Here is a 72,089-nt window from a genome sequence, read left to right on the forward strand (position 1 = left end):
ACAACACCAGGTGGCGACACAGCTATGTGGCTAAGTGGCTCCCTCTGGTGGTCAAACAAATGAGATGCACCTTTCTGCACTGTATGCAGTTACCCAAATCAAACACCAGATGGCGATGTGGCAGTGTACCCCCCCCTAGTGGTGAGGGGTAGTAAAACACCCTTTGAGTTTGAGTGTAAATAGTCAGGCTGTCCACCAGATGGTGGCAGAGGCCGACTGGTGGGAGTGGTCACGCCCACTGATGATGCCACGTTAAGGACCGCCCCTTGGGTCTGGGACCTGGTCAGCAGATTTGACTGACTCAGTCGACTGTGAATAGCAGAGGAGGAGGACTCGGCTGTCCGAAAGTTTAACACAGCAGCAACACACTTCACAAGATGAGCAAAGAGGATTTACATCCTGGCGTGGTTAGTTTAATCACGCACACAATAAACTTCCTGCCACTCAGGGTGGTGTTACGTAAAAGTTAGCTACTCTTTTACGCACGTGGAAGTGTCCAGTACTGCAGGATTTTACGGATTTCGCGCAAAAACCGGCAGTTTTAACTGGAGCGCGGAGTCAATGAGCCGGAAATCCGCGACTCATAGCTGCGCGAAGGCCTTATCAGATCAACACTGGCAAAATATGTCTATTTTACCGGAAACAGTTCGAACTTTATGTAAGTACACACGTATATACACGTATATACACCCGGGTTTAAGGTTACCCACACACGGCGGTGTGTCAACCAAGCTTATTTTACAAATAAGCGTAATGTTTTCAAGAGCGCTCACGTACCACACACACAACTGTACACGTTATACAGACACACAGGGGACCGTGCGCGCGACGCGCACACACAGCGGGGACTGGCGCGTGACACGTACACAGACGGGACTGTGCGCGTGACACAGACAGGGGACTGCCCAGTCCTGAATTGTAAACAAAAACACGTGTAGAACATGTGCGTGTGTTTCTAACACGCTGGGTTTATGCAGTTAACTCCAGCTAGGCCAGCTAGCCAGCAGCTAACGCATTTAGCAATAAAAACAAAATACACTTTATTCTGCAACTTACAGCGCTATTTTCTGGAACTGGTTATGAAATGTGTATATTCTGGTCTCGCGGCGGAGAGCCAATAATAATCCTGCCCCACGTTGGCGCGCCAAATTATGTAGCGGCTCAGTGGTTTAATACCTGGTGCTAATTGAGATGTTGAAATATTTTTAATTGGGCGCCAGTTATTAAATTAATTTAATTAGATTAATTAATTAATTAATTAATCAAATTAATTAATAACACAAGACATCTCAGGGTGTGGTTTCTACAGGTGACAGAAATTTTCATAACCGAGTTATCCAGAAAAACACACTGAAATGACAGGTTTTGTAAAATAAAAGTATTTATTAAATCACACAGATATGAGTAAATAATTCATTAAAAAGTCATAAATGTAGCCATTAGATATCAAATCATAGTGTAGAATGATAAATGAGAAATAAACAACAAACACGTTATAATGCTGATATGAAAGGAATAAAGATTAATAGAACTATTAAGTGAATATTTCTAAATAAGGGTCTAAGGCATTTTAAGTCTACGAAACCAGTTCTTATTTCCAACCAAGCAACTCAAAATGAGTCATCTATACTAAAGACGCTCTATTAAAGACCCGACCAAACCATGACCAACAGAACACCATCTGCCGAAAGATTAAACCCAGCTCTGCCTTACTCTGAGTTGTTGAAGTGGGCCTTGGTGAGTCCGCCTGGGTTGGTCGTCTGATGCTTCACCCCGAAAAAGGATCACGTGAGCCTGTCTGCAGGGTGTTTGACTTCCTGTGTCAGCACGGAGCCCCATTAGAACCCACAGGGTAAATCCCCACTCTCAGCTGGCTTGCTGGTGGCCTCCGGACCGCAGGTTTCTGGGTTGGATCTGGCGGATCTCCTTTTCAGCTGTACTTTAGCTAAACTTAGATGGAATAATGCTTGGCTTCGTAGATTGTAAAATAACCTTAGATATTTTAACTAGGATAGCTAATATTAATATACTTGAAGATTAAATGCACTAGTCTAAGAAAACTAACTTAAGATGACTAAACTAACAGTCTATCCTTTCTCCATCTCTGGGCTCCCTAACCTCTCTCCTCTAACTGTTTTCCTCAACTCATCTTCTCCAACTCCTTCTCTAACTGCTTCTCCTCCAACTGCTCCGAACTGAACTGGAAACCCTAAACTGGCAACTCTAAACTGGAAACTGAACTGTGTCTGCCCAGTTTAACTATTAGTCTCTGTGGCCTGTTTGGCCCCTGAGCTATGATTGGCCCTGTGGCCCAAATGTCTGTGTTTTGATTGGTCTAGGAGCAATTTCAAACTTTGGTGGGGATTCACAAAGGGCCATAAACCCCCCCCTCACATGGTCAGCATGCATCAGCTAGTGGTCTATTTTTCTAATAGACCCAACCAAAAGAAAACTCAACTAAACAGTGGATCAAAATACATTTTTCAGCATATCAGTTTGTGAGGATAAATTCAGGAAACACAATCTTACAATTGAATCACAATAAATGTAATATATATATATTTTGCCCACAAACAGTTTTGTAATACTCAAGATAATCTTAGGAATACAATGATGGATGGTACTCTGTCAGAAAGAGATCAAGAGTCATGTTATTATTTAAACCCAATTAAATCACTTAAAAGATAATACATGATTAAACCACTGATAACCAAATAAAGCTATATTATCAAATGCTAATTAAACCTTGTTGATTCAGACTTGAATGTGTAGGAGAATTCAATCAGGACACATCCAAACACATATACCATATACCAGACACATATACCATTATTTAGTAAACATTCTATAAAACACCTTTTTTATATAGTCAATATATATGTATTTTAAGCAAAATCTTCTTAGTGAGAAATTCCTCCCCTTTGCTGAGTGCTTAGATAAGCGGCTGGCATCGGAATTTACGACGGTGGGGGAGGTTGGTGAACAGAGAGCAGAGAGTCTCACTTACAAACGGTCAATGGAATTTCCAAGCTTAGAACATTTCTCTTAATTTCATTAATCTTATTTCTAAGTGATTGCAGAAATAACTAGGCACAAACCCCTAAATTGGTATAATATTTGGTGAATTAACAATTTCCAAGGCATTAATTAAGTTTTGACACTCTCTTAAGTCCGCAGTCCCGTCCTAGTGATGGTGTTGCAAATGTTCCAAATGTTTACCTTAACTCCGAGGTTTATGACTTGGAGGAATGTAAACAGAATTTTACCCTAAACTCGCATTTAGGGCTCTTGAGCGAGGCTGAGTGAAGAAATAGTCAGTAAATGTCATTTTGAAATTTAAGGTTGTTTGAAAAAAAGATTACTCCAAGGTTTTTTTTTTTAGAGTGTTCTGGGTTCGAAGTTTCCTTATAGGCCGTAAAGTGGGGGTAGTGTGTGTTTGTGTCCAAGCAATGAAGAAATCCTCTGGTTAATCCACTACATGAGGTTTAACACTTTAGAAAGGGGTTCCAATATGTTTTCTTAACTTTGTAGTTGTGGGTGTACTGGGTGTTTTTACACCAGAATCATTTGCAAAATCTCAAAATGAGTCTCAAAAGCAGGGCATTGCAAAAGAAGCGCAAAGAGGTAGATGTTTTCCTGAAGAACTTCTCATTTTGATTCTGAATGAGCAGTTCAAGTGATTCTTGTATACTCTGAGTTACAAGAACAGCAACGTTTCGGCCTCTTTTGCCTCTAATCTCTGTTCGTTTGAAGTGCTGACAGAGCTTTTTCTTTAATTCTGAGAGGGCCAGGCAAACATCTGAATGAGGATCTGATTCATCTCTGGAAGTGTTTGCAGACAAGGACATGTGAGAAACTTCTTCTTTATGCCTTTAATTAAACAGCATCATTTGTGTCAGTGTGACCTTTGCCAATTGTGACCAGTGCTGAGATGAGGGCTCTGTAAACAGCATTTTACGGCAATACTGCTCTTGCTCATCAATATAAAAATGAAGACGTTAAACTTCTTTCTAAACTTTCGTGAAAGGAAGCAACTGAGGGGAGTTCCATTTGGCTTTCTACAGTGTTCGTCGAGCTGTAGCTGAAATGTACTCATGCCATCTAGAGCTGTAGATGTTTTTGAAGTTTTTACTGTGGCAGTGCATTCAACAAGCATAGCCATTCTGTTCAGGCTATGCCCAAGTTTCACTGCTACACTTGGTGATCGATATTTATCAGTGTCTTTGTTGTAACCAGCTGCTAGCCTGACTGCTTGACTGTATGCATAAAGTTTTTAGGACAGATAAGATCTTTGATGCATTTATGGGTGTGTGACCTCTTGTGCACTAAGTAGGAGTTTTCGCATCTTGACCAAGCTCTCGCATCTTGACGGATACATTTATGCATTTTAACCTGCAATCCATGCTTATAATACAGATCATTTTCAAACTCAATAATGCACTGGTCATTCCTGTCTGCAAGTGCTACTTTGCCTTGACTCATGGTACTCATAAGCTTCCAAACACTATCAGTTACAAATGCTGAGGGAGGTGTCAGAGCAGAAGAGCACAAAGCCTGGACCAGGTTTAGGTTTGGATTCACAAGGCTTGAATTGACAGACTTTAACATTTCACCACAATGTTTTCCTCTAAAACAATCCCAAATACAAGGAAGAGAGTTGTTTTAGCAACTTGTAAGGGAATAGCTTTTCTTTGCCTGTTTTTAACAGAATTGTGCTTAAAATTCGCTTTGTTATGCAGATACTCCAATTGCAGTCTTTATTCGGATCCTTTTGGGTGACGTAGTGCCATCGCTACCTCCACCTCATTGGAACTCCAGGTGTCTTGCAAGTTTGGAAGAAGCTAAGCCACAAAACAAGCAGTGCTGTGTTTGTTAAACATTCTTCCACAATCACTTTTTTGCATATAGCAGAAATATACACTGAGGGACTTTCTTGGTCACGAAAAATGAATGGTGGAATCAGGATTAGCTGTTGTATCAAGGATGTTAGAGTTCAGGGTGTCACTAATTTGCAGGATCTGCTGTTGCTCCTAGACTGAGAGGTTAAGCTTCTGATACTGTTCAGATAAACGACTCTTCCCTTTCAACTTGAAAAAAAACAAATTACAATTTAATTAATTAAATCCTGAACTATATGTAAAACTGTTTGATGAAATATAAAAACTCATATCACAACTTTGAGACTTACAAGTTTGTTTTCTTAATGTTCTACCAGCCCATGTGTGCCCCATTTTTCTGGCCTTAGTAGTATCTAGACCATTTTCTTCCACACTGCTTTCACTGGAGTCAAAAAGGTCATCTAAAGAATCAGGAATCTCCTCTTTTATCTTACAAAAACAAAGCAGTTCAGTTAAAGCTCTTAAAATACTAAATGTTTAACTAATAATCTTAGAAAATAAACAGAAGATTTCCACAAGCACAACTAATTGCCAAAAATATGACCCTATCAAAATAAAAAAGTTACAGCTATGTGCATCTCAATAAATTAGAATTTGATTGAAAAGTCATTTTATTACAGTAATTACATTTAAAAACAGAAACTTAAAATATTATAACAATAACAATAAAAACTGGCATCTTAGGAACTGTCACACTCCTTTTTTCTTTCTAGCCTGCTCTGTGTTTATTTACCTTCTCTGTGCCTGTCTTTATCCCGCGTGTGCCTGTGAGTGTGTTCCCCACGTGACCCATGCTCCTGTGTTCTTCCCCAGTACTTTTTAATTCTTGTGTCTAATTTGTAGCTCCACCCCCTCGTTACCTGTTTCCCCAGGTGTTAATTGTTTTGTGTGTGTTTCCTGTGTATATATAGCTTTTAGGTTGTGTTCGTTGGTCTGTGCACCTTCCGCTGTTGTTTTGTCTATCGTGTGTTTGCGTTTCTGTTCTGTATATTGCCCTGGTTTTTCCGGCTATTTCTTGTTTATTTCTGTTTTGTTTTTGTTCCTCGTTTGTTTCGTTTATCATTACATCTTGTTTGTTTTGATTTATTTCTTTGTTTTTTTGGTTTATTTGTTTATTTATTAATAAAACTACTATTACCTGCATTTGCTTCCGCCTCATGTCCTCCCAGCCACCAAACCCTGACAGAAACAGTTAATCACAGAATATTGTCATGCTTAATCAAATGACATTTTTTAATCGATTAACACCACAAATAGAAACATTTATGGCCTACAGCTAATGAGAACTCTAAAAATATCTAAAAAGAATGTAACTGTAAAAAAAAAAAAACACACTGACAAATTCAGGACATGGTCTACAACCGTCATATTCCTTGTATGAAGCCACTTATAGACAAGATCAAGAGTCTTACTGGGCCAAGGAGAAGAAGGACTGCACTGGGACTGTGGGGTCCAAAATACTTTTTCATGTGAAAATATATATTTTTTTATTTTTGGAAATTAAGGCCAAAATCTAGAGGAAGATTGGAGAATCAGACAGTTGAAGCTGCTTGAGGTGTCGTCTGAAGTTTCCACAATCAGTGGTGGTTTGGAGAGACATATCACTTGACCAAGTATTGAGTGCATTGCACATACCTTTCACCAGGCTAACATTTCACTTTTATACTTTACAACTTTAAACTACAGTACAGATGTTTTGTCTTTGACACGTTTTTATATATGAATGCTGCTTTAGTAGGTAAAATGAACCAAATATGGGTCCACCATTTTATATACAAAAGTGTGCAAATAACAGTAATCTTAAAATATATCACAAATACATATTAAACCCTTAATGGGGTTAACTATGAGATTAAATCTGCTGTCGATGAGACTATTTTCTGTTTCCTGGTCTGCTGTTTCAGAATGACCAAATGTGGCCCCCACAATGTTAGACCAGACTGTGTGTGTGTGTGTGTGTGTAATACCAAACTTATACATTTCAGCTCCTTCTATTTCTGATAGTTAACTATAGCTACCCAGATAGCAACAGTACGTTGGCCCAATGTTGGTAAATGTCACCTTTGTCACACATCGAATTTTGATGCCAAACAACGTTGGGGTAGCTATAGTCAACTATCAGAAATAATTAATGAACATTCTATTACAGTTAAAATTATATACATCATAATTTCACCCTTGTTATTACATATTACATTTTATTTAATGTAAGTTTTTTTTGTAACTTCTCTTTTAGTTAAATCACTATTACAATACAATGCATATTTCAGTAAAATACAACAGGATCATTTAGTTTATATAACTGTAAACTGCCAAATTTACCCGTTTTGATTTTCTTATGTTGAAAGTAACCATTTACTTCATTAATATGTTTTATTTGTATTTACCTTAAAGCAGCTGTGATTAATGCAGCAGTCAGAGCTCCTAGTGCCAGAGCTGCGCAGGCGCAGTAGTGAAAGTGTTTTCATGATGGCCCTGCTAATAACATCAGCTCTCTGAACTTCAGACATCTTAATGATCTGCAATACGTATGACCCAGGAAATGGTGTGTCATCAGGCCACATTCCCACACATGGATAGTACTCTTTCCTTCTCCAACCATAGAAATAATGTCTCTCAATTGCTTTTTCCACCTTTGGAATATTTCTAGGTTAAGGCCGATCCTATCACAACATGCAGCAGAAGTTCTAGTTAATGCACTGGTCACATCACGTATTGACTACTGTAATGCAGTCCTCTCAGGTATTCCGTCTAAACTTATCCAACGACTTCAGTGCGTTCAGAATTCTGCAGCTCGGATTATCACACGCTCCAAACTAACTGAGCAGGTCACTACTTTAATGATCCAATTACACTGGCTCCCAACAGTGGATTACTTTTATATTACTACTTACTTTCAGAGCTCTTCATAACGTCTCTCCTACCTACCTCACAGATCTTCTCCAGATTTACACTCCATCTCGGGCTCTGCGGTCTTCTTCGGCAGGACTTTAAGCACTACCAGACATCAAGCTTAGCACAGTCAGCGCTAGAGCCTTTTCTTATGCTGCCCTGAAACTCTGGAATGCGCTTCCTCCTCACATACGTGGGTTGGACTCCATTACGCAGTTTAAAACTGCTCTTAAAACGCATCTCTTCAAGATGGCTTACTCACCATCATTGTTGTATTTCAAGTTATTTTAATCAATTCTGTATTTATTTCATCTTGTTTTAACTTCGTTTATTTTATTTCTATTTAATTGCTATTGCTATTTGCTTTAAATATGTACTACTTGATCTATGTACTGTATGTACAACGGATTTTTTGAATGTAAGGTGACCTTGAGTGTCTTGAAAGGCACCAACAATTAAAACGTATTATTATTATTATTATTATTATTATTATTATTCCTTCATTACTAGCCAATGTCACTCGTCATCTGTCTAAACAGAAGCCGAGACAAACCTTACAGACGTTTACCTGTTTGCCAAACATGAAGTCAGAAAAGTGGGTGTCTGTGTGAGTTATTGCCCTTATATGACATGACAATTTGTGCCCTAGACAATTCTTGTCTCTATGTCTCCTGCTCCTACTATGCATTCTTATAGCCTCCATGCACAAGATGGCGTCATTCTATTTCCGGCATTTGAGGGTGTGTGTGAGGAGTTCCGGATTGAGCACTTCCCGTGGTTTGAGTATTGGTATCAACACGAAGAGATAGCGAGTTAGTTGGAAATAATGAGTGCATGCAGGGTTAAAGAGAGACGACTGACCTTCCGACGGGTAAGAAAGTCAGCGTTACATTGCTGTGTGCCCTTATGTACCAGTTCGTCGCGCTATAACGCCGAGATTAGTTTTCATAAGTTTCCCGTTGACGCTGCACTGCGTGCTAAGTGGCTAACTAACTAAGATCCGTAGGGATATAAGTTCACTCCAACAGTGAACACCCGTATGTGTGGCCGGCATTTCCAACCGGGAGACTTCGCAGTGACTGCAGGGGGACTGAGGAGGTTACAGAGTGGAGCTGTACCCCTTCTGTTTTCCTGGAATGAGTACACTCTGCCTACACTGAGGCAGAATGTATGGGAGCGCCGCCCGAGAGCAGAGGAGCCTCTCCTGGATCTGCCTGCAGACTTGGAGTCGGAGGACGATATGGACACAGCAGCACCTGATCATGATTACTGCTTAACTCCAGCGACAGCGGTGATGGCAGCTGAGATGGCCAATGAAAATGAAGCTCTGCGCCAGAACATTGGGGAACTCCAACACCAGCTGGAAGTGCTACAGCTGAGGACGCGTTTTGATATTCAGCGCCTTGCAGGGTCAGACGAGGACACCAGGCTGGTTAATTGAGCTTTTATCATTATGCTGACGTGTATTTACTGTTCATTAGTAAGCTGGTTTACCAACTCAGCTTGATCAATGTAGAATGTAATTTTGTACTCCTTAACTAGCTATAAGAGGACTGATTAGACTTAAAACAACTATCAGCACAAGCTGATCTAGAGCAGATTTTTTTTCAGCAAGTTTATATAGCTAAGAAGAGTTTGAAAAACATGTTTATCTGAGGAAGCTAATTTAAAAAAAATTGAAAACAAACAAAACGAAGTCTAACATGAACATTGTTACTTTCTTAGGTTTGCTACATACAAGCACTCTTCCAGGCCTTCTGGAAATTGGTGGAGCCTGCAGTCAACACCAAGATGGTGCGGATCACCAGTGCCCAGACTGCATCTGCCAGCAGCTCTGAAGTCTCTCAACCAGCAACGGTATGTAGCATACAAGGGGTTTTGAGTGGATGTACATTTACAATAATTGTTGTATAAGCAGTACACAGACCATTTACTGATAAAAGTAGTGATAGTACAGTGTTGAACAGTGGTAACTAACCCTGGTCCTGGAGATCTATGTTCCTGCACAGTTTAGTCCTAACCTGCATCTAACGTTAACACACCTGACCCAACAAAACCAAGGACTTCTGAAAAAGTTAGCTAATTAGCCAGACCAGGTTTGGCAGACCACTGTTAGAACCAGATTTAACAGGAACATGGATCTTTAAGGCCAGGGTTGGTGACAAATTGTATGGTGGTGTTTCTCTGCTAAAATTATGGGTAACAAGTAATAACGTTCAGCTATAAATAATTTATACGTTTTTAATTCCTAATTAACTAAACATGAATTAATCATGTACTCATATCTATAAATCATGCATAAATATATTAGTAATGATTCACAAGACGCATACAAGTTATTATTTCATTCTTAACAAATGATTAACAAATGATGAATAGGTCAGGAATTCAGTTTTTATATATCAGTTACATACTTACAATAATAATAATAATTCATATGTAAATAGAATATTTACAAAGGAATGTAATGTTAAGGCCTTTTTAGCCAAACATACTTCATGAATAAAACATCTACAAACTTTGAGTTTATAATTTACTTATCATGAACGAATCAAGTATTAAACAGTAATTTACCCAACAGCCCTGTGTGTGCTCTGGGTTCTGTTATAGCTAATTATTTTTACATATTATTTTAATGATTATTTTAAGACAGATTTAGACAGGTATATGATGTTCGCATTCAAAGCAAGCTCCTAGCTCCTTCCTACCTGATGGACTTCATGCACAGCTTTGTTGACCCAAAAACTTCAACTGCAGCTTATGTGGTTAAACGAACTTCCACTGAGCAGGAATCAAACACACTCAAGATTGAAGCATTTAACTGACCAGTAAACCAGTGTATTCATCTGGGTGATCTTTTTCTCTCACAGTCTACCTACCTACTGTCAGGTGATGCTGAATTTCTCCCTAGGTGTGTGTGTGTGTGTGAGAGAGAGAGAGAGAGAGAGAGAGAGAATGCTTTATTCTGCTTGTCTGTGAGGGACTGGTGGTCTGTCCAAGGGCTTACATGTCTTTTGCCCTATAAACACTGGCATAGACTTCAGTACCCCCCATCACCCAGAAGGATTAAGTTTATAAGAAGGTGATTAATACATATCTAAAAATCATTTATAAACTATACTTCTTTTGTTAAATCATTTATAAATGAATTGTTCAACATTTATAAGACATTTTGCAGCACCTAATCTAAATTGTAAACTATACTGTATTTTCAGAACATACAAATATATAAAAAGGCCTGTATATCATTTAATAAAACAGATTTAATGGTTAGGACTTAAATAACAATGTGAGTGTTAGTGAGGCTCTTCAGTCAGCACTTTTGCTGGTACTAATCGTGGACTGACACACACACATATACACACTTAATTTAACTTGCCATTTATTAAAACATGAATATGACTAAAAAGTTGTTACAATTTGTATCGCATGTGATATTAAATACAAAACTTCATCTGCTTATTAAAAAACATTCACAATTTGTTGCACAAATTAATTAATAAAATGTGATATACTGCATAACCTGAAATAACTATAACTTTTTTCATAAACCTTAAAACCATAAACCTAAAAAGTTTTTAGATTGCTTGCTAGATTATTAGTTCTTGTGGAATTCAAATGTCCCATCTTATTCATGGAGTTTTCCAAGGTCATGAATTACTTGTCCTAGAGGGCCATTATGATGTTTTTTAGCTAGCCATTCATACCATTCTATTACAGTCAAGTGTTTTTTCAACAGCTCCTCTGACTGGTTTCCTCTAAGCCTCCAGTTTTCTTGTATGTTCTCCAGGCTCTCTCTATATGCTGGGTGTGAGCCCCTGTCTGAGCATCAACATATGAGACACTGTGATTCACTGTGTAATGTCTGTAGCCAAACTAAGGTAGAGCGCGCCGGTATGCACGCCACTCATCGCTTAAGATAGTGGATCCCCTCCTGACATGTTGAGTGATGAGTGACACGAGTTCCCTTCTGGACCTTCGCTCGACTAAGCGAAGAACTGGCTTTCTTTGATTTGTGCCCCCAGCTTTCGCACCCAGCATCCCAAACACCCACTTTCTCCTTCTCCATCCCCCTGCCATCCGTCCTCTTCCATACTAGATTAGATAAAAAGGAAAATATTAAACAACTGCCAGGACCTCCTGTTACAAAATAGTATCTTAGCCAGTTTCTACTTTCTAGTTACAGAATAGCAGGCCAAGGCAAAATTCATATACAACACTTTTTTGCAATTTCATTTTCATTACTACATAATTAACACATTAACATTTAAGAATGATATTACTGAATAGCAAAAAGCATAAGGCGTAAAAAACACCATATTCCATGATAACAAACACAAGCTAACATAAAAATGTATACATTAGCATACATTATCCTAATTTTTTTTAGAAAATCCTGGTAGAAATGTTATTTCTAGGTACTTCCAAAGAACTGCAAATAAACAGTTGATGTGGCTGGATGAGCTGCTGATGAAGCTACTCTTAATAAATCTTAAAATTAATAGCTTAAGAAAATACCTGCAATGTGTAAGTATTAATTACTACTAACAATATAAAAGAAAGAAAATAAATATAAAATGTATGTCCATTTAACATCAACATCATACAAAATATCAAGATACAATGACACCTGCCTTTCTTTTATGTCTGAAGTGACTCTCGTCTATAACAATGAACTGCCTGCGTCCTCCAATACGCTGTCCTTTTCTTCTTCTGAGTCTTTCCATTGACACCACGCAAGCTTCTCTCACCTTTTTGGCCATTTTTGACAGAGTTGCTGAACTTCCTGCTATTTCATCAGCTATCAGGTCAATTTGGCGCAAATGCAGACCTTGAGAAAACCTGCAAGCACATAATAATACCAACTCTTAAACTGTAACCTAAAAATACCTTACCAAATTAAAGTAATTTAGACTGGAATATAAAGCTCTGAATAAGAGTATTATTTAGTACTTAATAAATCTAAATGTGGGCTTAAAAACCCAAGTATATACATGAAACGTAAACTATACAGTACATGTAGCAGGCTGAGACATAGTAAACCTGTATGTGTAAGCTGCTTTCACCTGTACACAAATTCCATCCATTTGAAGAGAGACACTTTGCAGGCCCGGCGCCACAGGGGGGCGAAAGGGGGCGTCGCCCCCTCAGGCGAAGTGTCCCGCCCCCTATTGTATATAATAAGACTTAATTATTTTACAATATTTTTAAAAATAATTTAGCTTTTTTTCTGAAGCAATTGGTAGCGTTTCCCGTAGCTTTATTGGTCCCTAAATGTCGTATTAAAACACGGTCCATAATAGGCTGTCAAATGTGTGATTCGTGTTGTTAAAACTGCCAGTTATTGGTCACATTTACCCAATGAAACTGTCGCTATGATGACGGTGGGCGGGCACTCTTGATTAGACCGCTGGATCATAGTGAAACATTAGGTAATGGCGCTGACTAAAAGTTTTAACAATGGATATCAGAAAATGGCTTCGTAAAGAAAATGGATCTGACGGCAACACACAGAGAGAAACAACCTCAAATGCTCTTTCTCGTGTTTCTTTGGGTGAGACCCAGTCGACTGTGAGCATAGAGCCGCAAACAGAGGCTGCTTCAGCTTCAAACAGCAGCGAGAGCTCTGCTGAAATTGCCTCGAATTCGCCGGACGACCTGGGCAATGACGAGCCGCTGCAGGTTTGTCTTAAACAGTTTCCCAAACAACTGTTCAAAAACGACTGTTTTCGGTCATTTTCAGCCGGGTGGTATAAGGACAGAAACTGGCTTGAATATTCACAAAAGGCAGACGCTGCATTCTGTTTCCCATGTAGGAAATTTGGAGGGACTGATTCTGTTTTTACTAAGACTGGATTTACCAACTGGAGGCATGCGACTGATAAAGCTAAAGGGCTTTGTAGGCATGCTAATAGCAAGGAGCATCAGGCGTGTGTGGCTATTTGGAAAGAACAACAACTGCGACGTTCAACAGACAGGGAAATTTCAACATTGGTGAATGCCAATCAGCTCGCTAGAAATCGACTTTATGTGTCATCAATTATTGACATTATTGAATTCCTTGTATCCAATGAATTGCCGTTAAGGGGCACAATTGACTCACTTGAAAGCCGAGGAGAGGGAGGCAGTGGACTTTTTCTTTCTTTGTTTGAGTACACTTTGAGACAAAATTCTATACTTCTATACTAAATATTCTATAATTCAGTACTATCCCAAGGAATTCTACATACACCTCACATGACATCCAGAATGAGGTTATTGAACTGATGAGCAATATCGTGACAGAAGAAATAGTCAAAGACATTGGAGAGTCATGGTTTACAATCAAGGTCGATGGAACTAAAGATCCAACAGGCTGTGAAAATGTTTCCATAATCCTTCGTTATGTGGACCAGAGCTACACGATTCGAGAGAGGCTGTTGTCAATGGTGAGTACCAAACACTGTGACGCCCTATCCCTGACAAATGTAGTGCTTGAAGAGCTTTCAAATTCTGGACTATGTACAGACAAAATACTGAGCCAGTGTTACGACGGGGCTAATGTTATGTCTGGGCGAGAAGGGGGCATGCAGAAACTTCTACAAGATAAGCTGAAAAGAGAGGTGCCGTATATTCACTGCTTTAACCACCAGTTGCATCTGGTTGTTGTACATGCTATGTCGTCAGAGAACACAATTGAGGATTTTTTTGATACGTGCAATGCACTGTACAAATTTCTCAGAAAGCCCACCGTCAGTGCACAGTATTCCGGAGAAAAACTCAAACGATTACTCGATCAAAGGTGGACTGGCCACCTCGACACTGTGTCTGTAATATTAAAATCATTCAACACACTTGCTGAGCTGCTGAGCGAGCTAGAAACCAGCAGAACTTGTGTTGACGTGAAAATCGAAGCTGCTGGACTACATAAGGCAATTACAGCCACAAACTTCAAATTCATTGCAAGCATGATTCACAAAGTCTTGGGGCTGCTTGATCCACCCAACAAGTTGTTGCAGTCTGAAAGAACAGACCTAATTACAGCTGTTCAGCTCATCCAACACGCGTCTGATTGTGTACGGAGTTTGCGTACTGATGCTGAATTTGAAAAACTGTGGGTAAACTGTGGAAGCACAGAACCTGCTCCCCCAAAAAGAAAGAGTGGTAGCAACGTCACTACAGCAGTATGTGGTCGAGGGGTCGCTTGGTCAGCACGAAGATAACAATGAGCAAGAGTGCAAAAGGCTGTATTTTAGCACAATAGACTCTGTTCTTGGAGAAATGGATGCGCGTTTCAACGAACGTAACAGTCAACTCATGGATGGATTAAGTGCTTTGGATCCAGGCAGTCCAAACTTTATGGATGTTGGAAAAGTGAAACCATTACTGGACCTGACAAAGACAGATATGGTGGAGGCTCAGTTTGCTGTCGCTAATCAATTTCTACAAACTCGGCTGATAGGTTTGGATGGTGAAAAACTGACCCTGGAAAAACTTCTTCAGAAATTTTCCAGTGTTTTGGAGGCAATGCCATGTGTGCTGACTGCATTCACGCATGCCCTGACATTTGGGGCATCGACTGCGATGTGTGAGAACTCCTTCTCTACGCTGAAGAACGTGTTCTCTGAACATAGACGTAGCATGCTGCATAAACGTAAAGCCCAGTTGATTCAGTTGGCATTCGAAAGGGATTTATCCAGCAAATTCCACGGAGAATGGAAAGAGAAACTACTGAGAAGATTCAGTTCAACAAAGAGAAGACTTCAGCTTTATTGATTTTAAGGTAAGCTAAAATTTGTTCATTTGAGGCTGGTTTTCGGACAAGGCAAGTTGAGTGGACTTAGCATGTAGTGTTGCATTGTTTTGGATTTCTGCCTTATTTGCACGTATACTGTGTGATGTTTATGTTAAGAATCGCTTCATTGGCATACAATTTTTGTTGTGTACATAATGTCTGGTTGTTATCAGCATTTGATAATGCTGAGGCAAACTAATTGTGTTACTGGCTGCATTTTAGCACCGTATTGTGGAACCAATAAGATTGTGCAGGTTCACTGCGAGAGGTAGCAAAATTCGTTTCAAGCACCGCCCCCCTGAAAATATCTGACGCCCCCCCACTGTATATGTCCTGGCGCCGGCCCTGCACTTTGGAATGACTAAACACAGAGTTGTGCCTGACAGATCTCTTCATTTGCCTTCTTCTGTGGATAGCTCGTTGACACCTCCTGCAGGGATGGGAATTATATTGATGTGAATTTAGGTGTATTAATCTAACTTTTTTTTTTTCAAATTATAATGTTCTGTTTAATTCCAACACTAATAAATTACTTTTTATTATAGAGCTAAGTGAGGAAGCAAACATGGTTTTCCTGAGATTTAATATGATGGAACAGACAATGCAGTGCCACATTAAAAACATGTGCCTTAAAACATAATTTGCACATATGCAGGTACACATATAGATATCCATGACATGTTTAGAAATGCTTGACAGAATAAAAAAAAACGAATTTAATAATTTACGTCTTGAATGGTGTTAAAAGCATAACAGTACAAGGTTATAATTACTGAACAAGGCTTAATTTAGTTTTAGATAAAAAGCTAATCTTTACATTCTTTAGTGCACATTTGTTCAAGCACATTAGGTTAACTAAACGCATGATAATTATATGACAGCTTGACTTACCATTCATAGCAATCTGAGCAGTTGCTCTGTTTCAGCTTCATTCTGTGGTGACAGAGACTGCATTTCACCTTTTTCTGCAACAGTTTCTTCTTATGAAGCCACTTTATTAATTTTAAATGTTTTCTTTTTGATTTCTTTCCCTCGATCATTTTCCTTACTTTTCTCTCCAAATACAAAATTTTGGCGCATTTATAACCGGATGACTGTCAGTTAAACGTGTCTAACTTGCATGTACAGGATTTAGTCAGAGAATCTCTAGTAGAGGGGAGAACACCCACTTGAGAATCACTTCTGTGTTTATTTGACCACCAGAGGCGCTCCCGAGTGAGTCCAAAACGAATAGGTTTGTATGGAGAAATAGAGCAAAATCAGAGTTTATAAATATTTAATACTTCTTATACTGAAAAAAATACTAATGTCTTCAATAAGTAACATGCTGTTTTCCAAAATTAAGAGAATATACTTACCAAATGAATAGATACTATTTTTATTTTGAGGTTTTAGCCTTTAGCTCCATTCACCCCCATTCATCCAGAACTCACTCGCGGGCTCCCTCTAGAGGTTGTCTGTGATTTTCTAGTGCGGAGAAGATAGGAAGTAGGTAGGCTCTCCATAAACTGGCTTTGATTCAGTCTTATTTCACGATTTATTATAAATTATTTATATATTATTTATATAAAGCTTGCTTATTAAATATTTATTTGGCTTATTTAGCTTAAACAACTACTTTGAATTACGTTTTGTGTATGTATAACATATATATATTCACGTATGTATCGTTTATTTACTATTAAAACTGTCAGGTGGAACTTTGTAATATGGGTTGAGTTAATTAAGGGAGGCACCAGGGGGGCCACTAATAACGCCGCCGCAGCTGCAGGGAGAAGTCCGGTCGTGATGGAGTTGAGCAGTATATCTACAGCTCGCCCCAAACGAGGCAAAAAGACCAATAAATCTGCAGAAACCAACAAAGAAGTGGAGCATGGCACAGGTAAGATATGTAACGTTAGCTTTTATTAAAACTAATGTTAGGAAATGTAGCTTACTAGCTACATTACATCCTGTGATTTCCGAGGAAACTTGGCTTACACTAGCTTACCTAGCTAACCTAACCTTAGCTAGCTGGTTGGATCACTGTTCATTATGAATAATATGTGTTTACCATCCTCAGTCAAATTTTAGCAGGCCACCATTAGCTGAGAATTTATAAGGATGATGTTAGCACACTAGTTAGTTGTTATAATTAAAGTATGAGTTATTGGTGTAACACAAGTACTGCAAAAAATGACTGATAGACCAGCCCATCAGTCCAAGGACCAGGGATGGCGATACCTGTTAGACATTGTTTTAGGCAACTTTTTTCCTGCTGTGCGACAGTTGGACTACAATTAGCTAATGTTATGTGCCAATCTTGTTACTTATCTTTGACTTGTAGGTCATTTTTAAACAGTTTATAATATTTGAACTTATGTAGAGAATCCACCAACATAATTTATTAACTTAGTGGTTAACAAGTCCCCAGTCCACTATTAGAATTTATTTATTTTTTTGCAGTTACCCAGTTAGCCCCAACAGCTGTGATGTCCTTGAAAAAACACCAGATTCTACTGGCTGAAGCAAAGAAGAATGAGGAGGCTATGTCTAAAACAATTGCTGACCTGAAAGAAGAAAGGGACGGTCTTCTAAAACAGTTAGACGAATGTGAGTATTTTGGTAATTAATATAAAATATTTACTTAGCACCAGAATGGCTGTACAAAAACATAAACCCCGGCCTTCTAACTTGCCACCACTTAAAATCCTACATTTTAAAAATGTCTCACTCAAGTTTGATTTGTTTGATATTAGACCAGAAGAAAGGTCTGAAAGGTGGCACCGCAGAGGACGATTCGTCTGATCTGTGTGAGGACCAAGAGTCATCAGAGTTTTCTGAATCTTCTTCATCTTCCTCTTCTACGTCAATGTCAAGTTCCTCTGAAGAGCAGAGAAAGAAGAGAAAGAAACACAAGCACAGCCACCAGAAGAAGCTCAAAAGAAAGAAGAACAAAAAAGGAAAAGAAGAAAAGATGCAGCAGTATAGAAAGAGAGGTACCTAAAACCACAGACAAATCCATATATATATATACATATACAGGGCCAGCTTAAAAAATTAGAATATCTTTGAAAAGTTACTTTATTTCAGTAACTCTGTTAAAAATGTGAAACTCATTATATATATATATATATATATATATATATATATATATATATATATATATATATATATATATATGTATTAAACTCAGAGTGATCTATTTTAATCGTTTATTTCTTTTTTTGTTGATGATTTTGGCTTACAGCCAATGAAAACCCAAAAATCAGTGTCTCAGTAAATTAGAATATTATATAAGACCGACTGATACTGTTGGCAGTGTAGGTAGTTTGCTAAGTCCTGCTGGAAAATGAAATCCACATCTCCATAAAAGTTGTTTTCAGCAGAGGGAAGCTGTAAGATATGAAGTGCTGTAAGATTTTGTGGGAAAACAAAACTGCACTGACTTTAGACTTGATAATAAAACACAGTGGATCAACAGCAGCAGATGACAGACATGACTCTCCAGACCATCACTGATCATCAGTAAATTTTACATTTAATTTGGAAATTAAGGGAGCAGAGTCTGGAGGAAGAGTGGAGAGACACACAGTCCAAACTGCTTGAGGTCTAGTGTGAAGTTTCCACCAATCAGTGATGGGTTGGGGAGACAAGACATCTGCTGATGTTGATCCACTGTGTTTTATCAAGTCCAAAGTGCAGTGTTTTCCCACAAAATCTTACAGCACTTCATGCTTCCCTCTACTAACAACTTTTATGGAGATGTGAATTTCATTTTCCAGCAGGACTTAGCAAACTACCTACACTGCCAACAGTATCAGTCGGTCTTATATAATATTCTAATTTACTGAGACACTGATTTTTGGGTTTTCATTGGCTGTAAGCCAAAATCATCAACAAAAAAAGAAATAAACGATTAAAATAGATCACTCTGAGTTTAATACATACATATATATATATATATATATATATATATATATATATATATTATATGAGTTTCACATTTTTAACTGAGTTACTGAAATAAAGTAACTTTTCAAAGATATTCTCATTTTTTGAGCTGGCCCTGTATATATACACATGCATATATGTACCTTGGACTGTTTAGTCTGCAGTTGATATACAGAAGTAAATTTGTGAATGTCTCTGCTCATTACCAGAGACTGTGAGGTGAACATTTAAGCAATGGTTGAGCAACACTGTATCAGTTAGCCAAATTAAAGCTATAAAGATTAGATTTTAAATATTTTACTTTCTCTGTCTGAAGCCTAATGAATCATAAGTCTTGAGGCACGAGTTGGCAGTCACTAAATCAATTCCATATGAAATAAAATAAAGTAACAAGGGCATTTTATAGGAATTGTTTAGTTTGTTTGTACTTTTCTTATTTGTGTGTGTGTTTTTATCTTTGTGTTTGTCTCTGTAGCTGGAAATCCTCAGCAGACTGTTAGAAGATACAAGAAGATTTTGCATCAGTACAGAAGGGGGAAAAATCTCCGTGATACATACAGGGCTGTTGGAGTAGACAGAAACACTGTAGTGGCCAGTGCTCCTATTGCAGAGCTAGCTATCGTGGCACCCCAAGAGTACAGTAAGGTGTTGGAGGGTTACTCAAGGCAGGAGAAACTGCAGGTGTTTGCAAAAAAGTGTGCAGATGTCTTAAATAATGATGTACAGCTGTTAAACAATGTGGAAATGTACAAAAAGAAAAACAAGCTTCTGCCTTTAATGAAAAGAAAGTAAGTTTTTTTATGTTTCGCAAGCTTGCCTATTGTTTTGGACTGTAAATAAAACTAAAATGGACATCCAACAGATGACAGTGTTATTGGCTGTGAAGACAATGTTTTAAAAGTGCAGCAATGGCAGAGTTATTTTTCAGTTGTTAATGATTCAGAAGATTTTGTTGAATTTGTCATTTTTGAGTGAAATTGCTATTACTGTCATCTTCTTTTCTGTTTTTGAAAAATAAGTTTTTTGGTTGCCACTTTGAATTTAATAAAGAACTGCAAGTTGTTACCAGTAAGTTGATTTTCCTAAGTTGATTTTTTATATGTACTTGGATATTTGGATATGTTTTGGAAATGTTAAACAATTAATTTTAAAATTATTTAACAAAACAATATATAGTTTATAAATGATTTACAAGCATTTTCAGATATTTATATACAGAGAATAGTTTACACTTTAGATTAGGTGCTGCAAAATGTTTTATAAATGTTGAACAATTCATTTATAAATGATTTAACAAAAGAAGTATAGTTTATAAATGATTTTTAGATATGTATTAATCACCTTCTTATAAACTTAATCCTTCTGGGTAATGGGGGGTACTGAAGTCTATGCCAGTGTTTATAGGGCAAAAGACATGTAAGCCCTTGGACAGACCACCAGTCCATCACAGACAAGCAGAATAAAGCATTCTCTCTCTCTCTCCTTCTCTTTCTCTCTCACACACACACCTAGGGAGAAATTCAGCATCACCTGACAGCAGGTAGGTAGACTGTGAGAGAAAAAGATCACCCAGACGAATACACTGGTTTACTGGTCATTTAAATGCTTCAATATTGAGTGTGTTTGATTCCTGCTCAGTGGAAGTTCGTTTAGCCACATAAGCTGCAGTTGAAGTTTTTGGGTCAACAAAGCTGTGCATGAAGTCCATCAGGTAGGAAGGAGCTAGGAGCTTGCTTTGAATGCGAACATCATATACCTGTCTAAATCTGTCTTAAAATAATCATTAAAATAATATGTAAAAATAATTAGCTGTGACAGAACACAGAGCACACACAGGGCTGTTGGGTAAATTACTGTTTAATACTTGATTAGTTCATGATAAATAAATTATAAAATCAAAGTTTGTAGATGTTTTATTCATGAAGTATGTTTGGCTAAAAAGGCCTTAACATTACATTCCTTTGTAAATATTCTATTTACATATGAATTATGATTATTATAAGTATGTAACTGATATATAAAAACTGAATTCCTGACCTATTCATCATTTGTTAATCATTTGTTAAGAATGAAATAATAACTTGTATGTGTCTTGTGAATCATTACTAATATATTTATGCATGATTTATAGATATGAGTACATGATTAATTCATGTTTAGTTAATTAGGAATTAAAAACGTATAAATGATTTATAGCTGAACGTTATTATAAAGTGTTACCAAATTATGCTTATTTAAAGGGGAATGGATATGGTGTGAAATGCACTTGGGGTGTAATAAAACATTATAACGAGTACAAACTTTTAACTAATAGCCCACCCTGATTCACCCCCAGCATTCCGATATACAACACTTTTAGGTGATTTTCCAAAAAAGGCTCATAATGCTAGCTATAGGAATATAGTGTTTCCCTTCCAAAGAAATGGCTATTTTTACACCATTAACAAACTCAAAGTAGCTTCACACTTCATTTGTAGAAATCGGAGGCCCTAACACTTAAATGAAGCACTGAGAGCTTTAAAAGTGCACAGATAGTTTGTTTAAAAACACTATTGTACCCAAGGGTATGTTTAAGAAGGTACCTGTGTACTTTAAAAGTTCTCAGTGCCTTGTTTTAAATGTCAGGACCTCAGAATTTTACCAATTAAGTTTTGAGCTACTTGGAGTTTGTTAATGATGTAAAAATACTGATTTCTTTGCATGGGTAATGGTATGCCCTTAACGCTAGTATTGTGTAAGCCTTTACGTAAGGTTGCATTGGCTAAAAGCACTGTATCTAGGAATGCTGGAGATTAATGGAGGTGGCCTATTTGACAAAAGTTCCGACTTATGTTTTACTACTACACCCCAAGTCCATTTCACACTGGATTTTCTTTTTTAACTAAAGGTACAAAAGCAGGTAAAATACTCATTTTACAGAATAGCACATGGATAGAACTAAGTAAGTATACCTTGTTATATTCATTCACTGTCACTTCTAAGAATATGGCTTTTGTCTTTTTACAGAAACTTCCACCAATAGATGAGCTGCTGCTGTTCCTCATGCACCTCTCAGTGGGCCTGCCTCTCAGGGATCTTGCAGAACGGTTTGGCATTCACCGCACCACAGCCAGCAGGATTATTTCCACCTGGACACACTTCCTGTACATCCTTCTAGGAAGCCAACGTCTGTGGATCCCCCCTGAAGTTGTCAGAGCTCACCTTCCACCTGAGTTTTCAGCTTTCCCAGACACGCAGGTGGTGCTCGACTGCACTGAAATCTTTTGTCAGACACCATCCTCTCTCCTGCTACAGAGTGAGGTGTTTTCAGCGTACAAATCGCACTCTACTTTTAAGGCCATGATTGGCATGGCACCATTACATTTGTGTCTGGCTTGTATGCAGGATCCATGAGTGATCGAGAGATCTTCAAGCTATCACGCATCATAAACCTGCTCACACCAGACATGGCAATTATGGTTGACAAAGGGTTTCTTGTGGACAACCTGGCTCCATGCAAGGTTTATAGACCTGCCTTTCTCTCAAGAAACACCCAAATGAGCAGGGAGGATGTCAGGCAGACCCAATCCATTGCACGTCTGAGGGTTCATGTGGAGAGATGCATTAGGAGGGTGAAAGAGAATAAACTTTTTGACAAGGCAATACCACTCTCTGTTTGTGGAAGCATTGAAGAGCTATTTAATGTAGCCTGCTTCCTGGTCAACTACCAGAACAGACCACTGGTAAAGGCATGGGCAACTTAGGAATGAAGTCTGGACTCATTGAAATTTTGGCTTATTTGGTGCTTGTAAATAGTTTTATTATAGTTATTATATATTGTAGTTAAATGTTTGCTGATTTGGTGCTTGTAAATATTTTTTTATATGAATAATATAACTCCTTGACCATAATTGATTAATCAGCTGTTATTCACAGTTTCTGTATTACATCTTTTTTAATTATATAGGCATACACTAAATGGGTACATCTTTAATCCCACTTTGATTTATTTTATCCGTTCTACACATATAGGGCAGTTCTAAAATTACATCTTGTTGCCTTTCTGTCTCTCTGTATACTTTTAGATTCTGCTCAGTCAGTTTTTTTCTGTTCTGTTGTAGCCAGGAGCAGAAAGAACAGACAAAGAAATCTAAAAGTATACAGAGAGAGAAGGACTGCAAGATGTAATGATATAACTACAAAGTTATCCTATATGCGTAGAACTGATAAAAATAGACATTGCATCTCTTTAAACCACTGCTAATGAGATTTGCAGTTACACATTTAATTAAGAACGATTTCTGCATTGTTTTACACATAATTAAAAGCATGGTAGCATAAAGAAAAGGACTTATTAACTTATTAAAAGGATTTATTAACAATTAATCAAAACTCATTGAAGTATAATTAGTTTGTAGAAAAATTTACTGTTTTAGTGATATATCAAACTGCCAAAAGTGGTGAGAAGTCATTACACGGTCATGTAAAAATAAAAAAAGAAATAATCTCCCTTCTCTCTAATGGTTTTAGCCACTTCACAGTCTCTATATATGCGCTGAATAAGAATATCCTCCTCTGCAAATACAACAAAATCACACCACTCCATGCCTGTAAGTAGGAGCTGGCCTTGTACCTGCCAGTAGTAGCTGTGAGTCTGCTTTAATTTCATTGTGCCACTCTGCATTTTCAGGTAACTACAGTCCACGTAGCTTTTTGCATTGGGGCATTTAATTTCCACCAATCCAAAGGGTGGGCTCTCAGTCGGGTCAAACACCAGACCATCAGGAGATGACCCTAACCAGGGGGCATCTGGGTGGATGACGGAACCACAAGGCCAGTAATTTGTGTTTTTTATCCGGCAGTACTCCTGGATGGCAACCGGTTCCAGTGCCAATCCCCTCTTCATTGCAGCAGTTTGATCCACTCCCTTTCGAATCCTTTGTGACAGGATTTCTGCAGAACTCTGACCTCTGACATGGCATATTTCCCTGAATTGGGAGGAAGTTATTCTTGGCCTCTTGACTCGGTGCCACTCCACAGAGTTGCTCTGCTCCCTGGTGGCAACCTCTATTTTCCTTGCCATGTCAAATGTAGTGGCAAGTGACTGCAGATGGAGGTGTTGTTGGTGAGTGCACACAAACTGGCAGTTAGTAGGCTCCAGCCTATAACCGTCTACAGGTAAAGGTGGAGGCAGAGGGGCATCTGGATGGCGTACAACAACCCGGCTCACTGGTACTGGATGCTGGTAGGAGATGGGGCTACCCGCCTGGACTTTCCCAAAAGCTGAATCAACCAGCGGGACGTCTGCACTTATGGCCATGGTGATGATGAGTGAAGTCCTGGTACTGCTCATCAACTTTAAGGACATCTGGATCTGGCAGCTCCCCTCGCACTGCCTTGTAACGTTTACTCCTTTGAAGAATTAAATTCCACAGTAAGGAGTTTGTACACTCAAACAACAAAGGTTATACAGTAAGCAAAGCATATATAGGACAATTCATATTACCTTACACCTTACACTCTTTGCTACTTGGCTCTCTTCGAAGGCGGTCGCATTCTCTCCCTCTCCTCCCCTTATCTCTCCTGCTTGGCTTCTGTGTGAGTGTGTCACTATACCCAGAGGAGACTTTCTCGCACTGATCTTCAAATAAGGCAAGGAAACATGGATTTGATCAGATGGTCTCTCAATGCAATTGACACTGTCTCGACGAGAAATTTGGGTTCGGGGGAACCTGCTTGTCCTGACGGGACGTTTGCTGCTGGCTACGCAATGGACGCGTGGGAGAGATGGCGTGTTGTGTGTCTGGCTGCATTCTCCGTGGAGGACGTTGAGGATGTGTATCTTTTCAGCACAGTGATCACGGGTATTTTGCTGATTGGTTTAGGCATTGCCCTGGTGTATCGGAAAATTGATGGAGTGGGGACAGCTGTCACCGGCCCCCAAAAGCTGCCCGACATGATTGATGCGGTGGGCAGGGCTGTGGGGACTCAGGCTGTTGGTATTGACCGCAAAGTGGAAGTGATCTGGGAGAAGCTCACAACTGTGAGCACTCAGACTGTGGCTACTGACGGTAAAGTGGATATCATCTTGGAGAAGCTCATGGCTTTGCAAAGGAGCATCGGAGAATTTGAGACCCATCATGGACATTAAATGGCAGCGCAAATCTTCAGCAGCCATTGGCGTAAACAACTGAAGTTTAATTTTTGTTTTGGCTCCCTGCTATCAGCACGGCCTTGGCTGGTAGTGATAAAATTCCTCCAGAAGAACACTGTGACAAAGTCTCTCCCTGTTTACCTAAAATTGCTGGATGTTGACTCTGACTGGGAACGGCAGAGGATCTTTCAGCCCCCCCTCCTCCCGTTCCCTGTCCCACGCCTTCGTTGCTTGGAACCCCCCAGGTGCGGCAAGACGGGTCCGTGAGCGCGCCGGATTAATGGCGGGTTGCCGGATGGCTGCTTGTCTGGACTGGACTCTATCTCTACCACCCCTTAACCCACATGTTGCCAGAACTGTCTATTGTCTGTGTATTGCATATGTGCTGAGGTTTTTTTATGGTCCCATACTGTGCTTCCTTAGGAACACAGTATGGGGTATGCTGTTTTTTTCTCCTCTCCTTTCCCATTGTACCCCTCTTAATTTCCTATTCTCTGTCTTCCTGTCATGTAACCCCCCCCCCCCCCCCCCCCCCCCCCTTTTGTGGACAGGTTGATGGTTAATTTGACCAGTCTCTGTACTTGTACTGTGGCTGTGTGACAATAAAGCTTGATTGATTGAACTGTAAACTGCTTTGGCTTGGAGGATAAGAACACCATGTCACTCACGCGGCCTGGTTTTACACCCTATAAATTACATAAACAAATGATCACATAACTTTAAATCATTGTTAATGTGACATAGTATTGTTAATGGGACACCCCTGGGCTTAATTTTGACAGGTTATCAACTGTATCACAATGAGAGAATAAGCAATATACAGGACCATTTAAAATGATTAGAATATCTATGAAAAGTTCCTTTATTTCAGTAATTCAGTTCAAAATGTGAAACTCATTCTATGAATGTATTACACACAGAGTGGTCTACTTTAAGTGTTTATTTCTTTTATTGATTTTTTATTGATTGGTTTATTTGTTGATGATTTTGGCTTACAGCCAATGAAAACCCAAAAATCAGTGTCTCAGAAAATTAGAATATCATATAAGACCAATTGATACTTTTGGCAGTGTGATCCATCTGCTGCTGTTGATCCACTGTGTTTTATTATCAAGTCTAAAGTCAGTGCAGTTTTGTTTTCTCACAAAATCTTACAGCACTTCATGCTTCCCTCTACTGACTTTTATAGAGATGCAGATTTCATTTTCCAGCAGGACTTGGCACACTGCAGAAAGTACATTAGTCTTATATGATATTCTTATTTTCTGATACACTGATTTTTGGTTTCATTGGCTGCAAGCCATAATCATCAATAATAAAATAAATAAACTCTAAAAATAGATCAATCTGTGTCTAATACATCTATATAATATGAGTTTCACATTTTTAACTAAATTACTGAAATAAAGTAACTTATTAAAAATATTCAAATTTTTTTAAATGGCCCTGTAGGTCTGCTCCCTGTTTGGAATGCTTAATTAATAATTAAGATATTTGGACCCTGCATGTATTATACTAAATATACAGTAAAGAACAACAGCCATCACAAGCAGTTTTGGGGTTTCCATGAAAGCTAGGTATTACTTAATTTATAGGTCATTTCACACACGGTTACCAGCTGACCTGAGCTATTTTCACTTTGCAACCTGTATAACCTGTATTAGCTGGCTAAGCTTATTTGGAGACTCAGTAAAATGTGGAATCATGTGAAAGTAAACAATAGGGAAACTAGCTAATTAATGAATAGAGATTTTCATTATGACAATATTTGATTATAAAATTGAATGGGCTTACATTCTATACTAACTAGCTAGCTGTAATATATAATATAACTAAGGATTTACATTGTTATTTCAGTCCTTAATCACTAAATAGCTAACCCAGCCACATTAAAACCCCAGAACATGAATCTGACTGAGGCTGTGAACTAAAACACTGTTTTTCCTCCCTACTCTGAGGTCGTGAGGTTTTTCACTCTTCCTCATCGACCTGTAACAGGTAGCCCTGATGCTCACTCTCCCTGATGAATCTCTGTTTGAAACTGTGGGCATTGAAACTAGACATTATTTATGTTAAACATAACAGTTACACTGAATGTCATTAAAACATCTGACATTGGATAAAACTGTCGTTAACGTCCAAGTTAGACAATAAGCTCAGCTAAATTACAGGGTGTGTAGCTAGCTAGGCTAACTAGGCTGGCTAGCTAGCTGAGTAATAGTGTAACATACCTTCATAGTTGTCGATGTAACTGGATATATACATCTTATATCCTTTCTCCCTTTTGCTCCTCGGGGTTGAGCTGGCCGCTTGGACTATCCGGTGTACATCCGTCATGGTAATTTGCGGAAGGTCTTTGGAGGCACCTCGTGTAAAACACAGCCATCTTCACTTCTGAGCGTCTATCCTGTGTACCGGAGCGGAACTATACACACGCACCCTCAAAAAACCGGAACTAGTTACACGTCATCCCGTGCAACTAGCGAACTGACTGAGGGGAAATGTGGAAATTTATTTAGAATGTAATTGTTAATTTGTATACTGCCTGCTATTAGTAAGCAGTGATTGTTTTTTAGAAAGCATCAAAGGTAAAATTGGTTGTGGTATTGGTATATTGTTTGGTTTATGGTAAGCCTTTACTTACCTTGCTATTAGAGAGGGGACGATCGACCGGCAATGTATTGGTATCGTCCGATTTTCAGCCAAAATACAGTATCGGTGGTTGGCCAATATTCCTTTGATTTAGCCGATCCGATTCAGGAGTTTTGGGTTAAAGGGGACATGAAACATTTCAATTTGTACAAGTTTTCTAAGGGATTAAATATAATGGAATTTATTTGGGGGGGAATTTTTTATATAAAATGTTTACACACTAAATTATAATATATTAATGTTTGTTACTTGCGCTAGGGCACCGCCATGTTGCCCGTGCAGCACTGGTGACGTCACGAGGTTGGTTGGTTTAAGATCCCAGGCATATAGCTACAGGAAAAGAGCTTGTTGTTTGTGGAGATTATGGATGAAGACGAAGCTGAACTAGGCTAACATGGAGCATTTACTCAGAGATCTTTCCTGCAGAAACCTGAGCAGAACTTTTCAGATGCTTTTCTGAGAGCGAGGGGTTTTGGGAGTGTTTATTCTCTCTCTACGTGGAGCCGTGCAGAAACTCTGCAGCCAGTCAACAGCAGATACTGCCATCCAGTTAACCAGCTAGTTTATATACATTTATCTATTTAACATGTAAAGTCCAGAGTTCATTAAGACTGAATGAAACGTACATAATTTAAGTGGATATTGAAACACTAAGGCGCTGTTTGGTTGATAAACCGTTCAGTTTGGAAGTTAGAAAGCTTACTGGGTAGCTAGCTTCATCTAGTTAGTGTTAGCTAGTTAGCTAGCGTTGGCTACCTATGGTAAGATAGCTAGCTAAGTAGCTAACGCTAGCTATGTTCTCTTTAAAATGTCAGTTTATCTAGACTTTTCGGTAACGGTACCTCTCGCTGCTCTGCTGGGTGGGCGCGTTGTTTGGCTCGTTCCGTGCGGATACAGCTGCTGCCCTCATAGTAACGTTACCCTCAGTCGGACGGTCTGTACATCCCAGCTGATCAGAGGAAAAATAAAAACGGAGGAAAAAAGCCTCGGACTGCAGCTTATTTATCCGGCACTAATGCTCCTGACTCAAACCCCTCTCCTTCACATAGTCCTGGTCTAGAACGTGCTCGCTCCTAACCCCTAGCATTGCAGCTAACCGGAGGATTCTCACGCTTCAGCGCTGCGAGCCCCCGCTGAAGAACAGCTATCTGAGGCGAGGTATGAAAGTGAAAGTACATATTTCTCATTCCTCACCCTATTAAATTTCAATACTCCCAGTATTACTACATACAGGGGCAATACAAAAGTGCTCCCCCGCTCTGCATTGAGTGTTGGTTTGGATTTTATGATCTATTGAGGAGCTAAGTTAAGGTAGACTCATAGTTTATGTTAGTGAGGCGTTCGGGAACCAACCTCGTCATCACTTTCAGCGCTGGGACAAGATGGCGCTGCCCTTACTTACAATAATAACATTTAGATAGCTCATTATTTTAATTCTGCTTCACTGACAACTGTTAAACTTATCATATTTGTTAGAGTGAAAATACATCTTGTGAATTATACTAAATACTTGAAGTGTTTCATGTCCTCTTTAAGCCACGCTGTGTGTGGATGACCAGTAAAACTGCTCGCTTACAGGAAGCTGCAGTTCCTCATTCAACCACTAGCTGGAGCAGCAGCAGGAACCCCGCTGTCTTCACCCCAGTCACACAGTGCTACAAGCTCAGCCACAAGCTACAGACTACAGGCTCAGAGCAGTCAGTTTTTACAGTTTCTGCAGTTCATGGAGGACCAATCCGCCACGTAGTGAAAACAAAATAAACACGACTAACCGGATAATACTGCTCTCTACAGTTCAGCTTTCAGCCCAATCAGTGAGTAACAGAGCTGTTTAGCTCACAAGCTAACAGCAGCAGGAGTCACAGAGCTAGTTAGATCACAAGCTAACAGCAGCAGGAGTCACAGAGCTAATTAGATCACAAGCTAACAGCAGCAGGAGTCACTGAGCTAGTTAGCTCACAAGCTAACAGCAGCAAGAGTCACAGAGCTAGTTAGATCACAAGCTAACAGCAGCAGGAGTCACAGAGCTAATTAGATCACAAGATAACAGCAGCAGGAGTCACAGAGCTAGTTAGATCACAAGCTATCAGCAGCAGGAGTCACAGAGCTAATTAGATCACAAGCTAACAGCAGCAGGAGTCAATGAGCTAATTAGATCACAAGCTAACAGCAGCAGGAGTCACAGAGCTAGTTAGATCACAAGCTAACAGCAGCAGGAGTCACAGAGCTAGTTAGCTCACAAGCTAACAGCAGCAGGAGTCACAGAGCTAATTAGATCACAAGCTAACAGCAGCAGGATTCACAGAGCTAGTTAGCTCACAAGCTAACAGCAGCAGGACTCACAGAGCTAATTAGATCACAAGCTAACAGCAGCAGGAGTCACAGAGCTAATTAGATCACAAGCTAACAGCAGCAGGAGTCACAGAGCTAGTTATTTCACAAGCTAACAACAGCAGGAGTCACAGAGCTAGTTAGATCACAAGCTAACAGCAGCAGGAGTCACAGAGCTAGTTAGCTCACAAGCTAACAGCAGCAGGAGTCACAGAGCTAGTTAGCTCACAAGCTAACAGCAGCAGGAGTCACAGAGCTAGTTAGCTCACAAGCTAACAGCAGCAGGAGTCACATAGCTAGTTAGCTCACAAGCTAACAGCAGCAGGAGTCACAGAGCTAGTTAGCTCACAAGCTAACAGCAGCAGGAGTCACAGAGCTAGTTAGATCACAAGCTAACAGCAGCAGGAGTCACAGAGCTAGTTAGATCATAAGCTAACAGCAGCAGAATTCACAGAGCTAGTTAGATCATAAGCTAACAACAGCAGGAGTCACAGAGCTAGTTAGATCACAAACTAACAGCAGCAGGAGTCACAGAGCTAGTTAGATCACAAACTAACAGCAGCAGGAGTCACAGAGCTAGTTAGATCACAAGCTAACAGCAGCAGGATTCACAGAGCTAGTTAGCTCACAAGCTAACAGCAGCAGGAGTCACAGAGCTAGTTAGATCACAAGCTAACAGCAGCAGGAGTCACAGAGTTAGTTAGCTCACAAGCTAACAGCAGCAGGAGTCACAGAGCTAGTTAGATCACAAGCTAACAGCAGCAGGAGTCACAGAGCTAGTTAGCTCACAAGCTAACAGCAGCAGGAGTCACATAGCTAGTTAGCTCACAAGCTAACAGCAGCAGGAGTCACAGAGCTAGTTAGCTCACAAGCTAACAGCAGCAGGAGTCACAGAGCTAGTTAGATCACAAGCTAACAGCAGCAGGAGTCACAGAGCTAGTTAGATCATAAGCTAACAGCAGCAGAATTCACAGAGCTAGTTAGATCATAAGCTAACAGCAGCAGGAGTCACAGAGCTAGTTAGATCACAAACTAACAGCAGCAGGAGTCACAGAGCTAGTTAGATCACAAGCTAACAGCAGCAGGAGTCACAGAGCTAGTTAGATCACAAGCTAACAGCAGCAGGATTCACAGAGCTAGTTAGCTCACAAGCTAACAGCAGCAGGAGTCACAGAGCTAATTAGATCACAAGCTAACAGCAGCAGGAGTCACAGAGCTAGTTATTTCACAAGCTAACAACAGCAGGAGTCACAGAGCTAGTTAGATCACAAGCTAACAGCAGCAGGAGTCACAGAGCTAGTTAGCTCACAAGCTAACAGCAGCAGGAGTCACAGAGCTAGTTAGCTCACAAGCTAACAGCAGCAGGAGTCACAGAGCTAGTTAGCTCACAAGCTAACAGCAGCAGGAGTCACATAGCTAGTTAGCTCACAAGCTAACAGCAGCAGGAGTCACAGAGCTAATTAGATCACAAGCTAACAGCAGCAGAATTCACAGAGCTAGTTAGATCACAAGCTAACAGCATCAGGAGTCAGAGAGCTAATTAGATCACAAGCTAACAGCAGTAGGAGTCACAGAGCTAGTTAGATCACAAGCTAACAGCAGCAGGAGTCACAGAGCTAGTTAGATCACAAGCTAACAGCAGCAGAATTCACAGAGCTAGTTAGATCACAAGCTAACAGCATCAGGAGTCAGAGAGCTAATTAGATCACAAGCTAACAGCAGTAGGAGTCACAGAGCTAGTTAGATCACAAGCTAACAGCAGCAGGAGTCAGAGAGCTAGTTAGATCACAAGCTAACAGCAGCAGGAGTCACAGAGTTAGTTAGATCACAAGCTAACAGCAGCAGGAGTCAGAGAGCTAGTTAGATCACAAGCTAACAGCAGCAGGATTCACAGAGCTAGTTAGATCACAAGCTAACAGCAGCAGGATTCACAGAGCTAATTAGATCACAAGCTAACAGCAGCAGGAGTCACAGAGCTAATTAGATCACAAGCTAACAGCAGCAGGATTCACAGAGCTAATTAGATCACAAGCTAACAGCAGCAGGAGTCACAGAGCTAATTAGATCACAAGCTAACAGCAGCAGGAGTCTAAGGATAGTAAAGAATATTAAAGGCTATTGGAGGTTATTGAAAGACTTATTGGGGGTAGAAATCAGCACAGGCAGGTAAGATGTGAGCATATTCACGTCCTCACTGCAGAGAATACACAGCGCTGTCACAGTTTCATAAAAGAAAATAGGCTGATGTTGGGATACCCATTCCTGCAGTATTGACATATAAATATAAAAATTCTGATGTCTTATAAACATTTACACATACCTTGTATCTCTCCTGAAAAGCGTTTACTTTGGTCAATAACACTCTTCTGGTGTGTGTGTGTGTGTGTGTGTGTAAGAGCTAGTGAGAGAGATAGAGGCTGACTGTGAGCGTTTGTGGTTAGAGTGAGTGCTAGAGTCCAGCCAGACGGTACAGTACTTAATTTACCTTGTTATTACTAATCAGCATTTTATAAGCAAGCAAATGGGACTTTACCTGACTAATAAACATTATTCTTATCACAGTAAACATTTAGTACACTTCACTTAACCCTAGGGATGCAACGGTACAGTGTGGCCACGGTATCGGTTCTGTTTCGATATATTAATATTATCTAGCTCCAACATGCAGTACGTTTTTAGCTCTTTCTATTTCAAATCAAGGTGCTCCTACTCACACTTGCAGAGCCAATTAATAAACAGAATAAAGGCACAGATGAATTCAAATCACATTTATTATAAAAAAGGAACACTGCCTTGATTAACATACTCAATGCTGAAGCCAAAATGCTCCCAAACAGCAGATGTATAAGATGAAGGCGCTTCTTCAAATGTCCCTTTCTCCGTTTCACTTTCACTCACCATGATCACGTAGTTGAGAAAGTTTTGTTTAATTAGCCCACAAATCTTCAGCATTTGCCTTCAGAGCTGATTTGCTCCTGGGAAATTCAAAAAATACAACAAATAATATAAAATTCTGTTCAGTTAAATAAAATAAGATGAGTGCAGAGAAGTTCATCAAATATTGTAAATATAAATAATATGTTGAGGTTTTGGTGAGCTATTTCCATGTTTGGAAACTGAAACTAACTAAAACTTAAACTTTTATTATTATCAGGCTTTTTATTCAGAAAGCTTTTTCTATGTGACAATTATTTATGATCTTTTTAAAATGTCCTATTTTTCCTTTTTTATGTACATATGTTATTTATCTATAGTAAATGTCAGTTTTTATTTATATTTTTTTAAATATATTTTTTATCCCTTTTAATGTCACGTCTGGTGCTGTAGGCACTTCCTGTCCTTCCACACTGGTCTCCAACGGAGGTTGTCAGCCTAACAACTACAATACCCAGAATGCACCATCCGCTGACAACACACACACTGCTGATCACGTGACACCTCACCTGCTCCGGCCAGGAAGCCCTGAGTATTAGCATTAGTATAAAAGCACGGCTCAGACGCTCATCTGCGCCGCGTATTGCCTAGGTTTCGTCCGACATTACAAAGCGTTATTTCTGTGATTATTTTCTGTGTATGACCTTGCCTTTGTTTTTTGACTACCGATTTTTTGCCTTTGCCTTCGTTGTGGATTTTTTCGTGTATTACCCTGGACTGTTTATCGTTTATGTTTTTCGGATCACCTTTGATACTGCCTGCCTTGTGTATGACCATTGGACTGTTTATCGTTTCTGTTTTTGGATTGCCTCTGATACTGCTTACTTCGTGTATGACCACTGGACTGCCTCACTATCCTGTTAAGCTCTCCGCTCCCAGGTATACCTTTACTGGTGTTTTGTTGCTACTGCTAATCTCATTCTCTGTACCCTGTGGGTTTTTAATAAAATCCTTGACTGGTTCCGCGAGTGTCTGTATTCTGTGCCCCACCATGACATTTAAACTGTAAATGCTTAGCGGCATTGTAAATTAATTGTAAATTGTACATAAACAATAAACAGAATAAAGAATAAAATAACATTACTCTTCACTGCTGGTGTATCTTCACAGTGCACACACCCAGCAGCCCCTCCCCCTGGGGCATGTGCGGGGCATGTACAGCGGGAGAGCGTTCCTTCGCTCTGTTAGTGCACCGAAATACCGCAGTTCATCCGGGTGTATCAAACCCAACAGACCGAACCGAACCAAAAGGGGTTATCGTTTTTCCTCTCGAATTCAGTTCTCCTCGAGCATGATGCAAATTACCTGAGGCTTTTGTTTTTGGTTGAGCAAGGCTTTTGAAAGGGGTGGTGGTTTTGACAGTTTGGGGCAGAGTCAGGGTCACCTCCCTAGCGAATGCTATTAGCTGATATCTCCAGGGTTTGTGACGGGCCGCCTACTAACAACAGCCAGAGGAGGGCGGAGAAAGAAGGACGGCAGGAGAGTTAGCTATCTAGCTATGCTAACATCCAAACAACCTGTATGCCTAGGTTTTAGTGCCCAGAGCGACCGGCTCTCTCATTCAGCGCCGGAGGGTCGTTTGCTCCAGGCGCTGAACGAGATTAATAATATAAATTAGATAAATTAAAATAAGTTAATATAAATTGAATCTGATTTGGACACTGTTGGTACAGTGCTGATGACGCACCCGGGACCAGTATAGGAATCTTTTTCTGCACATAAACGTGTACTCATCTTGGCTGAGGGCTTTCAATAGGAATAGGAATGTCACAAAGCCCAGAGCCCCGGGCAATGTGATAAAATTCACAAGCTGGCAGCTTATAGACCCGCTTGATTTTAGTACACATTGGGATGTGGAGGCTTTACTGACACTGTGGCACTGTCCTACAATGCAGAGAAAACTGCCAGTAGCCAAAAAGCACAGTGCTGTCAGGACTTGTTCTGATGAATCTGTCCAGCAGCGCCATATTTGCGAGGCAAACCCAGATTTGCATTAGCTCTCAAGTAGTCGCAGAAATTCAGCTGATTTGAGAGAGATTTTTTTTTTGTAAAATGCGCTTCCTGTAGAAATTGCGAGTGGAAAAGAAGGCAAATTGCTTTTGTGAAACAAGCCCCAGGCACACATTTGAAAGTCCACGAGAGGCAGAGGACTTCCTGAAGAAACTTCTGGCTTCAGTTGAATCTGGTTAAAGATCTATTGGGCTAATTTAGGAGCTGTATATGGTCGAGGTATAACCTCCAGCCTAAGGCTTATTTGTGAGTGTAAATTAGCTGTTTGCTATTTTGTCTTCTTTTTGTTTATTGATTTATCCTCTCTAATTTTTAATTTGGACTAATTTAAAGCAAAAATTCTATTAACACTGGACAGTGTAGTTTGGTTCAGTATGTGTCATGGAAGTGTAAAGGGCAAAATAGATCAGTGAAATATTATTTCAATTTCATCTTTAAAGTTAAATCTAGAGGAGCAGCTATATTAATGTAACACTCTCCTAAAGGCGCCTAAATAAAAGTTAGGTGGTGTACATCACTATTATTTTCAGCTTACACTGAATAAACCAAAATAAAAGTGTATAATAAAGCAGTGCCTCCATAAATGTTCAATTACCTCTTAAGATATTTCTTAAAAAAAAAAAAAAATACAGGCTATATTATCGCCTTTAAAGTTAAACAATTTAGTTAAACAATTAAACCACAAATGTTTAGAAGAAACTGAACAACAGATTAATTTAGCCCTTTCTTATTAAACCCCCTTTGTTATTAAAATAAATCAAAGAAGTTAAATTAAACAAATAACAATGAAATTACCACTCTTTACTTTTCAAACTTGGTGTCTTTAACCTCAAGCGCTCGTTACGTTGGGGCCCATTTAGTTGGTTTAGAGATTTGGAGAGTCAGATATTAAGTCCAATTCAGATTCAGACAAATCGATACTCACAGATCCTTGTAAAGCTGTCCATAGACTACACAACTTTAAAAGGATTCTAAAAGGCTTTTATCAGACTGAAATCCGACACCCTCTCACATCTAAAGACCAGTCACAGACTTTTTAGTCACAGGCTAAGATTTTCCAAAGACTGGGGATCACTAACTGCAAGACTGCAACTAGATTCTGTCTGAGATTATTTCCCATCATGCTTCTGGTGGAGTTTATATACAATACATATTATATATTAAATTACAGATAATGTCTTTATCAATACTGTGATTTATCAGATACTCACAACATTATTATGATTGAAAGTTTTAGTCAGTCGGGTTCGCGTCCTGCATTCAGATAAAATCAACCGTGTTTAATATTGAGACTCGACTCTTGCAAATAGTGATGTGAACCTTGTCAACAACCAATAGGAGAACTACACGAAAGCGTAGCAACAATATGCAACAATATGTTTCATGTTATTGTTTAGAAACTATTTGAAAAAGAACACATTTTGAGGTAGTAGAACAAACTGTTGATGAGGAGAAAAGTTGTGAGTCTCTGATAAATCTTAGTATTGGTTTACAGATCTTAATCTTAAATCGTATCCTGACTCTGGAAATTTGTCTAACTATCTGCCCTCACTGAGGTAAGCTGAGTAATACAGCAGGAAAACTAGCAGGACAGAGTTACTCCAGAACTACAGAGCTAACCCAGCTAACTGAAGAACAGTCTAAAACACTTAACGTAAAATGTGGGTTTTCTTTCCTCTGAAGCCTGTTAAAAGGACTAAATTTAACGTGGCTTAATGTACTAAAACAACGAGCCAGAAACACAAAACATCTTTATTTTTTCCCTGCATAATAGAATTTATTTAGAATCTATATACCAGTGGCGGATGCTGGTCTTTCAAGGAGGGGAAGCTCAATTTCGGCCTACATCTTAACATATGTAGTTTTATTTATACAAAAATTCTACTCTCCCTGAGATGTTTTTTTTTTTTTTTGTAAACAAAAGGCATTATTTTCAAGTTTTCACTACACAACAAAAAGGTACCCATTCTTTACATTGAACAATTACATAAAAAATACGCTATGACATGAATAAACATAAAATGATCAGTAAAAAAAACATTACGAAAAATCTTTAAAGTTGGTAAAGGAAAAAATGCTGGTAAATTTAGTTCATTTTTTGATTTCATTGTTTTAATTTCCTTAAATAATCCCTTTATTAATTTAAATTATTTTAATTCTTTTTAATGATAACACAATACTTACTACTTGCCCCTGTTCATTTATGTCCTGAGATAGATTCATCAAGAGGAATGGCCAACAGTACATTTTATTAGTTACAGCACTTCCAGTCAGCCAGCTCACTTTATCACACAAAAAAAATACCTGTTACTTTTCCCCACCTTTTACACCAAATTAATCTGAGCAGTTGATCTGCCCTCCTGTTTAACTCTAAGTTTTTCTTCGTAAGGAAGACTATCAAATGGCTTCTCCAAAATCCGTCCACAACATTAAAACTGTCTGACATTATGTGCAGCTTGCACTGGAGCAAGGCTAGTGTGAAGTGTGTCCGTGTTTTACACGAAAAGATCGCTGATTCGCTGTCAATCAAAAAGGGACTCCGCCTCAGACAGATCATCCAATCATCATGCAGAAGCTGAGCGTCCGGGCCGGCCGAGGCCAGCCCACTGCCCCATAGACCCCCAGAGACGCTGAGCGTCCGATGGGCGGGACAAAGCCCAGCGTTTATCCAATGACTCGTCTGGTTTGGCCGCGCGCTTTGCTCCGCTATTGAAGTCTGTGCACTGTTTAAAGCAGCGCTGTGAAGCTGCGGGAATGAGTGAGAGGAAAGCCGCGGTGTTACCAGTGATAAGAAGCTGATTCTGAACTAAGTTCAGCGCGGTGTAGCGCATATTTAATCAGTGACATGTACACACAACAGTATATATTTAATCACTTATTTTGTTTTACATTTTAGGGGAAGCTGAGCTTCTCTTGCAGTCTTAGAGCAATCGCCACTGCTAAATACTATCTATAAACAAATCATTATAACCCACATTACTGACCCGCTGTAAAATCCAGAGAGATGGGGGGGTAAACAGGCTAGATGAGGAGCTCCAGTAACATGATGTATTTTGAGTTTGCTGGTGTAGCTGGTCTGTCAGTGTATCCAGGGTGGTGTTGGATCAGTATAATTAAAGCTCATACTGATAGAGTAGTGTGTAGAACAGTTACACTGGTAAAATGTGTTACAGCGTTTAAAGCTGGTTCTGGGTAATTCCACGCTGTTGGGTCAGTGAGGGCAGTTAGTTCATTAGTTGGATCAGCTGGGTGTAAATATATGCTGTAAAAATACAGCCAGAGTTCGCTGGTGTTACACCGAAGAGACCCCTCCTGATCTCTAAGCTAATGCTAAACAAAAAGCAGACATGCAGCATTTTCAGGAAGCTCCATTTTGGACAGAAGGCTTTGTGTGGACGGGGACAATACTCTATTCATTTCGTTTCCATGACAACCGCGCCACCAAACAGTACTCACAGTTCACCTAGATTACTATTGGATTGGTTACTGGAGCCTTTTCTGGAGGGTACGATGCTCAGAATGCTGTGAAATCCTGCCGCTGCCCGCAGCTCGGCTGCGTTCATTAGATGTTGTGTGTAGCTGTACCTGCACTCACGCCTCGGCATCTAGCGCTGCGGAGGCCGAACCGCCACCCAAACTGTTCATTAGCTGTCAGTCAGAGCCCATAAAGTCTATACGGTTAAGTCCTGAGCCAAGAAACTCAAACAGAGAAATAAAACTAAAGCTAAAAATTTAGCAACAGCCAGCCAACGCTATCCCTGCTCTGCCTCCCTCTGTCTGCTCACACACTCTTAGGCCCGCCCCTTCTAGATACTGATTTGGTAGTAACATGGCAATCATGCCTTACACTCATCCCATTGGCGGCGCTAAACAGGAAACTAACACAAAAACGGCGCGAAAACAGAAAAGGACACTGGGAAAGTGAGTTCTCTTACACTTAACATTTAAACAACGAATATATATATATATATATATATATATATATATATATATATATATATACACAATTAATATAATTGTATATAATATATAATATAAATAATATTGTATATAATATATAATATTGTATATACAATAATACAGAAAAATATATGCATATTTTCAACTAAAATTATTTCTGATTCTTATGGTAGATACATAATAGTAACCAGATAACTTAATAATGTCCATGTAGTTCTAGTCCAGGTTTATGTCAATGTTTATTTTTTCTAATTGATAGCAAGTTGTTATCAACAGTTGGACATTGTAATTACAAAGCAGTTGTTGTATCAGACCATAGTCCAGTGATCTTGCTGTTGTCACTTGCCAAAAAACATATACCCATGTACCCATGAAGATTTGATAATAACCTGCTGTCAGATAATACTTTTGTTAAATAGGTTACAACCCACATTAAGGTATATTTTTCTATAAATGATAATGCAGACATTCCAAGGTCGACTCAAAGCATATATTCAGAGACAAATTATTTCTTATAGTTTTTTTTATTTAAAAAACAACATAGCGAGCAAAAAGATACTAGAGATTGACCATCAGTACTTAAACAAACCTCCCCCAGATTTATATAAAAGTACACCCACTTTGCAAACTGAGTTTAAATAACTTTGTTCAACAGAGACAGCTAAATTGCTGACATGTGCCAGACATAAATATTATGACCACGGGGAGAAGGTGGGCAAAGTGTTAGCACAACAAAACGAGGAGTCCGCTGCATCAAGTTTAATTACCAACATACGGACAGACATCAGGTCAGACATCAGTTGACCAAGAGGAAATAAATAACACTTTTTAAATTATTATATTAAGCTGTACCCCCCGAGTCTCCTAAAAACCCTTCTCTTTTAGATTTTTTTTGATGGTTAAGATATTCCCAACATTACCTCTCAGCAAATGAGACTTTCTGGAAGAACATGTAACTTCAGGTAATACAGCTACTAATTGATTATTTATTGAATCAACTGAAAAAGGATTTTCTTCCAACTTTATCAAGCAAGCACTTCACTGATACATAAGGAAAAATACACAGAATCCTAAATCATACAGGCCATTAGGCTTGCTCTATGTAAATAATAAAATAAGTGCTCACAACCCAATTAGAAGAGGTGCTTCTCTCAGTGATCTCCCCAGACCAGACAGGGTTTTTTAAAAACAGGCAATTATTTTCTGAACATTGGAAGGCTGCTAAACATTATTTATACTCCCAGCTCTGAGGACACAGAGATTCATATCTCATTAGATGTGAAGAAAGCCTTTGGCAGGGTTAAATTAAATTACTCAAATTAAATTACTTTATGCTCATCCTCAGGCTGCAGTACAAACGAATGAAAAAAGATCAGACGATTGCGCTCCTAGTCGTTCATGTAGACAGGGTTGCCTGCTTTCTAACCTTTTGTTTGCATTGGCCAAAAAAACATTAGCAATCTCCCTGTGAGCAGAAAAACCATATAGCGGCATTTACAGGGCAAGGAGAGAACATAAAGTATCCTTATATGCTGATGATTTGTTACTATTTATTTCCAGCCCTGTTACATCACTTCCTATAGACCGTTTCAGAGGAATATTCATGAGCATAGGAAGTGACGTAGCTGTTACTAGGACACTTCCGTTTAGCGGTAAACAGCGTTCAAAACAGTGGACGTAACTTTTTAATTTAACATGAACGCAAACTTCACCTAATCTGAGAGTCACAAACATTGAAAATCAGGTCTAATTGTTCTTTAAACAAGTAAACTATGGAGGACCAAAAATTACATAAGTATAAATAAATACACATATAAATGTATAAATATATAAACAAATAAATGAATAAGTAAATTAATGTTGAAATTAATAAATATATATATATATATATAAATGCACATATAAATGTATAAATAAATAAATAAATATATATATAAATAAATACGTGCACAAATAATTGTATAGGTAAATAAATTAATTAATAAATTTCTTATTTTTATATTTATTTATTCATTTATATGTGTATTTATTTATGTCAACATTTATTTATTTATTCCTTTATTTATTTCAACATTTATTTATTTATACTTCTCCCTCCTTCTGATCTATAAATCATGCAGAGTACGTGCTGGACAGCGTTTGACTTGCTACAACCTCAAAATAAACTATAGTGATGCTTCTCTACTACAGGAACAAATATTCACAACTTTTCCACTGAGGAAGTAATTATATGCGTCCAAACTGCAGTACGCTTTCACTGCCTCCGTTTCAACATGGTAGTGATTCACCTCTGGCAAGCGTTTTTAATCAGAGGAAAAAACTTCCCTCTTAAATCCTTATCAAAAGGATCAGGAAAAGAGGTTTGGTCACTTTTTTACTAATTTCTGATCATATGTTTGCTTTGTGTTCGGGAGATTTGTGAAATATGCGCTCTCATTTTGACAGCTGTATACTTGAATATAGCGCCACCGGAAGCGTAGAAGGAACAGACATGCGCAGTAGCTTTGTTATTGTTTTCCTCATTGAAACGGTCTATTATCTTGTTGACATTAGAGAGGTTTGAAGCAATTTCTACTAAGTAAACATTTCAAAGTGTATACTGTTTAAAATCAGTCCGATAATCTGACAACAAACACACTGCCCCCCCTACTTTCTGTTTCAGATCATCTTAGATATTTAGGTGTTACTATAAGCAAGACATTTAAAGCTCACCTTCCGCGAAAATCTGATTTTTCTTGTTTTTTGTGGAATACAGTAGGTCTCTCCGAGTTGAATGTGTACACCTGCACATTAAACTGTTTTGCAGCCCCCATTGTCTGCAGGAGCTAAGCATAGAAATCCCCCCTCCCCCCCTCCGAAAAACGGGTGAATTTTGAATGATCTTTCTGCCTACGTAGGCAGAAACTCACAGACCAGCCCACCTTGGCTCGAGAAACTCCCAGAGGCGGAGCTGAAGCGACGCAACATCACCGCTCATCAGTTAGGAGGTGGGAGGCAGTGAGCGGCAGAGCGGCGGAGGGGCGTCGCAGTGCTCCTAGCCAATCAGAGGAGAGATATTTGCATGCTGTTTGCATGTATGAATATTCATGAGCAAAGCTGGAATCCGGTCATTTTGGACACACCCCTAAAACAGTCCATTAAAAAAGAGCTATACAGAGACACCTGAGCACTTTTTTTTTACAAAAACGGCTCACATGTCATTCATTCATACTAGAGACCACAACTAGACATTTTAAAATGAAAGAAAAAACGACGGAAGGTGAGCTTTAAAATCGTTCAGTGCAGGCTTTTGAGAAGTGGGCAAATCTCCCTCTTTTCCTAGCAGGCTGGATCAACATGGAGAAGATGAGTATTGTTGCATGCAAATAAAATAATGATCAGTATACTGTGGTTTATGAAGGTTATGCACATCAACTGGTGTTCACTGTCTATTGTTCAACTGCACTACCTCCATTCTACATTACACACACACTAAAGACTGTATTTTTACATTGTACATTCTATTTTTTTATTTTATTTTATTGCATTTATATGTATCTTTATCTTTATATTTTATATATTTTATTTAGTAACTTTGTGTATTATACCTGCTGCTGGATGTCTGGAATTTCCCCTCGGGGATCAATAAAGTATCTATCTCTCTCTCGGTTCACCAGGAGTCGTAGATTCTCTCAAAACAAATAAGTTTATTAACAGGAGGCTCCTGGAGAGCATACCCTGCAGCCAACGATTCATTACAGGGAGACTCTGAATCTATTACAAATTCATAGAAATAAAGCATCCTTTTTTTACTAAGATCTAAAGCACACGGGGGGGGGGGGGGGGGTATTACCTTGTTTCCAACTCTATTACTAATCTAATAACATACGTGTCCTTTCATTCTGGTTTCAAGAACAGTTGTCTGACTGGTCTAGATTAGAAAACATTATACCGTCACTTTCAGATTTAGTATTCCACTTTTGGTTCAAAAAGGCATACTCTCAATTAAATACCTGCTTATTAATTAAGTAACTACAATTAAAATGTAACTTTTGAATGTAAACTTTTTAAATATCTACAAATATGTTTTGTTGCCATAATTTCCCAAAGAAACAATGAAATTACCCATGGACTCACTACTGTTGTCTACCCCTCTCATTGAGCTGTGGACTGAGGCACAAGAACAGGTTCATTCATGTTCAGTATGTGCACTGCCTCTCGCCAAATTTAAACTTTTCAACATGTTTCAAAATGTCGACCCGACCTGCAAACGATGTGGACAAGAGCCAGCTTCCTTGAAAACGTTTCGAAAATGTATATAATATTATTAACTTAACACTGTCAAATAATTAACACAGAGTAATGAAGGAGGTTATAGATCCCCTTCAACTGGAAAACTTACTTTTTACTGAGAGGTAATACCAGTAAATATAAATATATATATGGGAACAATTCTTTGAATATTTCCAACTGATCCTGTCACAAAGAAAAAAAATGTAGATATGATGTAAAGATTTATTGCTGCCTTTGACAACTGCTGCTTTTTCTTTTTACTGAAGTGTGTTTTGTTGTTTTTTGTTATTGTTTGCCTTCTTCTTCCATAAGAAAGGGGCTATTGTATCATACATGTTAATTGTACTGGAAGAAGTTTAAACAGATTAAAGAATAAAAAAAAAAATCAAGCGTCCAAATTCGTGGACTTATACTAAACAATATGCAAAGCAGTATGCAAGCCTGGGTAATGTGTCCGAATGCAGGGTAGGGAGTTACAGTATACGAAAAGTTCCTGTATGACATACTGGCATCAGGAGAGATTTTGAAGTATGCACACTAGGGGTGGGAATCTTTTACTATCTCACGATTTGATTCGATTCGATTTTTGGGGCCACGTTTTGATTCAAAGCGATTTTCCATTCTAAACTAATTTTGATTCAAAACAATTTGATTTATAAAAAATTATGGTTCAGTCTATAGCCTCTGCATGATCTAATACAGTCTGCTTTGCAAGACAGAATGACAAATACAGACAATGAAGTGTTTTCACATTTAATAGGTTTTGAACATTAATTAATTCATAAAGGCAATATTACATTATTGCTTAAGTAACAAAAATAAAAATGAATCTTTCTAAAAATAAATAATGCAATTTAACATAAAAAGTGCCTTTTCAAAAAATTATGTCGCAAAACAAGGGATATTATATCGTAAAACATGGGATTCGAGCAGCCACGTGTCTGTTATATAGTGAGCTGTAAATGTTATAACAGACTGGGTTGCTCTTGATGTCCACGCATCACGTTAGTGCCACTCTGGTCGTTTTGGTTAAGGTACTTGTGACCTTCCTTTTGGTTTCTTGGTAAAGCTGTGGCACAGGTCTCAGTGAAAAACCTACGGGATGGTATGGCGTACCAAGGCTCCGTTGTCTGCAACGTGTCTGTGAACCCTTCTTTCTCCACCAACCATTAAGAGTTCTGTCTCCTACAGATCAGTTAATCAACTCTTTACCTGCAGTAAAACCAGCCACCTTAAACTGTTACCTGTTTAAAAGACACCTGTCCACAGACTCTAAAACTCACAGATTCTAAGCTCTACAACAGGGGTCGGCAATTAAGTTTGGCTGCAGGCCAATTATTTTACAAGTCACTATGTGGGTGGCGGGGGGACAGACACAGAGAGCGACAGAGACACAGAGGAGGAATGTACACAAAATCTGGGCATTGAGGCATTTTATTTACTCATTTATTTATTTTCATTATAGTTCAAACAACCGCACAGGCCAGATGTTTCATGCTTGCTGCACATTTCGCCTCTTAAGCTCTCCAGAACCATAGAAAACTTATAGAGAGAGCTGAAGCTCCGAGCTGCCAAGTGACGGCCTCAAAATCTTAATGATTTCGAGATGATCTGTAAAGAAGAGTGGACCAAAATATATCCTGACTTGTGCGCAAACCGTCATCAACTACAAGGGTTTTGCCAAAGGGATTAAATACTTATTTTCCTCTGCAAAATACATATAAATGTATACAATTTCTACAATGTGATTATTATTTTATAGATTTTATTTTTGATGTTCTATCTCTCACTGTAAAAATGAACCTGGCTGTACGGGAAAGTAATGCAGAAGAAGCTTTTTCTGTGCACACGCCACAAACAGAGTCGCTTGAGGTATGCTAAAGCACATTTGGATAAACCAGCTTAATTTTGAAATAAGGAGCTGTGGACTGATTAAACTAAAATTGAGTTGTTTGGAAAGTGGTATGCATGACATAAATACACAGCATTTCAGGACAAGCACTTGCTCCCCACAGTAAAATTTGGTGGTGGTTCCATCATGCTGTGGGGCTGTGTGACCAGTGCAGTAACTTGAAATCTTGTTGAAATTGTAATTGATTTAAGTTTTCTGTTAGGATGCTCAAATTTTGTTTAAATAGTTATTGCACACTTTTTGTAACTTCTATGAACTTAATTTCACTTCTCAAATATCACTGTGTTTGTCTGCTATATGATGTATTTAACTGAAATTGCTGATCCAAACAAGCAATGATTTATAAAGGAAAATCATGAAAGTTATCAGGGGTGCCCAAACTTTTTCACACCACTGTAGCTAACTGATAGTGTGGCTCTGCATTTCGAAGCTTTTGCTGTGAACCCATAACATGCAGGTAAAGGAGTTGCAGCATTCATTGGACAGATAAGACTAAGATCAACATGACTTGAGTTAGCACACAATAATTTTAGAAAGGAAACTGTGTTTACTGGTTATTTTCCAGAGTCACACCAGGCTCACTCAGCACTGTACAAGTTCAGTACAGTTACAGCACTGCACTAGTTCACTATTCAGCATCTTTCCATGTTTCCTTCCCGACACAATGCTCCGTGCCCAAGCTGCTACAATGCTCTTTATGTTTGGCAGCACATATCTATGTGAGCAACTGTCCTCTTTGAGGAATCATCTCACTAATGAGCACCTTCATTCAATCCTGAGGATTTCCTCAGCTCAGAGCGTAACCCCAGACACTGATGCACTTGCATCTAAAAAGAGATGCCAGGTATCTGGCTTTTGTGCATCAGAGTAAATCAGATTGTTGAAAAACTGAATGTTGTCATTATGCACTTTTTCCAAGCCATGGACTGTTAGTAGTTAAAAGATTGCAAAAGATTGCATTTAAAGGAAATTATTTTATTTTTGGTTGTTTTGTTGTTGGCTTGTGGAAATAAAAAATACAATCAAAGGGAACTGAAAAGGCTACAGATAGAAAGAGAAATGAATACCACTGATGTGTTTTATTTATATTTTAATTTCTCATTTGTTTATAATATTAACCTTTGGTTATTCAAATTTGTTTCCATGTACAACATTACAATACAAAACATGCACAATTGCAATAAATATTTCAATAAATATTTTGAGTTTGGCCTGCTACTTCATCACAGTTTTTATTTTTGGCCCACTGTGAATTTGAGTTTCACACCCCTGGTCTAACTGAATTGTGAATGGCCTCGGTTGTACTTTTTCCAGCACAGTACCTTTTTCTGAGGAGAAGGAGGAAATGAGGTTAGAAGTAATCATGAAATAGGACTCTAAATTGTGCACAGCTGTAGGCGAGTTAGGAAATCAGCTCCACCAGACTGCCTTTTAATGCCGTGAGTAATGTCCCCCTGAGGTCCGCAGACAGGGTACGTGTGTATGAGGGGGATTGCCACGGCCCGCTCTATCAAATCTTGCTTAGTCATCAAAAAAAGCACGCTAAAAAGTGTGTTTGCTGTTGCTGGAATAGTTTAGCTGGAGTTAAAGTTTCCTGTTCGCCCTGTTAGTATGTCCTGCTATTAAACAAAGCAATACACTATATTACATTATACTATACTATATTACATTTACATTATAGTAAAATAAATGGTGAACAGGGGCTTTCCCAAACAAGGATTAGCACTGACAAACTAGCCAGCTCTTACATTCAAAACATAATCGTGTAGGACAGGGCAATTAAGTTTGGCCACGGGCCAGATATTTTACAAGTCATTACGTGGCAAGCCACAAGCAGTGGGGATTGGGGAAGGGAAAAAAAAGAAACTCACTGCTTCTCACGCCTGATCAAATCAGGGACGCGGTCCAATACACTACCGCTGCCCCAGCTAGTCAATTGGGACACAACCGTGAAAAGATGCTGTTATTAGGAGACGAGAACACGCGAAAACTAAAGTCATGCCGAGACCGACAGAGACACAGGGGAGGAATGTGCACAAAATCTGGCCAGAGAGGCATTTTATTTATTTTTTCCATTATAGTTCCAACAATCTCACGGGCCAGATGTGGCCCGCAGGCTGCCTATCGCCGACCCCTGGTGTAGGGCTTTGTTTAATAGTTTTCTTTTGAGAAAAAAAAATTCTTTACCGTAAAATGTTTTATTTGTATTGTATGGCAAAGTATGACAAGAATTCAACACACAGTGAGAAGACATGCAGGACAAGGGAGAAGTTCAAAGACGAGGCGAAACAAACAGCAGAAAGACTGAGCCGTGGCAACTGGTGCAGTTACCATAAAAGTTCTACACACAATGACGAGACGTGCAGAAGTAGAGACCAACACAAAGATGACGCAAAACAAACGTCTGAAAGACAAAAGCACGACTAAGAAGAACAAACTTTTGTGTTTACTGTCAGTCACACAACCTTCCCCAAAAACATCAAGAAACATGGACTGATGGTGGACTGTGGAGCAACCTCCCACATCCTAACAGACATAAACGGTTTCACGCGATTTGAAGAGGACTTCAACCGAAGCTCCCACTACATGGAACTGGCTGATGGAATGAGCATGAACAACGTCGCATTGAGGAGGGGAGATGCAAAGGTGCTGCTGCAGGACGTGCGAGGATGAGCTGTCACAGTCACCCTGAAGAAGGCCCTGTTTATACCGACATACCCCCAGAGCATCATCTCTGTGCAAGCAGCTACCAATGACGGGGCCAAGGTAGTCTTCAAAGAGGGACAGAATGAACTGATTAACAGAGATGCAAGAGTTTTCAACATTGAAGTGCATGAGCGACTGTACTACGTGAAAACGGTAAACCACCTCAAACACAATGTCAGTGCCTATGTGAATGATATGAGGTCCCCAGACAAAGTGAATCTAGCTTGTGATGTTAGAAGATGGCATGAGATAATGGGGCACTGTAATGTTGATGATGTGTTAAAGTTACCTGAAGTGGTAGAGCTTGTGCACACAGATTTAGCCGGCCCCATTGAACCAACATCTCATGAAGGGTACAAATATGCAGTGTCATTCACAGATGATTTTTCTGGTGCGGTGTCTGTTTACTTTCTTAAAAATAAAAGTGACACTACTGTAGCCACAGAAAAATTGCTTGCAGACATAGCACCCTATGGTACAGTTAAATGCATCAGGTCAGATAACGGCAAAGAGTACACAGGCAATGAATTCCAGTCACTACTGCGAGAGAGAGGAATAAGCAACGAGACGTCGTCACTTTATTCTCTGCATCAGAATGGTACAGCCGAGAGACAATGGCGCACCATTTTTGAAATGGGAAGGTGCCTTCTACTAGAAAAGGGGTTACCAAAAACAAAATACCCCATACTTCATGTTGACAGGTAAGAAACCAGACCTCTCAAAAATGGATTTTTGGGTCTGACTGCTATGTGTACACACATGATCATAGCAAATTGGATTCAAGAGATGACAAGGGAATATTTGTAGGCTATAGCAGGAATAGTCCTGCGTATCTGGTTTACAACCCTCAAACCACAAACACAGGTGATGAGGAAGAATCAAAAGAGGATAACCACAAAGAGACAGAAATGGATAACAATGATGAAAATACTGCCGGGACATCAACAGAAATACAACAAAGACACCATTCAGAAAGGGAAAGGAGACCCCCAAAATACTTGGAAGATTTGATAACATAAAAGATAAGATCCAAAGATAAAATGACCAATGCAAGTGTTGATTCTTGTTGCAGGGCAGTGTTTGGACTTCCCCAAACATATAGAGAAGCCATCATGTCACCTGCAGCTTCTAGGTGGGAACAGGCTATGAAGGAAGAGATGTCTTCACTCAAAAAAAAAAACGACACATTTGAATCAGTGACTTTGCCAAAGGATAAAAACACAGTGGGGGGAAGATGGGTCTACGTTTTAAAAGAAAATGCAGACACAGGAAAACATTTTAAAGCTAGATATGTTGCAAAAGGGTACAAACAAATAGAGGGGATAGACTACCATCTGCAGCAAATTTTCATCTGAACATCATATTTACATGCTCCCATTGAAGAGGAGATATACTTAGACCAACCAGAGGGTTTTGAAGAGCTACCAAAAACAGGTGTGAAATTAGTGTGCAAGTTGAAAAAGTCCCTATATGGTCTAAAACAATGGGAGAAATTGGTACAAACTTTTAAATGATCACTTGGAACAGAATAACTAAGAGAAATCAGGTTGATCACTGTGTGTTTATGAAGCAGATTGGAAGTGACACAATCATAGTAATCATCTGGGTAGAAGACTTGATCATTGCCGCAAGCAGTGAGAATCAGCTGAACAGGTTTAAGGAAACAATGAAGTCTCAATTCAATATGAAAGATCTTGGACAAATATCAAACTTTCTGGCCATACAGTTTGAACAAAAAGGGGGAGAAATCAAAATGAGTCAAGAAAAGTACATTGTGAAAATGCTGGAAATATTTGAGATGTCTGATTGTAAGCCTAGAGCCACACCAAGCAAATTGAAAATGGAATGTAACAAAAATGTAGAAGAATACAATACTGAGCTAGAAAATTCCAAAGAGTGCAGAGAAATTGTTGGAAGCTTGATCTATGCAATGACTTGCACCAGGCCTGACATCAGCTTGATTGTCAGCAAACTGTCACAATCCTTAGCAAGACCTAGAGTACAAGACAAACATGTGCTAAGATACTTGAAAGGTACTTCCAACTACGAGCTGTGTTTCAGGAAATCAGGGGAAACCTTAAGTTTGTCAGCATTCAGCGATTCTGATTGGGCATCCGCGATAGAGGACAGATGTAGTACCACAGGTTACTGTTTTAGTCTGACAAAACAAGGCCCTGCTATTTCTTGGACGTCAAAGAAACATCCGACAGTGGCACTGTCAACCTGTGAAGCTGAATATATTGGTTTAGCAAACACAACTCAGGAAAGCTTATACCTAATGCAGCTAATGAATGACTTGGATTCAAATGTGTTCAATTGCACAACAATTTATGGTGACAATCAAGGAGCAATAGCACTGAGTAAAAATCCAGTGCATAGGTCAAGGTGTAAACACATTTATGTGAAATACCACTTCATCCGTGATGTGCTGAGGGCAGTAGGAATAAATATTCATTACTGTCCTACAGAAAACATGGTCGCAGACATACTGATAAAATCTGTAACAAAGGATAGGATCCTTCAGTTTAAGAATGCCCTGTTTGGAAATTAGTTACAGCATGGATGTGTAAAGATGAGAACGGGGGGCGGGGGGACGGGGTTCCTTCAACTCAAAGGAAACCGGAATGATGTTCATTACCATCTTTATTTATTTATGGATGAATAAAATATACTTCTAATCAGGATGAAAAGAGAAGAACAAAGTCAAGAAAACCCTACACCCATCCTCCCGTTCTCAGGAGTACGCACTCGTGATCCGAACTTTCCAAGTCCATACTTGCCAAGTACGGGAGTCCAGACTTGTGTACTTATGTATTGAGAAACGGCCAAAGGCTGTGACCGAAATGGCTCCCTACTCCCTTCTTAGTATTGCGCTATTTAGGGAGTGTTGCATACAAACCAAAATAATGATCTGTATACCGTGGTTTATGAAGGTTCACCAGGAGTCGTAGATTCTCTCAAAACAAATAAGTTTATTAACAGGAGGCTCCTGGAGAGCATACCCTGCGGCCAACGATTCATTACAGGGAGACTCTGAATCTATTACATTTTACAGTCATATTAAAAGACCTCATTCTCCTCGACTCCTCCCAGTAAGAAGTCATCTTAACATACATAAATCCTAAACTAATGTATACGTAAATGTTCTTCAGTACGTTTCCTAGTGTTGTGAGTGCTCTCAATATACTTTCCTGTTTTTCACATTATCTGAGGGTCCTGGCTCCATAGATCCCTGCTAATCCTAAAGTTTGGTTTCCTGTTTTGCATGTCTAGGGTTTGAGGCCTAAGCTGGGAGATGACCTAACATGACTCCTACCCTGTTCTTGAGAGCAAGCCATATATGTATCAATAATAATAAAAGATGATAAGAAAAATACCGCAATATACCTCGAAACAGTCAGAATCTTGAAACATACCTTGATATGCATTTTTGGCCATACTGCCCAGCATCAGAGATGCAAGAGTTTTCAACATTGAAGTGCATGAGCGACTGTACTACGTGAAAACGGTAAACCACCTCAAACACAATGTCAGTGCCTATGTGAATGATATGAGGTCCACAGACAAAGTGAATCTAGCTTGTGATGTTAGAACATGGCATGAGATAATGGGGCACTGTAATGTTGATGATGTGTTAAAGTTACCTGAAGTGGTAGAGCTTGTGCACACAGATTTAGACGGCGCCATTGAACCAACATCTCATGAAGGGTACAAATATGCAGTGTCATTCACAGATGATTTTTCTGGTGCGGTGTCTGTTTACTTTCTTAAAAATAAAAGTGACACTACTGTAGCCACAGAAAAATTGCTTGCAGACATAGCACCCTATGGTACAGTTAAATGCATCAGGTCAGATAACGGCAAAGAGTACACAGGCAATGAATTCCAGTCACTACTGCGAGAGAGAGGAATAAGCAACGAGACGTTGTCACTTTATTCTCTGCATCAGAATGGTACAGCCGAGAGACAATGGCGCACCATTTTTGAAATGGGAAGGTGCCTTCTACTAGAAAAGGGGTTACCAAAAACAAAATACCCCATACTTCATGTTGACAGGTAAGAAACCAGACCTCTCAAAAATGGATTTTTGGGTCTGACTGCTATGTGAGAGGAAAGGAGACCCCCAAAATACTTGGAAGATTCGATAACATAAAAGATAAGATCCAAAGATAAAATGACCAATGCGAGTGTTGATTCTTGTTGCAGGGCAGTGTTTGGACTTCCCCAAACATATAGAGAAGCCATCATGTCACCTGCAGCTTCTAGGTGGGAACAGGCTATGAAGGAAGAGACGTCTTCACTCAAAAAAAACGACACATTTGAATCAGTGACTTTGCCAAAGGATAAAAACACAGTGGGGGGAAGATGGGTCTACGTTTTAAAAGGAAATGCAGACACAGGAAAACATTTTAAAGCTAGATATGTTGCAAAAGGGTACAAACAAATAGAGGGGATAGACTACCATGATACCTTTGCTCCTACAGCAAATCTCACTTCAGTTCGCGCACTAATGCAGATAGCTGTACACAATGATTTTTCATCTGTACAGCATATTTACATGCTCCCATTGAAGAGGAGATATACTTAGACCAACCAGAGGGTTTTGAAGAGCTATCAAAAACAGGCGTGAAATTAGTGTGCAAGTTGAAAAAGTCCCTATATGGTCTAAAACAATGGGAGAAATTGGTACAAACTTTTAAATGATCACTTGGAACAGAATAACTAAGAGAAATCAGGTTGATCACTGTGTGTTTATGAAGCAGATTGGAAGTGACACAATCATAGTAATCATCTGGGTAGAAGACTTGATCATTGCCGCAAGCAGTGAGAATCAGCTGAACAGGTTTAAGGAAACAATGAAGTCTCAATTCAATATGAAAGATCTTGGACAAATATCAAACTTTCTGGCCATACAGTTTGAACAAAAAGGGGGAGAAATCAAAATGAGTCAAGAAAAGTACATTGTGAAAATGCTGGAAATATTTGAGATGTCTGATTGTAAGCCTAGAGCCACACCAAGCAAATTGAAAATGGAATGTAACAAAAATGTAGAAGAATACAATACTGAGCTAGAAAATTCCAATTTCATAGATTCAGATCTAGCATTCGATAAACACATATCTAATGTTACTAGAACAGCTTTTCTACACCTACGTAACATCGCCAAGCTAAGCAATGCCCTATCACTGCATGACGCAGAAAAATTAGTCCATGCCTTTATTACCTCAAGGCTAGATTATTGTAATGCGCTACTGTCTGGATGTTCCGGCAGTAACTTAAATAAACTTCAGCTAGTTCAAAATGCTGCAGCCAGGGTCCTTACTAAAACTAGAAAATTTGACCATATTAGTCCAGTACTATCAGCACTGCACTGGCTCCCAGTCAAATTCCGCATAGACTATAAAATTCTCCTGTTAACGTATAAAGCCCTACACGGGCTCGCTCCTGAGTATTTACGAGACTCATCTCCTATTATGAACCACCACGATTACTTAGATCTCAGGGTGCTGGTTTCTTAGTAGTTCCTAAAATTCAGAGGAGCTCTGCAGGAGGAAGAGCTTTCTCTTATAAAGCGCCTCAACTCTGGAATAATCTCCCCGAATATGTCCGGGACTCAGACACAGTCTCAATCTTTAAGTCTAGACTGAAAACTTACTTGTTTAGTTTAGCTTTTGGTAATTAATGTTTTTCCTTTAGATAAGGCTGCAGATTCAGGGGTTCATGGACAGAGGGAATTGTGGGTAAACTGAGATGCTGGTGCTGTTGTTCTCCCACTGCACACGGTCACTCAGGTTTGTGGACGGTGGAGTGGGTGGATGCCAGTGTTTCAGGGAGCCTCCATGTCTATGTTACCTTCTGGCTCTCTGCCTTTAGTTAGGCTGTTTTATTCAGATCTGCCGGAGTCATTAGATAATCACACTCTGATAATGTTTTATATTCTCTGTTTTACATAAATCCAGTCAAAACTAATTCCATCTCTCTGCCTTCCTCCGAGTTACTGACTGCCCACCTGTCTGACCCGAGGGATGTTGGACCCTCAGGCTCTCATGTCCTCTGTCTGGCCAGACTGGAAGTTTCTGAAGTCAGCTCTTCTCCATCCACCACCACAGATCAGCTGCTCATCATCCATCTTACTCTATAAGCCATTAGTGGCGCTATTACACTCCTGAATATATAAAACCTACATGGATGTATAAAAGACTTTTTAAATTTTAATTTAAAAGCTGTTTGATCAGTGGTAGGATGGTCCCCCCTTTAATGTGAGTCTTGGTCCTCCCAGGGTTTCTTCCTCCTCCTGCAGCTCTGAGGGAGTTTTTCACTGGGGGTTCTGTATTCTGTATATTCTATGTTTAATGTTTTGCCTGATTCTTTGTCCTGTAATCATGTTTCTGTAAAGCTGCTTTGTGCCAACACCTGTTGTAAAAAGCGCTATACAAATAAATTTGATTTGATTTGATTTGAAGAGTGCAGAGAAATTGTTGGAAGCTTGATCTATGCAATGACTTGCACCAGGCCTGACATCAGCTTGATTGTCAGCAAACTGTCACAATCCTTAGCAAGACCTAGAGTACAACACAAACATGTACTAAGATACTTGAAAGGTACTTCCAACTACAAGCTGTTTCAGGAAATCAGCGGAAACCTTAAGTTTGTCAGCATTCAGCGATTCTGATTGGGCATCCGCGATAGAGGACAGATGTAGTACCACAGGTTACTGTTTTAGTCTGACAAAACAAGGCCCTGCTATTTCTTGGACGTCAAAGAAACATCCGACAGTGGCACTGTCAACCTGTGAAGCCGAATATATTGGTTTAGCAAACACAACTCAGGAAAGCTTATACCTAATGCAGCTAATGAATGACTTGGATTCAAATGTGTTCAATTGCACAACAATTTATGGTGACAATCAAGGAGCAATAGCACTGAGTAAAAATCCAGTGCATAGGTCAAGGTGTAAACACATTTATGTGAAATACCACTTCATCCGTGATGTGCTGAGGGCAGTAGGAATAAATATTCATTACTGTCCTACAGAAAACATGGTCGCAGACATACTGATAAAATCTGTAACAAAGGATAGGATCCTTCAGTTTAAGAATGCCCTGTTTGGAAATTAGTTACAGCATGGATGTGTAAAGATGAGAACGGGGGGCGGGGGGACGGGGTTCCTTCAACTCAAAGGAAACCGGAATGATGTTCATTACCATCTTTATTTATTTATGGATGAATAAAATATACTTCTAATCAGGATGAAAAGAGAAGAACAAAGTCAAGAAAACCCTACACCCATCCTCCCGTTCTCAGGAGTACGCACTCGTGATCCGAACTTTCCAAGTCCATACTTGCCAAGTACGGGAGTCCAGACTTGTGTACTTATGTATTGAGAAACGGCCAAAGGCTGTGACCGAAATGGCTCCCTACTCCCTTCTTAGTATTGCGCTATTTAGGGAGTGTTGCATACAAACCAAAATAATGATCTGTATACTGTGGTTTATGAAGGTTCACCAGGAGTCGTAGATTCTCTCAAAACAAATAAGTTTATTAACAGGAGGCTCCTGGAGAGCATACCCTGCGGCCAACGATTCATTACAGGGAGACTCTGAATCTATTACATTTTACAGTCATATTAAAAGACCTCATTCTCCTCGACTCCTCCCAGTAAGAAGTCATCTTAACATACATAAATCCTAAACTAATGTATACGTAAATGTTCTTCAGTACGTTTCCTAGTGTTGTGAGTGCTCTCAATATACTTTCCTGTTTTTCACATTATCTGAGGGTCCTGGCTCCATAGATCCCTGCTAATCCTAAAGTTTGGTTTCCTGTTTTGCATGTCTAGGGTTTGAGGCCTAAGCTGGGAGATGACCTAACATGACTCCTACCCTGTTTTTGAGAGCAAGCCATATATGTATCAATAATAATAAAAGATGATTAGAAAAATACCGCAATATACCTCGAAACAGTCAGAATCTTGAAACATACCATGATATGCATTTTTGGCCATACTACCCAGCATCAGAGATGCAAGAGTTTTCAACATTGAAGTGCATGAGCGGCTGTACTACGTGAAAACGGTAAACCACCTCAAACACAATGTCAGTGCCTATGTGAATGATATCAGGTCCACAGACAAAGTGAATCTAGCTTGTGATGTTAGAACATGGCATGAGATAATGGGGCACTGTAATGTTGATGATGTGTTAAAGTTACCTGAAGTGGTAGAGCTTGTGCACACAGATTTAGCCGGCCCCATTGAACCAACATCTCATGAAGGGTACAAATATGCAGTGTCATTCACAGATGATTTTTCTGGTGCGGTGTCTGTTTACTTTCTTAAAAATAAAAGTGACACTACTGTAGCCACAGAAAAATTGCTTGCAGACATAGCACCCTATGGTACAGTTAAATGCATCAGGTCAGATAACGGCAAAGAGTACACAGGCAATGAATTCCAGTCACTACTGCGAGAGAGAGGAATAAGCAACGAGACGTCGTCACCTTATTCCCTGCATCAGAAAGGTACAGCCGAGAGACAATGGCGCACCATTTTTGAAATTGGAAGGTGCCTTCTACTAGAAAAGGGGTTACCAAAAACAAAATACCCCATACTTCATGTTGACAGGTAAGAAACCAGACCTCTCAAAAATGGATTTTTGGGTCTGACTGCTATGTGTACACACATGATCATAGCAAATTGGATTCAAGAGATGACAAGGGAATATTTGTAGGCTATAGCAGGAATAGTCCTGCGTATCTGGTTTACAACCCTCAAACCACAAACACAGGTGATGAGGAAGAATCAAAAGAGGATAACCACAAAGAGACAGAAATGGATAACAATGATGAAAATACTGCCGGGACATCAACAGAAATACAACAAAGACACCATTCAGAAAGGGAAAGGAGACCCCCAAAATACTTGGAAGATTCGATAACATAAAAGATAAGATCCAAAGATAAAATGACCAATGCGAGTGTTGATTCTTGTTGCAGGGCAGTGTTTGAACTTCCCCAAACATATAGAGAAGCCATCATGTCACCTGCAGCTTCTAGGTGGGAACAGGCTATGAAGGAAGAGACGTCTTCACTCAAAAAAAACGACACATTTGAATCTGTGACTTTGCCAAAGGATAAAAACACAGTGGGGGGAAGATGGGTCTACAGGAAAACATTTTAAAGCTAGATATGTTGCAAAAGGGTACAAACAAATAGAGGGGATAGACTACCATGATACCTTTGCTCCTACAGCAAATCTCACTTCAGTTCGCGCACTAATGCAGATAGCTGTACACAATGATTTTTCATCTGAACAGCATATTTACATGCTCCCATTGAAGAGGAGATATACTTAGACCAACCAGAGGGTTTTGAAGAGCTATCAAAAACAGGCGTGAAATTAGTGTGCAAGTTGAAAAAGTCCCTATATGGTCTAAAACAATGGGAGAAATTGGTACAAACTTTTAAATGATCACTTGGAACAGAATAACTAAGAGAAATCAGGTTGATCACTGTGTGTTTATGAAGCAGATTGGAAGTGACACAATCATAGTAATCATCTGGGTAGAAGACTTGATCATTGCCGCAAGCAGTGAGGATCAGCTGAACAGGTTTAAGGAAACAATGAAGTCTCAATTCAATATGAAAGATCTTGGACAAATATCAAACTTTCTGGCCATACAGTTTGAACAAAAAGGGGGAGAAATCTAAATGAGTCAAGAAAAGTACATTGTGAAAATGCTATGGATGAATAAAATATACTTCTAATCAGGATGAAAAGAGAAGAACAAAGTCAAGAAAACCCTACACCCATCCTCCCGTTCTCAGGAGTACGCACTCGTGATCCGAACTTTCCAAGTCCATACTTGCCAAGTACGGGAGTCCAGACTTGTGTACTTATGTATTGAGAAACGGCCAAAGGCTGTGACCGAAATGGCTCCCTACTCCCTTCTTAGTATTGCGCTATTTAGGGAGTGTTGCATACAAACCAAAATAATGATCTGTATACTGTGGTTTATGAAGGTTCACCAGGAGTCGTAGATTCTCTCAAAACAAATAAGTTTATTAACAGGAGGCTCCTGGAGAGCATACCCTGCGGCCAACGATTCATTACAGGGAGACTCTGAATCTATTACATTTTACAGTCATATTAAAAGACCTCATTCTCCTCGACTCCTCCCAGTAAGAAGTCATCTTAACATACATAAATCCTAAACTAATGTATACATAAATGTTCTTCAGTACGTTTCCTAGTGTTGTGAGTGCTCTCAATATACTTTCCTGTTTTTCACATTATCTGAGGGTCCTGGCTCCATAGATCCCTGCTAATCCTAAAGTTTGGTTTCCTGTTTTGCATGTCTAGGGTTTGAGGCCTAAGCTGGGAGATGACCTAACATGACACCTACCCTGTTCTTGAGAGCAAGCCATATATGTATCAATAATAATAAAAGATGATAAGAAAAATACCGCAATATACCTCGAAACAGTCAGAATCTTGAAACATACCTTGATGTGCATGTTTGGCCATACTGCCCAGCATCTTAAGATAATAAAGACTGAAAAGGAAAATTATTGGGAAGATGGAGAGTGTACTGTAGAGAGTTCTACACAGCACCAAAAAGAGCCATATAGAACCCTCTATAGCACATTCTCCCTTTCACAATGCAAAGACCCCTTTAATCATACAAATAGTTCTTTGAGTGTTCCACATAAAACCATATTTATACAAAAGAACCCTTGAGTATTTTGGTAATTGTTTTGCTCTGTTATTGTTGATAAATTATTTTCTTATTATTGCTTAATTTCAGGATCAATAACGTATCTGTTTTCCAAATCCATCTTATCCCTGTGTTAGTTTTACTGTTGTTGTATCCTTTATACAGATTCAACTAGGACCACATTTATTTTTCTAAATATTCTGTGCAATGAAATTGTTTTAATCACAAACCTAATATTGTTGGTAAAATATTTGTACTTGAGAAAATGTAAAACAATGGGGAAAATATCGCAAATAACAATTTATTCTGATCAAATTAATATTTGTTCATCATGTTTTTTCGTGCGCTTTTTATAACTTTAAACATGCTATGGTATAATGGCAACAACGTTTCCAATGACAGAACAAATGTTACTTCCTGTAGCCACTCACTGGGCTTGCATAACACAACAACAACATAAAAAAACGCCTGACCACATGAAAAAGCACAACATTTTAAGGTTTAAAATGGTGTAAAATGGATTTTTGGTGTAGTAAAACATGATAAAATGTACTTATCTGATGAATTGCACACCTTTGTTCTCCCATAGCGTTCCAAATTTCAGAAATTTTGTCCAAACACCCCTCAGACTGGGTGACACGTGGCACAGTTTGCCCCGATTTCCAGCTCAAAGTAGCTCCACACCTCCTTACTAGAATCCAGAGAGCCTGACATTTAAAACCAGGCATTAATAACTTAAAAAGTGCACAAGAAGCTTATTAAACACCACTGTTTACATTCCATAACTCATCTCAGAGTGCCGCCATCACTGTACTGAAAACAACAGACACATTATGCTTCTTCTGCACTTATTAATGCCTCGTTTTAAATGTCAGGTCTCTACAGATTCTAGTAAGGAGGTGTGGAGCTACTTTGAGCTGGAAAACGGTGGAAAAAGCGATTTATCAGAGTAAATTATGCCAGTCTGAGAGGTGTTTGGACAAACAGTTAAAAATTCTGGATCTCAGAACACTGTGTGAGAACAAATGTGTGCTATTCAAAGGTAAGTACTTTTTATTATGTTTTACTACACCAAAAATCCTCTTAGTTCTCCTTTAATTCAGCGCACATGTTACACCTTTTTAATTGCATTTATGGACATCTATGCATGTAAAAGTAAAAAAAGAAATGGTCCACTTTTTGCTTCATTGTTTCAATTATCTCTGTGTCTTTAAATATGTGCTGCAGAAAAAAAAAAACAAAGTCACACCAGTCCATTCCTGTGATAAGCAACTGCCAATGGATCTGCCAGTAGTAATAATGATTACACTTCAGCTGCAGTGTGCCAAGCTTTCTTTCCAGGTAGGAGCAGTCAACAATAGGGCACTTAACTTCAACAAGGCCATACAGAGGGTTTCCTGTGGGGTCATACACAAGACCACCTGGAGAGGACCCCATCCAGGGTGAGTCTGGATGAACCACAAATCCACATGGGTAAATGTTGACGTTCCTAGTCTGGCTGTATTCTTGAAGAGCAGCTGGCTCCATAGCAATTCCTCTTCTCATTGCAGCTGTTTGACGACATCCATTCAGTATCCTGTCAGCCAGACGCTCACCTGAACTTTGCCCTCTAACAGAACAAATTTCCCGGAAGCGTGAGGACGTCAAACGTGGCTTTCTCAGCTGATGCCATCCTCCACACTCGCTCTGCTTTCTTGTTGCACACTCGATTTTGTGTGCCATATCCCAGGTAATGGTGAGAGACTTCAGATGTAGATGTTCTTTCTCGCTGCAAACAAACATGCAATCTGAAGGCGCCAGTCTGTATGCATCAGAAGGAATAGCTGGACGCAGAGGTGCATCATGGTGAGGAGCTATGTAATCTTTAGCCGCTGGCTGCTTGTAAGACTAAGGACTGCCAGCTTGCACTCTTCCAAAGGCACTCTCAACCAGAGGAATATCTTTGGAGATTCCCATTGTGGTTATCAGTGGTGCAGGATGTGGGAAATCTTTGTAAACCTCAGACACATGCAGGACAGAGAGGTCTGGCAGATCTCCTGACACTGCTTTGTACAGAGTGCTCCTGTGAACAAAAAGAATTAAATCAGTGTTAAGTCTTAACTGCCTGTCAATTAAGTAAGAAATAAATAAATAAATAAGAAATATTATTAATTAGTAATGCAACTACTCATATCTTACCGTTCATCCTCAAAAAACATTCTCTCCTTGGGTCTTGCTGACAGCACTGCCATTTTATTCACCCTGGCCCTGGCTTCACACCCTATATAAAGAAACATATCCAATGTCTTCATATCCAGGGTTTTTGTGAAACGGATAGTCCTCTGATCTGCTTTTAGTGTTATCTCTGCTCTCAGTGCACCAGATTTAACTAATTATCACATTAGGGAGCCATTCCTGGACCGACACAGGTCAGTGGTGCAGTGTTAGAGCAGAGATAGCACTAAAATGTGCAGAGTAGTTATTTCTTTACTGCTAATGTGCATGCCCAAACCCCTTTACTGTTAAGTATGTTTTAATATGTTCATATGTAAATTATTGTCCAGGCAAAATTAAGGCATGTAGCAAGTTTTTCAGTTATTCAGACACAGCCCTGGAGCATGGATGGGCAGCCCTACGCTTGTGAGTGTATTTAAATATAATCATAGTGTACCTGAGCTATATGCAGAACAATTGAAGTGTACTTTTTCTACTTATACTTGCATTTTCAGTCACTTAATCTGTATTTCAGTATAAAAATACTTTATTTGGCTGTGCCATTTTTGTACTGGTGCTGTTCTTTACAAAAATATATGCTTAGTATTATTTCATGAAACTGTGTTTATGATAAAACTATACTTTTTACTAAATGTGTCCTAGGAGCCTATATCTAAAACTGTACTGCAGTGAAATTTGCTAGCAAAACAAATTGTGATGATGAACCTTTTATGTACTTTAAAAGTTTACTTAGTGTAGGTAAAATAACTAAGCTAATGCTTGCAGCAATGAGAGCTTTTGTTTTCCCCAGTTTATATACACTCCTCAAATGAATCTAATATTAAATCTATACTTAATCACACCTTTATTATGCAAACAAGTTGTAGTTAAGTACAAATTAGTGGTTCCAAAATTCAGCATAATTTAAAAATAATATATATATACAGTGAGTCCAAGAAGTATTTGATCCCTTGCTGATTTTCTTTGTTTGCCCACTAATAAAGACACTATCCTTCTGCACTTTTAATGGTAGATATATTCTAACATGGAGAGACAGAATAGCAAGACAAAAATCCAGAATATAATTTTAAAGAATATATTTTAATTAATTTGTATTTCAATGAGGAAAATAAGTATTTGATCCCTCTTGCCAAACACACTCAATACTTAGTGGCAAAGCCTTTGTTTGCAAGCACAGCGGTGAGACGTTTGTTGTAGTTAACCACAAGTTTAGCACACACACCAGGGGGAATTTTGGCCCACTCTTCTTTGCAGATCCTCTCTAAATCATGAAGGTTGGTGGGCTGTCGCTTGGCAACTCTGACCTTCAGCTCCCTCCATAGATTTTCGATCGGATTGAGGTCTGGCGACTGGCTGGGCCACTCCATGACCTTAATGTGATTTTTCTTGAGCCAATCCTATGCTGTATGTTTAGGGTCGTTATCATGTTGGAAGACCCAACCACGGCCCATTTTCAGATCCCTGGCAGAGGGAAGGAGGTTGTCCCTCAGGATTGTGCGGTACATGGCTCCATCCATCTTCCCAGTGATGCAGTGAAGTAGCCCTGTACCCTTGGCAGAGAAACACCCCCAAAACATTATGCTTCCACCTCCATGCTTGACGGTGGGCACAGTGTTCTTGGGGTCATAGGCAGCATTTTTCTTCCTCCACACATGGCGAGTGGAGTTGAGGCCAAAAAGTTCAATTTTGGTCTCGTCTGACCTCAAAACCTTCTCCCAATAACTTGGTTCATCTTTCAAATGATCATTGGCATACTTGAGGCGCGCCTCCACATGTGCTCTCTTCAGCAGGGGTACCTTTCGGGCACTGCAGGATGTGAATCCATTGTTGCGCAAAGTGTTGCCAATTGTTTCCTTGCAAACTGTGGTCCCAGCTGCCTTCAGGTCATTTGCTAACTCCTGCCGAGTGGTTGCAGGACGATTTCTGACCGTTCTCAGCATCATTGCCACCCCACGAGGCGAAATCTTCTTTGGAGCACCGGGCCGAGGTCTGTTGATTGTCATGTTATACTCTTTAAACTTTCTGATAATTGCACCAATAGTTGTTACTTTCACATCCAACACCTTACTAATCTTTTTGTAGCCCATTCCAGCTTTGTGAAGGTCAACAATTCTGACTCTGAGGTCCTGTGACAGCTCTTTGGTTTTACCCATGTTGGAGACTTGAAATCTGGTTGATCTGTCTGATTCTGTGGACAGGTGTTTTTCACACAAGTGATTAGTGAGAACAGGTGGCTTCAGGTCAGGTAACAAGTTGATTGGGAGTGTCTAACTGGTCTGTAAAAGCCAGAACTGCTAATGAATACTAAGGGATCAAATACTTATTTCACTCCATGAAATACAAATCAATTAATATATATTCCTTAGATTTATTTTCTGGATTTTCTTTTTAATATTCTGTCTCTCCATGTAAGAATACATCTACCATTAAAAGTATAGAATGATCATGTCTTTATTAGTGGGCCAACGAAGAAAATCAGCAAGGGATCAAATACTTCTTGGACTCACTGTATATATATATATATATATATATATATATATATATATATATATATATATATTTTTTTTTTTTTTTTTTTACAAGAGTAGGCCAGAGTAAGGTCTCTAAAAAATAAAAATAGGTAACGCTTTATTACTTACTTAAGTTCTTGGCTTGTGCCATTGTTGCTCACTCTCTGTGCAGCTCAATACAGGAGGAACAGCAGGAATTTGCAGTTGTGAATAATGTGCTGTCTTTGTTGCACAAAGTAGTCCCAGCAACACAGGAGCAGGAGCAATGGATCATTTTGAATCATTAAAAGCAATCTGCCAAAATAAAAGTAGAACACAATAATTAAGAAACAGCATAAAGTGAAATTCAAACAAATAAAGAATTGCAGCTATTTTCAACATACTAAATATTAGCCATAAAAAAGGCAACACAGTCAGTACATATCATACATACACTTATACAGCTGCTGCAGTTTATACTAAATAAATCAGGTAACCTTTGCACAAACAGACCAGTTTCTGGGGATTTTAATATTACCCTTCCTAGCTGGAATAAAAAATATTATAAGCCATACTCGCTTTGTCCGACAACATTACTATTATATAACGTTTAGCTCCTACATTACTGTCACCCTACACTCAAGCTATGTGGCTTCCCCTACTTCTTCATTGACCTGAAACAGGTCGCCCTCACAGACACCCCTCCTGTCACCTGATCTTAGTTCAAAAATAAAATAAAATTTAATTACAGAGTTAACCATACGATGTGCTTTGTTTAATAATCAAGCATAACCTGCTATGACCTATGCTTGATCCTAACTTTGCGCTAAAACTAACGATTAATGTCATATGTAGTCAGTTTAACAGACATACAGGATAACGTGATGCTGTGTTAAAACAGCACGGTGCTTCATAAGACTTCGTGAGTTCAAGCTAACGCCAGCAGTTATCTAGCTTTACAACTGCATTAAAACGAAGCACTTACCTTCATAGTTATGAATATAACTAGAAATATCATCTTGAATCCTTTCTCCTTTTTGTTTGAAGAAGCTACGGCCCATGTCTTGATGATCCGGTGAACATGGTTGACGGTCATTCGGGGGAGATCTTGAAAACACCGTGTGTTAATGCCATTGTTTACAATCCTCTTCTAGCTAACCGGAAATGAAACTGCCGGTATAGACGAAGTCTTACGTGCACAGAGCCTATTAGGCACTGATGAACACAGGTCATCTATGACGAAGAAATGTGTGAAGAGGTTTTATGATGAAGTCTACAGATTTCATGGAATGTATTTTAGTGAATAGGCTATCTATACATTGATGCTATGCACTCTTATGATTCTGTTAATGTAGTCAGCTTTATGTTCCCCTAGGGATGCTCTGATTTGAATGTGTGCGCGGTCAATTTCAACAATCACTCCTGCGACTGAAATCCTGCAAGGCAGGCATCGTCAAGCAACACTCACTAGTTTTAGTCAGTGGGTGTGTTACATGCTATCTCATAGAATTCTGCTATGATTGACTGACCACAAATACACCCAGCAATTGCTTCAGAGCAACAGCATTTTTGTGGATTTCTCTGCATACTGTATTCTTGCTTAATTGTGCTGCATCTCCTCGGGGAAGGCTAACAGATTCTGTCTGTCTTTATACACTCAAGGCTTTCACAAAGTTCTTTTTACTATACCTGCTCCAAGCTCAACGGGGTCTTCAAGGAATGATGATGCCATTGTAATTCCCAAGCTGTGTGATTGGACAAGAGGCCAGTTTTATAATCGCACTGTGATTGGCCAGGTGGCAAGTGTTACACCAGCGTAATGTGGAGAGCTTAACATGCCCCAGAGCGGGTTAGGCGTGTAGAGTATGTTACCATGGCTACCAACACAGCTGAAAGGATATCAACATTCATGGTACAACTAAGTCAGGGTCGAAGTCAAAGTTAGGTCGCTAACCCTGTAATCCTGCTTCGTGGTCCACCCCCCTGGTCACTGCTAGCATTGTTAAGCTAACAGGTAAAGTGAAAATTGATTTCTAAGGAGGTAAAACATAAAACAAAATATTAAACTATTTATTCAATGTGAAATTGTAAGGTCTGGTGCTCCGCCCATTTTTGGGTTCTGTTTTCCTTTGAGAATTATATTATTATATAGAATATAATTATATATACATAATTATATATATATATATATATATATATATATATATATATATATATATATATATAAACACACACATTAGGGGTGTCACAATTCTCTAAATCCTCAATTAAACTTTACTTCCGATTTTAGGGTCACGATTCAATTTGATTCTCAATTTTCTTTTTTTTTTTACAGCAGAGAGGCCTATGCCAGTTTTAGATTAGTCTATGGTCAGTCATTGGTTTGATTCATCAAATTTACAATATCTTATTTCAAAAGGTGGGCTTGATATAAGTGATGCAAAGTGATACAAGTGATCTGTAATACACCACATTAGGCACTAATGGTCAAATTTAAATAATTTAATTAAGATATATATATATAATGCCATCTAGTGGCTTTTTTTGGTAGCAGCAGTGTGCACTATTAAAACAGCAATGTGCAACATAAAATAAATAGTAAAAAAAAAATACAGGAACAGTCATGTACAAAATAATAGAACAATTAGAGCCTTAACAAACTGAACTCCATCCTACTATAACAGTTAAACATGAAAAATAAGACTTTAAGACTTTTTCGGTCAAGTTTTTTTCTTTAATAAAGATATATTATTAACTTTATCTGAGAGAAAGATGCTCCTTAAGGTACCAAAACCATTAACATATTTGAGGCTAGACAAAACAACTGTTATTTTAATATTTTCTTCACGTTTTTCTTTAAGAAGATGAGAATGTCCACAGTCTCTGGAGAAAGGGCTGCTCTTTGAGCTACAGTGTGCTGCTCCATTTGCGTAACGCGGGCGCTTGCTTGCGTATCTTAGAGGGACGGATCGTCGATTCTCTTTTTGACTTCGAGGCTCGAGACCATGACATAATTTTGATCGATTTAGATGAAATATAACACCACTAATCGTCACACCACCACTTGGGTTCTACAACCTTCTGGGCTGGAGAGCTATTTAGCAGAATGTAAAAGTGTCCAGGAGTGCAAAATTACAGGTTGTCCACTAAAGTGTCAAAAGAGTCCCGGAGTGTGAATATACAGGATGTAAAGTGTGAGTAGTGTTCAGTAGTGCAAAAGTATAGATTGTACAGTAAAGTAATAATGGAGTCCCGAAATGCAGATGTACATGCTCCTTGTTTGTACTAGCTCCTCATCTGTCCTTCTTCTTCTTTCGCCAAGGACTTGAAAGAACTGTGGTTAGTTGTTCCCAGATAGGACAGATTACTGCAGCAGGGTCCATTTAAATGAAAAGGACTAGGAAAGGAGTGTTGTGGATTGGAGGAGGAAAAGAGGAGGAGTGTTTTGGTTAAAGAGGAATGGGTAGAATACATCTGACTCAAGAGACAAAGTCTTTAATAAAGTAGCCTTATGAAGGAAAATCGTTTTTTTTTTCAGCTACTGGCATCATATTTTGTGCTTATGTAACCAAACTTTAAAATGTTCCAAGCCAAATAAATGAGCCACAACAGAAACTGATATAACTGGTAGTGAAGGGCATTTATTTTGGGTCGGTAGCAGTGTACTACCTGTGTCCAACTTATTAAGAGTTTAGTGGACTGGAGCGTTTCTTTCTCTCATCAATGTGTAAAATATTTCAATTACAATTTATATATAGAAACACTTATGAAAATAATATGTGTATAAAAATAAAAAAATATATACATATATTTATATAAAATGTACACAGTCACACTTCCCTGAATTTACCTTGTATGAATGTGATTAAACCCAAACATAAATATATTCACTGAACAATATGGAAGAGCTCTTTAACCTCGAAATGAATATTTGTTTTCCAGAGAACAGTTCCTTTAAGTGTTCGTGAAGTAGACAAAAAAAAAGGGATTGGAACAGTCCTTGAACAATTCGTACTCCGCGAGGAAAAATTGAACGGAAAATCCACAAAAAAAAAAACTATTTGGGTTCCCAAAAAAAATATATAGAAACTCAATTCCGTATACTTAAGTGATCCAAGAAAGGTTTAGAGCAGATGCGGCCGTCTCACTCCCCCTCACTCTCCGCCTCACTCTCTCTCTCTCAGCCTGGAAACTAGCTTGAGCACACCACCAGTCTAGCAGGAGGATCAGTAAACACGAGTTAATAATATGACGGCAGCTGGAGCTAGCTGCAGCTATCAGACCTCTCTCTCCCTTCACGCCTAATCGTCTGAGCAGAGTTTAATCTTATACAGAGAACACTAAATCAATAATACACATTAATAAAAATGAAAATACCCAAATACTGTTTTACAATAAGCATACACTTTTAGAACTTTTAGAAAATACCTCTAGTATTTCACTTAAAATACTTGAACTAAATGCTTATGTTTAAAGCATATAAAGAGCGATATAAAGTCATTAAAATACATTTAACATTTCACTCAAAACACTTGAATTATATGCTGGAACTAAATGCTTATATTAAAGCATATGAAGAGCATTTTTAGTAATTAAAATACACTTAATATTGTACTCAAAACATTTGAGTTGCATGCTTAAAGCATGTAGAGAGCATATAATCCACTAATACAGAGCAGATAAACAGGAGTTTCAAGCTTAAACTGAACTGAACTTCAGCAGAACTTTTAAACACATTTAGTGCTATTTTTATGAAACAAATAAAACATATAAAGCTCTTCATAATTATGCACTAGGATGCCCTATAAGCGGACAATGCTCACCTAGCAGGAGAATCAGTAAACACGAGTTAATAATATGAGGGCAGCTGGAGCTATCAGACCTCTTCGCGCCTAATCGTCTGAGCCTTGTGCTCTCCTGCCTATGCATTCCTGTGGGAGCTGCGTGATTTTGCTGTAAAGCAGACAGAACTGACAAAAAGTGTGTGTAGAGTGTGTGTGAAAACTGCTGCGGTTTTCTTAAAGCGGCAGCGCTTAATTAAGGGGTAACCTTACATTACCTAACATTAAATGGCTAGAATACAGCTGGGTTACACTTACTGAAGACACAGAATCAGATTTCAGGCTGTAATATCTGTACTAAAACATCTCTTGCTGGCAAATTCAGTTACTTGTGTAGAATGTGTTGATGAATCTAAAGAACGCACACTCCACACACACTCCCCACAGCCCACCCTACACAATACACACACCCCACACCCCCCAAACCACACTACACACAGCTCACACTCCACACCATAGTCTGTGTATAGCTGGACAGAGCATCGTCTCTCAAAAGTGAAGAAACCCTGCTGTTCGGTTTCAGAAAGCTGTGTAACTCCACCCATCTCCATAGGTTTCGAGTTCAGGATCGAGTTCGGGTTCGGGCAGTTTTTTTTATAATATTACTTTGTTGTACTCTTCTGCTGAGTTTTTTCGTTTTTGATGTTTTGAAATTCGTTAGATTAGATTTTATTGGGCTTAGTTTAGTTGGTTATTTTCCAATTTCATATTTACTTTTCTGTTATTATTAAATTTTGTTATTAATTTTCCATTATTTTAAAGAACAGAATTGTGAGCATCTCTGCTACACACTAGGGCTGTAACTAATGGCTATTTTGTTAGTCAACTAATCTAATGATAATTTCTTCGATTAGTCTATTAGTCAACAATTATTTCTGCCATGTCCTCCATCTCTAAAAACAACAGAAAAACAGATAAACATGAGATTTAAAAGGCATTGAGTACTGAATATTATATTAAGTAAATAAATATGTAATCTGTTGTGTTTGGTCACTTTTCGAGACACAGACCAAGGTTCATCTGTCCCCAGCACTCTGTGTAATGCTGTACTGTTACAAATGAATGATTAGTCGACAATGAAACTTGTAGTCGACAAATTTAAATAATCAGCATTATCGATTATATCGACTAATCATTGCAGCCCTAACACACACAGTCCACACTCCATACACACCCCACACCCCACATTACACACACACACACCACACTCCACACACAGTCCACACTCCATACACACCCCACACCCCACATTACACACACACACACCACACTCCACACACAGTCCACACTCCACACACACCCCACATTACACACACACACACCACACTCCACACACAGTCCACACTCCACACACACCCCACATTACACACACACACACCACACTCCACACACACCCCACTTTACACACCACACACTCCACACACACACCACACTCCACACACACCCCACATTACACACACACACACCACACTCCACACACACCCCACATTACACACACACACACCACACTCCACACACACCCCACATTACACACCACACACTCCACATTACACACCACACACTCCACATTACACACCACACACTCCACACACACACCACACTCCACACACACCCCACACCCCACATTACACACACACACACCACACTCCACACACACCCCACACCCCACACACACCCCACACTCCACACACACCCCACATTACACACACACACACCACACACTCCACACACACCCCACACCCCACACACACCCCACATTACACACACACCCCACACTACACACACACCACACACTCCGAACACACCCCACATTACACACACACCCCACACTCCACACACACTCCACACACCCTACACTACACACACACACACCCCACATTACACACACCCCACACTACACACACACTCCACACACACACCACACACTCCACACACACCCCTTATTACACACACACACCACACACTACACCCCACACTCCACACACACCCTACACTACACACACACTCCACACACACCCCACATTACACACACACCCCACATTACACACACACCCCACACTACACTGACACCACACACTCCGAACACACTACACACACCCCACAGTACACACACTCCACACACACCCCACACTCCACACACACCCCACATTACACACACTCCACAGACACCACAGACTCCACACACACCCCACACTACACACACACCCCACACGCTACACACACACCCCACACTCCACATTACACACACACCCCACACTCCACACACACCCCACACTCCACACACACCCCATATTACACACACTCCAGACACACCCCACATTACACACTCCACACACACCCCACACTACACACACACTCCACACACACTCCACACTCCACACACACCCCACACTACACACACACTCCACACACACCCCACACTCCACACACACCCCACACTCCATACACACCCCACACTACACACACACCCCACAATCCACACACACCCCACACTCCACACACACCCCACACTCCACACACACCCCACACTACACACACACCCCACACGCTACACACACACTCCACATTACACACACACACCACACACTCCACAAACACCCCACATTACACACACACTCCACAATCCACACACACCCCACACTACACACACACACCCCACACTCCACACACACCCCATATTACACACACACTCCACACTACACACACACCCCACACACACCCCACATTACACACACACCCCACACTACACACACCCCACACTACACACACACCCCACATTACACACACTACACACACACCCCCCACACACCTCTTACAGCACACACACCAACCCTACACCACACACTCCACACACACCCCTTACACCACACACACTCCAACTCTACACCACACACTCCACACACACCCCTTACAGCACACACACACCAACCCTACACCACACACTGCACACACCACATTACACACACCCCACACACACACTCCACACACACCCCTTACACCACAAACACACCAACCCTACACCACACACTCCACACATGCCCCTTACACCACACACACTCCAACTCTACACCACACACTCCACACATGCCCCTTACACCACACACACTCCAACTCTACACCACACACTCCACACACACCCCTTACAGCACACACACTCACCAACCCTACACCACACACTGCACACACCAGATTACACACACCCCACACACACACTCCACACACACCTCTTACACCACACACACTCCAACCCTACACCACACACTCCACACAAACTGATTCCTTCCACCAAAACACCACACACAGCTATTTATATACTCATCTCCTGCAGAGCATCAAATAAACACTGACAAGATCAATTCAGAGCACTGTTATCAGAAGTATTTGCTTATGTTTTTGACTTCATGAGGCCGCTGTACAAATTCA

At 39.5% G+C, this 72,089-nt stretch overlaps 2 protein-coding genes across 2 annotated transcripts; both read left to right on the forward strand.

The window, feature by feature from the left end:
• Positions 1 to 8,829: 8,829 nt before the first annotated feature.
• Positions 8,830 to 22,890, forward strand: LOC125780514 (uncharacterized). Its single transcript, XM_049465041.1, has 3 exons — positions 8,830 to 9,222; positions 9,516 to 9,647; positions 22,504 to 22,890. Exons 1-3 carry the CDS (start codon positions 8,830 to 8,832, stop codon positions 22,888 to 22,890), a joined length of 912 nt encoding a protein of 303 aa, XP_049320998.1.
• LOC111191560 (coiled-coil domain-containing protein 106-like) lies at positions 17,973 to 20,295 on the forward strand. Its single transcript, XM_022666800.2, has 3 exons — positions 17,973 to 18,156; positions 18,303 to 18,542; positions 19,973 to 20,295. The coding sequence occupies exons 1-3, from the start codon at positions 18,036 to 18,038 to the stop codon at positions 20,287 to 20,289; spliced, it is 678 nt and encodes a 225-aa protein (XP_022522521.2). The 5' UTR covers positions 17,973 to 18,035; the 3' UTR covers positions 20,290 to 20,295.
• Positions 22,891 to 72,089: the final 49,199 nt, after the last annotated feature.

This window comes from Astyanax mexicanus, chromosome 15, assembly GCF_023375975.1.
Source record: "Astyanax mexicanus isolate ESR-SI-001 chromosome 15, AstMex3_surface, whole genome shotgun sequence".
NCBI classification, from domain to species: domain Eukaryota; kingdom Metazoa; phylum Chordata; class Actinopteri; order Characiformes; family Acestrorhamphidae; genus Astyanax; species Astyanax mexicanus.

Excerpts from the sequence above, each read along its gene's own strand:
- LOC125780514 (XM_049465041.1), top strand. The coding sequence starts at position 8,830 with ATGTGTGGCCGGCATTTCCAACCGGGAGACTTCGCAGTGACTGCAGGG. Across the intron at positions 9,223-9,515 it reads CAGACGAGGACACCAGGCTG|GTTTGCTACATACAAGCACT; the intron begins GTTAATTGAGCT and ends TTACTTTCTTAG. Across the intron at positions 9,648-22,503 it reads AAGTCTCTCAACCAGCAACG|AAACTTCCACCAATAGATGA; the intron begins GTATGTAGCATA and ends GTCTTTTTACAG.
- LOC111191560 (XM_022666800.2), top strand. The coding sequence starts at position 18,036 with ATGTCCTTGAAAAAACACCAGATTCTACTGGCTGAAGCAAAGAAGAAT. Across the intron at positions 18,157-18,302 it reads TCTAAAACAGTTAGACGAAT|ACCAGAAGAAAGGTCTGAAA; the intron begins GTGAGTATTTTG and ends GTTTGATATTAG. Across the intron at positions 18,543-19,972 it reads GCAGCAGTATAGAAAGAGAG|CTGGAAATCCTCAGCAGACT; the intron begins GTACCTAAAACC and ends TTGTCTCTGTAG.